This window comes from Sinocyclocheilus grahami, unplaced genomic scaffold (assembly GCF_001515645.1).
Source record: "Sinocyclocheilus grahami isolate Dianchi unplaced genomic scaffold, SAMN03320097.WGS_v1.1 scaffold573.1, whole genome shotgun sequence".
Lineage (NCBI taxonomy): Eukaryota > Metazoa > Chordata > Actinopteri > Cypriniformes > Cyprinidae > Sinocyclocheilus > Sinocyclocheilus grahami.
In genome coordinates, this window is record NW_015505752.1 from 216975 (window position 1) to 289063 (window position 72089).

Consider the following 72089-nt stretch of genomic DNA (forward strand, 5'->3'; position numbering starts at 1 on the left):
AGAATTACAAAATGAGTATAGTAAAACTGCACGCACATTCAACAGAAAGTAAAAAACTTTTCATTACCTTACATGAACATTCACTACCACCTCTAGTTTTAGCCTTCACTCATCACCAACTCCACAGTGTTTTAAGGACAGTTTAAAAGGCTTGTAAACTCTGCCATAAATCTTATATTTATCCCTTAAAATATAAACAGGGCTTGCAAAATTTAAAAATCCCTGGTAGCCCTTCGGGCAGGTACTCTTCAGATTTTGGTAGCCCGAAAATTTATATAACTAGCCCAAATAAAAAAATACCAGACAACTTCCCATCAGATTGACTCCTGCAGCGAAAGTATTCTAATCATTTGCAGTTGAAGCATTCCGTTCTCAGCTTTTAGACACTGGGTGTCTTTGGCTAATAATTGCGAACAAGTGTTCTTACTTGTGACTAAAAAATGTTCTCACACAGAGTTTCATACAGATGCTCGACAGGTGCTCATGTTTATGAATCCTGAATGAGGAAGCGCATGTCACAGTTAAAAATTAGCATAATGCATAGCCAAACCATCTCCATATATTGGCTTTCCACACAACATAACCTGTACTGTATGGCGTTATTTTACTGACAAATGTCGAGAGCGCATTGTTGTAGTGCGAAAGTACATTAAAATAATACATGAGCATGCCGATTTCCTTTGCTCTCGCACAAAACCAGACACTTAAAACATGTCCGTTGCAATCACGAATCTCTCTTCTTTTTTGTGAATTACTGTAATTATTTTCATCAACTAATTTGTGTACCGTAAGTACAGCGAAGGAGGTATTCACAAAATAAGTCTGTGTGCTCACTAGGCATGTACTATAACTCTTTAAACATTAATTTGAGTTAATTTTTTTTACTTCGTTTTGCACTGTGAGTGGAATTGGCAGACTGTCCCTGAAGCAGCCTAGGGGAATATGCAGTGAATATCAAACCTAAAACTAACTTTACAGCACTGTTGTGTTAATGTACATTATATTAATGTACTTTCGTGCTACAACAATGCGCTCTCGACATTTGTCAGTAAAATAACACCTTAGTACTGATGCAGTTGTGGCGTACATACACCAAGTACTTTGTATAAAACCTTTTATTTGGACTAAGAAGATATTTTATTGTGTTTTGGACTTCTCATAAAGCAGTTGTGTGTACTGTTGAGCTTTAACTTTTTGTTACTCTGAAATTATTTTTTTGTGTCGCTTAGTTTAATTTCTAATAAAACTTTTGCTAAATATTTCAGCTTACACAATCCATCTTTTCTAAGGCCACAGAAAGTCTGTGGTTTTTGTGTACATGTGGTTTCAGTTGGTTTATCGTAACTGTTAGCACTCAGTTTGTGGTTTAATTATCACGTTATAATGTTCTGCACTTGCCAAACTGTGCACAAGAATGCTAAATCAAGCATCACTATTACTGTTGCTCATTTTTAAGATGTAAGAATTTGAACAAACCCAGGATACTCTAGCAACCATCTACCAGCAACCTAGCAACCACCCCAAACACTGTATTAAACACCTACCAAAGACCTAGAAACTACCTAGTACACCCTAACAGCCACCTACCAAATGCTTAGCAACAACCCAGAACACCCTAGCAACCAACTACCAGAGGCCTATCAACCACTCAGAACACCCTAATAAAGCACATATGAACAGCCTTCCAACCATACAGTCTACCGTAAAGGCCAATTCATTCTCCACCAACAGATGTAGGCCAACGGCAACAGCTGACCAACTAAAGTATGCCACTTCTCCGATGTTCCAAGACCCTACAAACACTGATTCAACATGTTCAGTCAGTGAAAACAAGCGCCAACCAATGGCGACAGAAGCTGACATGGGTAACACACTGATCCGACAAAACCCAACGAATGTTTCTATTGCTGTTTGTCAGCATCTGTTGGTGCAGTATGAATTGGCTTTATCAAGCACCTACCAACAGCCTAGCAAGTAGCAACCACCCTGAATATTGTACCAAGCACCTACGAACGGGTTAGTCACCCTCAACACCATAGCAAGCACTTACTACAACACCCTAAAAAAAGTCCATGAACTGCCTAGGCTAGCAACCACCTCGAACGCCCTATTAAGCACCTACGAACGGTCTAGAAACCACCTACCAACAGCCTAGTATAGATTTGATTCTTTTTATGTAATTTTGGTACCTTTCAAATTAGGTTTTCTTGTATGCCCTTCACAACTGTTCATTTTCAATGTAAATCAGTTCACAGTTTAGAGAGGGTTTTGATGAACCCTGTAGAGGAAAATGCTTTTATTATTCCTGTAAGCTGCCAGATGTCTTGATCATGTATATACACACACACACACACACACAGCCTTCAGAGTGCAGTGTGTGTGTGAGAGAGAGCGAGGGATGACCTTTGTGGTGTGATGGCTGCAGGAATCGGCCTCTGGCTCAGGCAGCTGGCTGCTCTAATGAGATGGCGGGTCTTGATAGCGCAAAGGTGAGCACCTAATTGGGGTTGGTTTTGGAGCCCAGGTGCTGAAGGAAGGTGCGGGTGTGTGTCTGAGTATGTTATTGTCTGATAGTGCTTGGGTGGGAGTTTACACCAGTATACCCAGTTTCTCCCAAAACTCCCACCAACTAAAGGTCATTTTAGTCTGCCCAGCCATGGCCTCGTTCTTCTCCTCTGTGAAAAGTCTGGACGCCTGCCCTCCCTCAACCTGAGTCTGTCATCAGGTGTAAATGGCCATGCTGATTCTCATCTCAGGCCTGCTGGTTATCTCCAGCCTTCCCGCTCTTTCCAAATGGCAGCCAGCAGATGTTGTTAACCAAAAACTGGGCTCTTGTCTGAGAAATGCCATTGCGGGTCAAAAAGACCCCTGCATGTGCTTCTTTGAAAACAGTTGTATTAGACACTTGCCCATACTTTTTGTGTGTGGGTTTATATTATATATGAAATAAGAATTTGTTTCCAGCAAGGATGTATTAAATTGATACAAAAGTGACAGTAAATACATTTTTTATGTTATATAAGATTTCTATTTAAAATAAGTACTGTTTTTTTTTAACTTCATATTTGTCGAAGAATCCTGGAAAAAATGTTTTCCACAAAAATATTAAACGGTACTGTCAACACTGATAATAATGACGATTGTTTCTCGAGCACCACATCAGAATATTAGAATGATTTCTAAAAGATCATGTGACACTGAAGACTGGAGTAATGATGCTGAAAATACAGCTTTGCATCACAGGAATAGATTTCATTTTAAAATAATTTAAAATAGAAAGTGTTTATTTTAAATTGTAAGAATATTTCACAATATCACTGGTTTTACTGTGTTTTTCATCAAATAAATGCAGATTTGGTGAGCATAAGAGACTTCTTTAAAAAAAAACATTAACAGTAATCTAACCAACATGCATGCAAACATAAATACTTTTTATTTTTTTGATCATTTATGATTAAGGTATTCAAGGTGTAAGGAAAAAGCGTGTTGATTTTTTAACTTGGTTATACCACATGACATTTTTCATTAGATTGAAACTCTTGTTAAAAATATTATTCAAGTAGTTTCTAAACCATATAAAACCAACATGAACACATTTTTAAGCGTTTGCCACATGTTTTCAACTAGTTTGATAAAAGATTTTTCGTTTTATTTATTGTGGGCACTCCTTTACAATATGTCATTGATGCTTAAACTATTTTGTGATGTCTTATGTTTTATATCCTCTGGTTTTGACTTTACACCCCACAATCCCTTTCTCTTTCCGCAGGCTGTAAACACGTGAAGGGGATCTTGTTGTTTGGGCCACCCGGCTGTGGTAAAACCCTGATGGCGCGTCAGATTGGTAAGATGCTGAATGCCAGAGAGCCGAAGGTGGTCAATGGGCCAGAGATTCTGAACAAATATGTGGGCGAGTCAGAGGCCAACATCAGAAAGCTGTTTGCTGATGCCGAGGAGGAACAGAAGAGGGTAAGAAACCAGGAAAATGGATGAAGGAAAAAATGGCGTTTCATAGAAAGGCCATATGGATGTTTTGCACAACCTTACATTCATCTGGCTCTGTGACAGAACCCACCGATATCTGACACTTTAAAGAAAGGTTGCTCTGTCAACAGTGGAAAAAAAAATCATGGCAGACAAACTTTGGTTTGCACGGAGGATGCTGTTCCCAGTTTTGGGTCCTCCAGCAGCTCTACAAATAACTTCAAATTGCTGAAATATACTTACTGAATTACTGTAAATAGCCTAGTGTTTGCTTAGAAACATTATCAGTTGTTTTTTTTCCTGAAGGTGATATATCATGAAGTGTTGGCAGCGAACTGCTGGTTCTGGCCGTGCTTGAGTGTGATGTTGTGTTGGTAGACTGTGTGACTACATGACATTGAAAAGCTCACTCCTCACCTCTTAATGAGAGTGTCCAGCTATCTCTACCCCCTCACCCTGACTCACGGGAGGCCATGCACACTCATATTGGCCTCCCATCTGTGCTAAATGTTACGACCTAGCCTCTGACAGCCTCCAAGATGAAGAAGATAACTCTTAATTGTGGGCCATTGTCACAGAGTTTATACAGTCACGGTCCATTCACCAACCTGGCATTTAAGCAGGGAGCTCAAGAGAACTATATGCAGAAGTTTTTAAGACCACATTCAAACAAAATTAGAGTTTTGAGGCTTGTCATCTAACCTGACATTTTATTTTCCTTTGAGGCTATCTAGTCTGCTACTAAATGGCCTATTATATTATATTATATTATATTATATTATTACATGCTATTCTGTGGTTTCACTGTTACCTAAAACAAACTAAAAATATTTTCATTAATTTAAATAAAGCTGAAATTAAATAAAATATTTGATGAAAAACATAACAGTTAAATGAAAATAAAATGTAGAAAAGTTCACAAGGTCTTGGCTACTAACTAAAACAACTAAAATTGTAAAGTATTGGTTACTTGTCTTTTAATTTGTCATTTTTAAGTCACAGAAACCTTTAATAATATTATGTATTAATATTACAAGTGAACCTTTATATGACAGTTTTGAAATTATGGCTGCCCTGCTATAATTAATTATTTTTCTCTTTTTTTGGCGTTTGAAGTTGGGGGCCAACAGTGGACTGCACATCATCATATTTGACGAAATCGATGCCATCTGTAAACAACGTGGCAGCATGGCGGGCAGCACTGGGGTACACGACACTGTAGTCAACCAGCTACTGTCTAAGATCGATGGTGTAGAGCAGCTCAACAACATCCTGGTCATTGGTGAGAACTTCCTGTGAGATCAGCCAGCATAAAGAATGACCATGCTTCATCTTTTGTTCATTGATTTGGCTTTGTTTTCATTATTAAATCATACTTTTTTTAAGGAATGACCAACAGGCCTGACCTGATCGATGAAGCCCTCTTGAGGCCGGGTAGACTGGAGGTCAAAATGGAGATTGGTGAGAGCTGCATTAGCCATCATGTCCCTTTTCAATAGGTTGCATATTCTAGGTAGCCTAAACAGCTGTTTAATCATCCTTCTCCAGGCTTGCCTGACGAGACGGGCCGTGTTCAGATCCTGAATATCCACACGGCAAAAATGAAGCAGTCAAACATGCTGGCCAAAGATGTTGACATAAAGGAGCTGGCTGTTGATACCAAGAACTACAGCGGAGCAGAGCTAGAAGGGCTTGTGCGAGCAGCCCAGTCGACTGCCATGAACCGTCACATCAAGGTCTGATCTCATCATCTCATCCACAATGCAACACCACAGTCATAACTAATTATGGTTGATTTAAACAAAATCAGTTCTGAACTCTGGATGGAACTTATCTCAAGTTACAAAATTGGTTTATTACACAAATAAAATGCAGTTTACCTCATATTACAGCAATGTTGTGTTACACATTTGAATACCATCTAAATGGTGTGGTTTTTATGTGAATACAAGAAAAGATTGTTTCAATGCTTGAGGTAGTGAATTGTTAACCAATTAAATCTTGCTTTATTTGAAAATAAGTTTTTAGAAGCATTTTAGAAGCCTATGGATATCTGTGTATAGCCAGACAAAGTGTGTGTGTGTGTGTGTGTGTGTGTGGCTCACACATGCCCATATTTGATGGTGTTGACACATAATGCTCCCATATTTGATGGAGCTTACACTGGTTCTCTCGCTACTAGACCTTTAATTTTGATTAAGTGGATGAGTTTGAAGATCAGTCTGTGTGTTTTTGCTCCTGTAGGCCAGTACTAAGGTGGAGGTGGACACAGAGAAAGCTCAGATGCTAGAAGTCAGCAGGAGTGATTTCTTGGCCTCTCTGAATAATGACATCAAGCCTGTAAGTCCACTCTTCATTATTGTGGATTCAGTTTGCATAATACGTTGAATCCAAATCCACTGATTAGATCTCATGCAGCCAAACTTCACTATCAACATTAAGTCTGGCCCACATTGCAGTTCATTTTGGCAAAGAACCGCCCACTTAGACTTGAGGAGGTTATTATTTTCATCCAACATGTAAAGTAATGTTTGGTGAATTCTTTTGTGCATTCTACACCGTGTGAATGGGCCTCCTGAACTTGAATTTACAGAAAAAATGTCAAATTATTATGCAGGATCAATATTGATCATTTTAGCTTTGAATAAAGTAATGTATTGCTTTAATATTTAATGCAATTCTCTCTGTTATTTTTTTCCTGTAAAGGCTTTTGGCACTAATCAGGAGGATTACTCTAGTTACATCATGAATGGTATTGTGAAATGGAGCAATGCTGTGTCTGACATACTGGGAGATGGAGAACTTTTGGTGCAACAGCATACGCTAATACAGCGTTAGGTGCAACTAGTATTACTATTGTATTACTATTGCAATATAACAAGCATTACTATTGTAATAATACTATTTCACTATAAAAATAAAAATTTTATATTTATAGTGGTAGTTCACCCAAAAAAATGAAAATTACCAGTGACAGTTAGCGGAAGATTAAAGTTTTAAATATGGATATTTTTCTTACACAAACATCAATTCACTTCAGAAGGCCTTTATTAACCCCCCGGAGCCCCCTTTTTATGATGGATGGATGCACTTTATTTTGCTTCAAAATCTCGACCACAATTTACTGCCATTATAAAGCCTGGAAGATCCCAGACATTTTTTTATGTAACTCCAATTGTATTTGTCTGAAAGAAGAAAGTCATATACACCTAGGATGGCTTGAGGGTGAGTAAATCATGGGGTAGTTTTCATTTTTGGGGGAATTATCCCTTTAAGAAAAATAACAATAATTTTATTTTACAGTATAACTGTAAAATGAAAATGTTAATATTTCTGTTAAATGCTTCTTGTTACAAATCTGGTAAATGAGTGTTGCCTATTGTTCCTAAATGCACATTTTAAAAGACCTTAACTCAGAGTAGATGCAGGATTTACTGTGAACCAAGCTGCTCTGAGACACTGAAAACACTGGATCATGAGCTGCTAACATGTAAATGAACACAGTGCCACACTTCACTCTGAAATGAACTGCACGCTTATTTAATTATATAACAGTATTTGAGATTTGATGGTCTCACAAATAAATTTTTTGATTTCATTTTTGGTGAAGTATTTAGCCCTAAGAGAGGGTGTGTGGATGAAGATGGCAGAATTGAAACCATAATTATGTCAATGTCATCTAAGAGCAAATAGCTAACTGTTCAGCAGGGTAGCTGACTGTAAATTTATGAATAACTTACAGCTTGACAAGTTACAGTTGCACACATGTACACACAAACGCTGAGAGAATAGCATTTCTCCCTGCTCTTGTTCTCTGGTTCACACAAGCAAACATGCACCATAATGCTGCAATCTGATATGACTGAGAGTGTGAATGCTCTCTGCTCCCTCAGGGCCTCCTCACAGTGGTAAGACGGCACTGGCGGCCAAGATCGCAGAGGACTCCCAGTTCCCCTTCATCAAGATCTGTTCTCCAGACAAAATGATTGGCTATTCAGAGACCGCCAAATGTCAGGCCATCAAAAAGGTAGCAACCTTGTTGCTGTAGGTTAAGACAATAAGAGATCTGTGCGTTCTGAAAGCAGTTGTCATGGGGAATGTTATGGATGTGATATTTCAGCTACTGGCCTTTAATAGTGGGTTTATGGTTTTCATCTCTCTAGATCTTTGAGGATGCCTACAAGTCCCAACTGAGCTGTGTGGTGGTGGACGATATAGAAAGACTTCTGGGTGAGTACGTCACAATGAGGACGATGCACTTCCTGTCAAACCTGATAATACGTTCAAAAGAATCTCTGTGCTCATTGTGTGCACCCATTTATTTAGTAATTATAGGGATTCGGAGGGAACTTATGTTTTCTCGTCTGGGTTTTGTTGTTGTTTTAGTTGACTTTGTCTACATACCAAACTTACCCAATACTGTCAATTTATCTCTGATGTTTCTCCACTCCACAGATTTTGTTCCCATCGGGCCACGGTTCTCTAACCTGGTGCTGCAGGCTCTGCTGGTGTTATTGAAGAAACCTCCTCCTCGGGTGAGAAAGTTGCAGATTCACACCGACCTGTAATACTGCCATCCACAGAGAGGGGGCAGCACCTCCTTTTCACCAGTAAACACCATCAAAAGAGAGACACTCTAACTGCAATGGAGTAACTCACTACATTTGTTCTTTGTTCATAGACATATCAGAGTTATTTTAGTCTGCTATTATAATTTTTTTTATAGTTTATTATTTTACCCTTAATGTAAGTGTTTTTTTGTTTTGTTTTTTTTAAACCTCGAACCCCAAGTATAATCCTAAACCAGTGGTTCTCAGACTGTTGTCCATGAAGGATTCCTAGTGGTCCTAAATAAATACAATTATTGACAAAAGTTTGAATTAGTTGATTTGGTAGTCAACTCATAACAATTAATTAACTCATTGGGCTAAAGTTAAAGGGGTCATATGATGCTTTTTTAAAGATCATTATTTTGTGTATTTGGTGTAACAGAATATGTTGACATGCTTTAATGTTCAAAAAACACATTTTTCAAATACTGTACATTATTGTAGGTCCTCTATACCCTGCCTCTCTCAAATGCTTCGTTTTCTACAAAGTCCCTCCTTCCGACAAGCGCAGTCTGCTCTGATTGGCCAGCTGACCCAGTGCATTGTGATTGGCCGAACACCGCAAGCACTCGTCGGAAATGTAACGACCCTTACCATAATCGCGAGCTTCATCTTTCAAAATAAATGTAAAGACAAAGCCCGAAAGGGGAACAGAGTCTCGTGACAGACACAGTGATGAATATGTGTTTGGATAAAATGTTTCTGTTGTCTAATATTGCATATTATATGACAGGTACGTGTGTTTTTTAGCTAGTGAACTCTTTTAAACATATTGGCTAAAAGCCGCAGGATAGTTAATTTCATTTATAATAAATACATAATAAAAGCAAAACAGCAGTCAACAATCATAGTGTAAATTAAATAGTCCAGGTTCCTTTTAAAAAAAAAAAAAAACCGGTACAATTTCTATTCAGCAAGAATGCATTAAATTGATCAAGTGACACTGAAGACATTTATAATGTTAAAAAATCTATATCAAATTAGAGCTTTTGATTCATCAAATAATCCTGAAAAAAATGTATAATGGTTTCTACAAAAATATGAAACATCACAACCTTTAATTGTGATAATAATAAGAAATGATCCACTGAGCACCAAATCAGCATATTAGAATGATTTTTGAAGGATCATGTGACACTGAAGATTGGAGTAATGATGCTGACATTTATTCACAGGAATAAATTACATTTTAAAATATATTCAAATAGAAAACAGTTGTAATAATATTTCACAACATTACTGTTTTTGCTGTGTTTTTGATTAAATAAATGCAGCCTTGGTGAGCATTTTCTTCAAGTTTTGAGTCTGTGGTTACCCCAATTTTTATTTTACGGAAAATGTTTGAGAACCCCTGGTCAAAAATCATAGTGTAAATTGTACCATACCACTTGTTCTATGGACACAAAGGATACCTCAAATTTTGTTGAGGAGAAATATCCTGTCACTTTTCTAAGCAGTCACACTTATGATTTTAACATTCTTTTGACTTTAACCAAGAATATACATTTATAATTTGCATTCGTGTTTTTCATAGTGTACAGGTCCGCTTAAAAACTACTGTTGTGTTGGCCTGCCTGGTGGCAGTGAGTGTGTATGTCGGGCAGGAATAGGTGTTGTGCTGTGTTTGTAAGGTGTTTTGAACAGCTGAGTGTCTGTTCCTCCAGATCAGGACTGTATAGAGCAGCACTCAGCAGGGAGTCGGGTTTTGGGTGAGTTGATAGAAAGGGTTTGTGAGAGAGCCGGGACCTGGCAGGCCCGCTGCCTGTGTGGCACCTCATCTGCATGCACTAGCATATACTGGGCACCACAGGGGGCGACCCATAATCCCCTCTGCTCGCTGGGGCCTCTGGGAATGGCCCACCTCATTACTTCACGTAGATAGGCACCATAGCACGGCTGTAGTAGCACATCTCGAAAGTTCTCCAATGAGAAATTTTGACCTTTAGGGTTTTAAAAAGTATTACCGTAAATCATTTGACACACGTTTGCTTGTATTTATTCTGCAGGGTCGTAAGTTGCTGATTCTTGGCACAACTAGCAGGAAGGATGTTCTGCAGGAGATGGGCATGTTGGACTCTTTCAGCACTACAGTCCACATCCCTAACATCTCTAGAGGAGAATATCTCATGGAGGCCCTGGAGGTGAGGCTCTCAGAAACGCAAAGAGTTTTAAGAGATAAAAGAGATGTACAGTGGCCCCAAAAGGTTCTGAACACTTAACCTTATAAAGCCTAGTGTATCATATTTGATAAATACATTTTTTTTAAGCCTCTACATAACATAATCAAAACTTTCTGAAAAACCTGTTGGACATAATCTACTACATGACTTCTGTCATCTGAGTGATAGTTAATACTATTTTAGCAAGTAAAAGCCTTTTAGTATAATTGTAAAAATGTCCACCTTTAGGTCATGGTACATGTGTCTTTTGCTGTGAAATCTTGACAGATTTTTATAAAGTAAATGTAAGAATAACTTTTGTATTGGGTCATTCCGTGTCAACTCAACCAAAGATCCCTGGCTCAAATGTTTGATTTTGTTTATATTTTTTCTGAAGAAAGATAAACATGTGAAATAAAAGTGGCTACTGAGTAATTCACTATTTTGTCGAGGGGGGTCAAAATGACAACTTTCACCTGAGATTTGGAGCCAAATTACAGGGGCGTAAAAATGACTTCAGAAAGATGGTAGCATCATTATGTTATTTTCACACACTAATCGGTAGATCTATTAGTAAAATATGTTGACTTTAGCCATCTTTGTTGCATTATATGCCAATGGTGACCATTGAAAAATGGTAAAAAAAATGGTAAAAATATCCAAAGTTTGCACGCCTGTAAAATATTACAAATATCTTAATGCCCTTTTAGATTTTGGGTTTTAACAAACTTTTTTCTTTTGGTATCTTCATTTTTAAGGCTGCATCTGGTCCTATTCCAACGATACTGGAATCTCAATATGGCTCCAGGAGTCAATTGTTCAGTTGTACACATTTTCAGTGGTCAAAAACCAAATGTGGGCCACTTTGCATTCAGCTGATAATTTTTTTTCTTTTAAATAGAAATGTCTGAAGAACAAATAATATTGAAACTAGAAATGTATCTTGTTTCCCTCTTTAAAAAAAAAACAATTGGATGGAACAAACCTGACAGTCTGTGTGCCATAAATATTCTTTTTCAAATGTTTGCGTGCTGTGTAAGTCAAGAAATATTAAAGATATATCTATATCATTTTAAATTCTGGTTCTTAAATTTCTTAATTTTTAAGGTCCAGGATGGTTCAATCCCAGAGGAGTCCAATGCGACTAAATGTCCGATTTGTTGAATTTTTTCCCATTTTCAGTGGATGAAAACCAAGTTACCCTTATTTGGTTTTTGACCACTGAAAATGGGTAATTTTCAGCAATTTGGACATGAAGCCGCATTGAGATCCCCATATCTCTGGAATTGAACCATGTACTCACTATATCAATATATGGGCAATAAAAGCCTATTGTATCAAATAAACATTTCTAGGTTATATTTCATATAAAAGTTCAAAATTCTTCCATTTAAAAATAGATTTTTCTGTCTGTTATTTCAGGCTGTTGTCAGGCTTTACAGATTTAAACCACACTATCACTTTCATGAAAAAATTATTTCATTGCATTGCAGATAACGAATAGTAAATATTTAGTATTATCATTTGAAACCAAGAAACTAGGTGTCCACATATGTTTTGGTGCCACTATAGTAGGTTTGAGGGGCAGAAAAACAAGGTTCTTGAAGAAAGAATGGAGCAATCTACTTTGTTGAAGATTCTGGGGACTCATTAACATTAAGCAAATAATCTTAAAGGGATAGTTCACCCAAAAATGTCAGTTCTGTCATCCTTTAAAGTCAGTGGGGGGGTTCAGTGTTGTTTTGGACTCCATTGACTTTTATTGTATAGCTAAAAATATTTGAAACATTTCTCAATAATCTTTTAGAAGAAAGTATGTCATATGGGTTTGGAACGACATGAAGGTAAGTAAATGATAATAGAATTTAAATTTTTGGGTGAACTGTCCCTTTAAATTTTAGATGTACATTTCATAATTTCCATAGTTTTTGATTGTTAGGCCTCAACTGACTTTTTGTATTCTTCTATGTGGTTCAGCTTCTCGGGGGCTTCCAGGAAGAAGAGCGAGCAATTATTGCAAAAAAGGTGAAAGGACAAGCCGTGTGGCTTGGCATTAAGAAGCTGCAGATGCTCATTGAGATGTCACTGCAGGTGAGATGCAGAAAGACCTTTTCACCCTGCGGGTTGTCTAGACGACTCCCTGAGTCACTGCTTTTCCTGCGAAATCATCTGCGGTTTGAGTCAATGTCAGATTTAATTACTTTATGGCATCATAATGAAAACAAGCCCCTCCAGATGCGCCTTCTCTCTTGACACACAAACACACACACAAGTAAACAGAACTCCATATTCCTCATCTGCATGCAATTTGGTGTATATGGACTGCTTCTGGAGTTGATTGAAGCCTTTCACTTTCCTGCCATAACAGACTGTTCTCAGAAATCCTGCAATAATGTTAGCTGCTTAATACCTTAAAAAAAAATATATATATAATTATATATATATATATATATATATATTAAGGTATTATTAAGCAGCTAACATTATTACAGGATTTCTGAGAACAGTCTGCTTTGGCAGGAAAGTAAATATATAGGTGTATGTATAAAATATATATATTATATTATAAAATATTAAAATTATAAATATATATATATATATATATATATTTTTACAAATATAATATTTTGTTAAAAAATCAAAATAATTTTTTTAAATTTCAAATAAATACTGTTCTTTTGAACTTTCTATTCATCCAAAAATTATCACAGTTTTCTAAATGTATAACAGAACTGTTTTCAACCGTTATAATAATAAGAAATGTTTATTGAGCACCAAATCATATATAAATGATTTTTAAAGGTTCATATGACACTGAAGACTGGAGTAATGACTGCTGAAAACTCAGCTTTGCCATCACAGGAATAAATTACATTTTAAAATAAATTAAAATAGAAAACAGCTTTACAATTTGAATATATATAAAAACCATTTTTTTACTTCAATGTTTGTGATTCATCTCAGGCAAGGCTGGTTAGAACTTATTATTGAAGACATTTTTGAAATCCATGTGGAGAAAATAATGGTAAAAATACTTCTGGAACCAAGGCCACTGAAAAACTTGCCAGTCACTGTTGTGCTTTATTATGCTAATGTTGGGTCTTTTGAAAACCTTTATTTTAGAAAATATTCTGTGTTCTTTTTTGGGTACATTTTAAGACGTTAGTTCTAGATTATTGCTAGTCTTGTTTAATGAGAATTACAGTCCTGTTTGTTAGTGTTGACTTGTTTTTGTGGTGGCGTAATTGGAGTTGCAGTGGTGTTTGTGCTGGATGCTGTGTAATTGGCGTGGTATGCAATATTGTGGCAGCGCTGAGTGTTTCCCCTCAGAGAGGAATGAGACAGAGTCTGCCGGGACATGCTGCACACAGCCACACTGTGTTTTCCTCCCATTCCCTCTTATTCTTTCAGTAATTTCCACTTCTCCAACAGCCCCAGGCAATTGAAAAGTTATTGCATACACCTTCATTAATTTTTTTCCTTGGTGCCGTCTCCCTCCTCAGAGCTCTCCTCTGTCCTTAAATCGCATTCTAGTCTATAAAGGAAAGGTTAACAGCACAATTTAGTTCATGACTAAGATTAAACCTGTGCAGCTCCTTAATTAATTTTTCCATAGACATTTCATTAAATCATAAGGAAATTAATGGTACAATAAAATTAATCTGGGCTGTTTTGTTTTATTTTATTTTCCATTATGGGAATTTCACTCAAAACATCACCAAACAAAATTAGTATGCAAGGGGATAAGGACTTGCTTGTCTATCACACTTGCTGTCCTGGGTGAAATAGGTACGCCAGCATGCCGGATTTATCACTAGTCTTGTCACTTCCCCTTCCCGACAGCCATTTACTGCCGCCCCTTCACAACTCCTCACAGACAAACTCAGGGCCCCTCCGAACCCTCCAGGCTTTACATAGCTGACAAGGTTTTTGTCTTTTCAACATCTCAGAACTTTCCAGAAAAGGAGGCTTGCAAGGAATTTACAGCAGCGTAGCCAAAATAAAACCCAGTTTTTTTTTCATTTCACTTTTATTCTCCATTTTTCACCTCTCATGTGGGTATTTTACTGTTTTATTTTTCAGATGCCTACGGAATACAGAGTTAACAAGTTCTTGGCACTACTGAAAGAAGGAGCGTAAGTCCATTTTTTGGTTGGCTTCAAATTGATTTTTTTTTATCATATTGATTGCTATCATTAACATATTGTTCATGTTCTCCAGGTTTGGCTCTGATAAACATGTGGCCATATAGTCTCGGGTGCAGAGGAGTAGCCTGACAAACCAAGGCTATTTTGGTAGGACTGACATGTAGTTACCAAGCCTCACTTTTTACATTTGACTGTCAGTATTTCAATATTGTAATTTCAGCCTCTGTGCACAGTTTAGAGGTTATCAAATACTGAAAAATTTAAAGACAACATCACAAAAAACAACCGTAAAGCATTTAACTTATGTAATATTACAACAGAATATTCAGCTGAACTTAATTTTTTTCCATTGGGATTTGAATGGTTCGTAAAAGATATATAATTCCATAAAAAAAACATGATTGTTGAAATTAAATTTTCCCTGTTTGCACAAAATATTTCAGAAGTGGAGGGCATTTTTATTTTTAACAACCCTTCAAAATTTTGGGAAAGATCAAAAAAAAAATTTATACTTTTATTCAGCAAGGATGCATTAGATTGATCAAAGGTGACAGTAAAATTTATAATGTTAACAAAATGTTTACATTTCAAATAAATGCTATTCTTTTTATAACTATCTATTAATCAAAGAGTCCTGAAAAAATATCAATTTTCACAACAACAAAAAAAAACCTTAAGCAATTGTTTTCAACATTGCAAAACCTGCGTATTAAAATTATTTCTGTAGGATCATGTGACACTGAAGACTGTAGTAACGGCTTCTGAAAATTCAGCTTTGCCATCACAGGAATAAATTACATTGCGCAATTTAGGTCCATCTTGCTGCTCAGTGCTGAGGGCAAAACCTTCTTCTGTGTTCTGTCCACACTCTAAAAAATGCTGGGCTGTTTCAACCCAACTTTGGGTCAAATATGGACTAACCCAACTTTTGGGTTAAAAATGTAATGTAAAACTTTAACCCAATGCTTGGGTTAGTCCATATTTGACCCAAAGTTGGGTTGAAATAACCCAGCAAAAACTTTCTGCTTTACATCGATACATTAGTGCAGAAAGGAGGGACTCCTGGGATGCCTGGCTGTCTTGAGCACACTGGAGTAATCACCCAGTTAACTTGACTTGGCCACTGCATATGGGTCCATACCACAAAGTTGGTAGAGACTGCAGTGAACCGGCACCATGTCCCCAGTAAGATCACGGACCTCATCCTGGACTACTATAAAAACTTCAGTTTGAGAGTCATGTCTGGGTCTGTAACATCAAGTTGGTATCACCTGCAGAAAGGTATTGTTACTGGATGCACAATTTCAGTAATCCTTTTGCATTTGCCATGAACATGGTTGCCAAATTGTATAATGATTTAACAGCATGGCATCCTGCCATCGGTTCTCTGGCCTCTGCTGGTATATGAAGTGCTGACTGCATCAGTCGAGCTAATGGAGAGCAAAGTTAGCAGCTATCTCTGCAACTCCATTTTACCAGCAGTTCATGGAGTTCTTGGTCTCCTGCACCAGAGAAGCAATGCAGTACAGAGACTCCAGCGATCCCAGCTGCTGGCATTGAGGTCCATACTGGCAGAAAGTGGAGAGCCTCAAGGGAGCTGGATGCAGCAGAGTCCAGACTTAGGCACAAGGCCATGGTGGGGGCAGCGGCTTGTTGAAGAGCAGGGCTTGGTACTACAGCCAAACACGAGGCAAGGTAAGGCGATACCTCATGCAGCAGGAGATGATTGCGACAGCGGAGGAAATTCGCATAAGCAGGGAGGCAGGTATGAGGCAAAAAGGTGCATGGATGAGATGGGAAGATGCAATGGAACGGAGGCTCACATGGTCTGACATCCGGCAAGCAGCGCTGCGGTGCATGAAATTCTTAATCCAAGCTGTCTTTGATGATTTACCAATCCCAGCAAACCTCCAGCTCTGGGGCAAGGCTGATACTTCTTCCTGCTCCCTCTCTAATGTCACTAGAACACATCCTGAGCTGCAGCCCAAAGGCCCTTGACCAGGTTTTAAAGGCAGTCGCGGAGAGTGTCACCTTGGCCATTGCAAGCAGCAAGTACCATCACTGAGCTAGGAAGGAAATACAGTTTGTGAAAGCAGGAGAGCAGCCAACACTGCAGCACAAAGCTCCAGCAGGCCTTCTTCATTCAGCATGGGACTGGCAGCTTTTGGTTGACCCGGAGAAGCAGCTGAAATTCCCAGCACACATTGCAGTACCGAGAGAGGGGTTAGAGAGCTCGTGGTTACCCTGTGGAGGTTAGATGCAGGGGCTTTGCTGGCCGCTCCTTCTACAGAGCATTCACTGTGCTGGGGTTTAGTGGGCCCAAGAGGAGAGCAGCCATTAGACTTGCAATAGAGGATGCAGAAAGAGCTTCAAGTTGGCTGTGGATAAAAAGGGGTGATCTGTGGCTTAAACTCTGCTGGGACGCAGGTCGGGGCTTGATCAACACCAACTGGGTCACCTGGGTGAGGGCGCATGATGTTGAAAGACCCGAAACACTGGATGAACCCAGGAAACATCACTGATGTTGCGAATCAGCGCATCTGTAGGATGTATATTTCACCACATATATATTCACATTTTTAAATATTTTACTGTATTTTTGATCAACAAAAATGCAACCTTGATGAGCATAAGAGACATCTTTTAAATACATACAAAATCTTACCAACCCCAAACTTCTGAATAATAGTGCTTTTTTTGCTTTAAATAATATACATTGTTAAATCTTCCAAAATGACCCCAGGGATATTTATTAAGAAAATAAGATTTTTTGATTTCAGTTATTTGTCTTTTTTTTAATTTATTTATTTATTTATTTTAAGCTTTCTTCCATTCATATTACATGTGCACTGTTTTATAAGGTTTCCTGTTTGTGTTTTGTACCCTATCTTTCAGAAGCAGTTAAAGGAGTCAGGAAAACCCTGGGTGTACTTGAGAGACTGAGAGCGAGCAGACGTACCTACTGTACAGAATATGTCTCTATCCCCCACTTTCCTTAAGTATAGAGTACTGCATGTTTCCAAGGCAACTACAGACACTGCCCGCTGTTCAACACTAGTTCCTTGATTCCTCAGTACAAGTGCACAGGGTCTCATATTTGTACAGTGCCTTAGGTATCTTATGACATCAGGAATTTTGAAATAGTACATGCATGTATATGAAGACCTATAAGGTGTTTATATATATATATATATAATGTATCATATTTATATGTATTTACTGGCATGAACCATTCCTGTCACCGACGCCTTACTCCTAAAATTGTCCATACTGGGCCATATAAATTTAACAATGGTAAAATTCTCTGACCAAATCCTCTGCTCGCTTTTCTCTGTCATGGATGGACCTAACAAATTAATTAACAAATTAAATTATCTTAACAGTTAGTTCCTGCCAATAACTGATATTGAACTATGCTCACTCCGGTGCCTTTGCATGCCAGTATATTGTTGCAGTTTGTTCATTGCTTTTATTGTTTTCTGACCCAAAAAAAAAAAAAAGGGAACTATCTGTCCTTCTTATGTTGCTCGGGACATTCCATGTCAGGAATATAGGAAAGCTCTTAGTCTCAGCCCCTCACCTCAGTAATGGGTAGCATAGTGGCCTTAATCATTGTGTACTACCTCCCCTCTGCCAGTCTGCCAACAGTGCCGAGATGTTTCACATTGGCCTTGAATTCTCCTCTTTATCTTTCTTATATCTTTCATATGCATACTTTCTCTCTCAGAACATTTAAGAAGAACATTATGACCCCATTATAACTTACTGTGGAACTGTGAAAGTCATAGTAATTGAACCATATTTAAATATAGCATTTGTGTTTTGTGTACATTTTGGATCTTGGACTACATGTCACACACTAGTACTTGTAGTGCTTGTCATGGCATGACCCGTAAAGGAATCAATTTAATGCAATCATTTTTCCTATTAAATAGAATTATATCGTCTTCAGTGATTCCCTAGTTAAAATGCAGTTTTAAGATTGCAATAAATGACTTTCATTATTGTTGATTGGTTCATTTACATAAGTGTGAAGGTTGCCATTGGAATCTTGGTGTGCACACAAAAGTGGCTCGAGAACCCATGAAAAGTGTGTCTTGGTCCGCTTATAAAAAACTTTTACGGTTCGACTGATATATGAACCCAATAAGTAGCAAAGACATCTAAATGAAGCAAAAACAGGACACGATGTCACAAGGTACGCTCCTAAAAAAGACAGAATGCTTAAGCGTTCTTGCTGGTAGCTATGATACTCGTTAACACAACTTAAATAAATGCATGGTTGCAAGTTAAAAATTGTAATTAATTGATTTAATTAAACCTTTCCAAACATTATTTTGTTGTTCAGTTTACATAATGTTGATCATTACATTAACTTGATATTGTGTGTAATTTAAACTCAAAGTTCTGTGTTAACTGAGTTTCTTTAAAGATTATGTTGTAGTAAATTAATGAAATTGTATTGTTAAATTTGGGAATTGCATGCTTTAGGACTGGATAAGTAGAGTAAATTATTTTCCGTGTTTTTTAGTAAAGGGAAAGCCCTTATAGTGTTTAATGCTGTTATGTTTATGTTTCTGTAATGTTATTGTGATTACCATTGTGCTGGAGTAGACCACATGAAGGTAAACACTACACTGATGCTAAGCAATGATTGTGCTAATGCCAGTGACGAGTAATCTTACTTGTTCATTAAATATATATGCTAAATAAGTTACATTTAGCATGTGCTATGATAGCTGTGGATTTTAACTGAAATAGATGAGATTCATTGATTCCAGAGCTACTACTCGAGTAGGCTGGAAAATAATGTAATTCCAAGTTGTCATAACTCAAAATATTGATGCAAACTTTTATTATTATTAGAAAATTAGAGAACACACGCTTAAAACTGTGGTTTTGTGGATAAAAAGGGTCACGTTGCAGGCCCGGTTAGAAGCAGGATATTGGCGAAACAGTTTGTGTTTGCGCTCAGGAGAGCGTCAGAGTGTTTTTGCAGCGTTGACCAATGTAACCAATCAGAGACATATCTGTTGATTTCTTGAACGCAATGGCCAATCAGAAGTGTTTAAGTTAGTCAAAATTCACTCACCGATGGTGTTTTGTTCAGTGCTTGAGACCGAGTTGTGCAGGGCGCGAATCCTCTCATCATAAGTGTAGACAAGATGTTAGAATTAATAGATTCATTGATTATTTGTTTTTATAACTTCGTGAAATGAAACTGAAATGAGTCTTAGTGATTATAAACAAGGGAGCGCCCTTTGAGTGCTTTCTTGGCTAGCAGGATATAAACCATTCAGAATTTGAATACAATTTTGCTTTTCATGCTACTAAGAGGACCAACAGCCACGTATAGGCTGCAAAGTTTCAGGAAATTGCAATGACTGACACATGGCCATAACAATGGACAGGACAAAAATACCTAGTCAAAATAGATGTGCATTAAGGGTAGAGCACCCTCTCTCATTTTAGAAGCACCCTCGGTGATTTGATTCTGTAATCATGACTGTCACATTGGCTGCCTTCACATTGTCAGTGTTTAATAACAGGTGTGGCTCTCAAATTGACCTGTGCATACAGCAAGGAACCAATTGAGTAATATCTACATGAACAGAGTCGATGCAGACATGAGGATCAGGTGATTGTGATCGGGTAGATTGAACCCTTTATTTAGCTGCGTGCCAATGCCACAGTATTTTTATTTGTATGCTATGCGTTATTTTAATAATCTGTTGTTAAAAGTGTTATCTGCATTATATATTAATATAAATGAGGCTGCACATAGCATACTATATCAGCAAAGCAAGAGTCAATCTTATATTAAAAAGCAAAATCATGAGACTGTTTTGTTCTTCAAATATATAATCTTAGTTCAGTCATACAGATATATACATTGTGTAATAAATAATATTCATAAAAACATAACATTTTCAGATTATAAAATAAAAAGGGAATTACGAACTTTTAAAGGCTTTGTACAAAACTTTGGATATAGCGGAAGGAGAAATGGAAAAGGGAGCAAAGATGTGACTGGTGAGAGGGCTCCTTAGGGATCGTGTGAAGGTGAAACTAGCATTGCGTAGTTAAACTTAATTAATGGGAAGCGTATGGGACTGTCAGAACATGTCCTATGGAAACCTCCGCTAGTCTGCTGCAGCTTTGTGAAGCTGCTCTTTCTTTCACACACTCGAACCCACAGCAGTCCTCCCCTTGCAACACACTCTCAAGAGTCGATGCAGACATGAGGATCAGGTGATTGTGATCGGGTAGATTGAACCCTTTATTTAGCTGCGTGCCAATGCCACAGTATTTTTATTTGTATGCTATGCGTTATTTTAATAATCTGTTGTTAAAAGTGTTATCTGCATTATATATTAATATAAATGAGGCTGCACATAGCATACTATATCAGCAAAGCAAGAGTCAATCTTATATTAAAAAGCAAAATCATGAGACTGTTTTGTTCTTCAAATATATAATCTTAGTTCAGTCATACAGATATATACATTGTGTAATAAATAATATTCATAAAAACATAACATTTTCAGATTATAAAATAAAAAGGGAATTACGAACTTTTAAAGGCTTTGTACAAAACTTTGGATATAGCGGAAGGAGAAATGGAAAAGGGAGCAAAGATGTGACTGGTGAGAGGGCTCCTTAGGGATCGTGTGAAGGTGAAACTAGCATTGCGTAGTTAAACTTAATTAATGGGAAGCGTATGGGACTGTCAGAACATGTCCTATGGAAACCTCCGCTAGTCTGCTGCAGCTTTGTGAAGCTGCTCTTTCTTTCACACACTCGAACCCACAGCAGTCCTCCCCTTGCAACACACTCTCATGACAATTTGCAAATTGGTGGCTACTTCGTATAAATTTGTACGATCTTCGTACGATTTCATACAATCTGCTTATGCCACAATGACTGTTAGGTTTAGGGAAGGACCCTCATTCTTTCTTTTTTCTAATAATCGAACGTTTTCCTACGCATCAAATCGTACGAATTAATACAAAATTGCCACCTCGCAAAATTGTTGCATTTTTTTTTTAATGAAATTGGCTTGCCACTTCCCTCCTTTATTACCCTCCTGTTTCTTTCCTTAACTATCCTCCTCCTGCTCACTTGTTCTCCTTCCTCTATGCAAACTTCTCATCAGGGAAGTGTTGAAACGGAGCCTTCACAGTCATATACGAGGAGCTTTATCAAAAAGATTATGTTAAAAAATAATCATTGTAATCTCTAGAATTAGTATACTCATTAGTAGTTTTGTAAGTGCAAATTTTACTGGTCGGGTGCACGTGAGCCCAGTGTGTGTCGTCGCATTCTGCTGTCATGCATTTCAGCAGCTGTCCTGCACTCATCCAGGAGAGTTACCGATGGCTTTGCATGTACATGTTCTGCAAAAAACAAACAAAAAAATTATTTTGAAATTCGGAAGGTAGGCTACCCATGATGCCATTTCCTGTTTGTACCGCCCACAGCATTCTACGCTAATATATCAATTGCATCCCTCCAAACGGCTGTATAAAGCAAATTACCAGAGTTTTTACGTAGAAAACAGCAATATGTTCCATGATTTGAACATGTATAATTATAGGGAATATGGTAGGAGTGAACAATATGTCCTTGGATTGGGAAACCTCAGGAGATCATGAGGGAAAACATGGGCATTGCATTGGATTCAGTAGTATAGTAGGGCATATTTCGAGACCCAGCGTTCAGTAGTTAACCGAGAGTTTCTCGTCATCCTCTCCCCCCCTCCTCTTGTTCTTTAATGCATGCCTAGTGTCATTGGTTGTATTTGAACATATCCTGTTTCAGCCCCTGGGCAGTAGTGCGAGATGATCAGAGAGATGGTGTTACAGATAAAGGAGACTGAATGATAACAAGGAATTTTTTTCTTTTGCAGAAATAATGCATGCCACAAAAAAAGAGTGAGAGGAATGGCAGTAGTAACCATGATGCTCACAATGGGCATCTTTTGGGGCGTGTAGATAAAAAAAGGGCACATTAGTAAAGGGTTATACCACAGAAGTGCCACTATCTTGTGTGTGTTCTCAGTCTCTCCCTCTCTTTCTCTCTCTTTTCATCCTTTAATGTCCACCAGTCCTTTTCTTCCCGCACTTATTTACATGTGTGCACATCGTAGACCCTCACACACTCCTGGCAGCTGACGTAGCAACACCAGTGGAAGATGCAGTGGCATTTCTCCTTGCGCTTTTCTGTCCGTGTGTTATGGCCTCGGCCACAGCATAACAAGTCGCAGCCCTCGATGCCGTGCGACGATACGTTGCAGACGCGGTCGCGGGTGCCAAACGAGCCCGTCTCTGGGTTCGGCTCACAGAAGTTGGGCGATCCCTCGTAGTATACCAGGTCTCGTTCTGTGGGGTGCTTGAAGAAGGCGTATTTGGCCCGTAGGGTTTCCACCCAGCCTCTGGACTCTCGGTGTTTCTCCACCATCATCTCGGAAGCACTGTCGTACTTGTCTTTCAGGTAGTCCCCCAACAGCCTGAAGTCAGGCTGAGCCCACCAACAGGTCTTGACTTCGCAGCTGCCTGACAGTCCATGGCACTTACAGCGCAGGTGCATGTTTTCCAGGATGGTCTGAAAAAGAGAAAACATTGGAAATTGGTATTAGTTTGCTGTTATCTATCAAGGACCATTTAAAATGATTGTGATTTAGCCACTTAAAAGGCCAGTTGCATTTCTTATTATTTCTCTGCCAGATGCTTTTCTTTTATCCATTTATCAACAGCCAACAGTAAGCTAATTTTGCGTGAAATGTTGCTTTCTGTTTGAAGAACTATAGCATATAAGCAGTATCCCAATTGCAGTCATGCTGCATATCATTCTAAATATCATCGCTCCAATTACCTGCTATATTCAACTTCTGGCTTACGTCCAGACAGCTATCTTTTATTGCCTAAATATTGCCACCCTGTGTGTTGTCACCCTGTCCTTTCTAAAGCAGATTTTTAAATCAGGATCTACATAAGACTACATGGACTGCAACTTCTTCTGCATACTCTCAGGCTCAGGCCACAGGTGTTGTTCAGGTGCTGAGCGTGCAGACAGGCCCTTGCATTTCTCGACTAATTCTCTTCTGAAGTCCCGCTTAATGGAGTTCGCCACAGGCACTATATGTCTTTGTTTTGGTTTGTTTGCCTTAATTCACTTGCTATATTTAGCTTCAGAATTCCCCAGCTGTGGCAGAAGGCAGGTGTTTGCAGGTCCCTTGGGGTCTAGTTGGGGCCGCTGACATCATGTCCCGAACTCCTTAGGCCCTGGGCGGGTCCCTCAGGCTGTGTCGAAACAATGGAGTACGCAAGGGTCCTGCCAGGGCCGACTGTCTCAGTGCCTGCTCCTGTGGTCCCTCGCTGATCAAAGCGGCGTTCTGTTGCAGTGTGGTCTCGCCTTTTGCCCCTTAAGCACCTTTAGCGCAAAGACTCCAAGTCATGACAGCAGCAGTGATGGGCTAAACCCTGAACCCCAGTGTTATTCTTCTCTCCCTGCCTTCTGCAAACCACCAACTGAGTGTCACGGATTCAGTACAGATGCAACGTATGAGAGGCATGAAAGGATAAGAGAGGTAATTACCCAGTAATTTCTCATGAAAATACCAGTTTTAAAGTTGAAAGTATCTCGGAAAAGGGATCAGGAGATATTTGACAGATCTGCGGTGCATTAACACCTTTGTGAACTGTTAGGTAGGACCCACCCAGGAGCGGCACAAGTACAGCTTTGTTCTTTGTTTGGTTATCATGAACCTGCTGGCTTAAAGGTGAAGTGTGTAATTTCTGTGGTACTACTGGAATCACAATCTGTTTCAATGGTCCGACTGGGACAAAAACAACATTTTGCTCAGCCAATCATGTGAATTTGGGGCGGAACTAACTGTCCGAGCAATGACAAATGGAGTATGTGAAAGCAGCAATTATTTTGCATTTCTGTTTGGTATGGTGTGCAAAGTACACACTTTACCTAAAGTGGTTTCACAGATATGGTGTGTTTTCTCAGCTTTTCTCTTTTCACGTTACATATGTCTCCCTTCAACATGTAAAGAGTGGACACAGTATTAAGTTTCAAAACTGTGACGATCATATCCATTGGTGCTAAGTATTAGGATATTATATATACAGTATACATATATATATAAGGATACTTAAATAAAGAAATACACAATAAGACTTTAAGTATGTAGACACCAAAATGTCATACCTTGGAATTAATTGGGGTCAAAAGTTAAATCTAAGAAGGTGTCCACTACAAGGTAGTCAAAAAATTTGGGGTCAGAATATTTTTTAAAATTATTATTTTGAAAGAAGTCTTTTATGTTCACCAAGGCTGCATTTTGTTCAAAAACACAATTTAAAAAGACAATAAAACAGTAATATTGTGAAATATGATGATATTTTCAAATAGGTTTTACATTTTAATATATATTTTAATTAGTTTATTCCCGTTATTGCAAAGCTGAATTTTCAGCATCATTACTCCAGTGTCACATGATCTTTCAGAAATCATTCTAATATGTTGATTTGCTAGTCAAGAAACATTTCTTATTATTATCAATGTTGAAAACAATTTTTGAAGTGACACTTTTTTTCAGGATTTTTTGATTTTTGTTATTAATTAAAAAGAACAGAATTTATCTGAAATAGAAATCTTCTGTAATTTTATGAATTTCTTTACTGTATTTTTTGATGAAGTTAATACGCCAATACCCCAAACCTTTGAATGTAGCGTACATACAGAATTGTTCATAAAAATAGCATAGAATATTTTCCATCAACATTATATTTGAAATCAGTTAGAAAGATCATGAGTCTCTTACCATCCGTCCTGCCTCATTGTTGTGTCTGTTCATGGCACTCCGAGCATCTGGTCGGTTCTCACGAGCATCTGCAAACTCTCGGGACACCAAAACCCCAAACTCTGCATCTTCACTGCAGCCACCCCACTTCCATCCCTCTCCCGGCGGGCCTTTATGATGGGAGTCACAGCCGCACATTGTGGAGGTCCCCTCTGCACATGAACGGGTCACTGCAAACGCCACTCCAGCTGACGCAATCGCATGAACAAATGCAGACTCTCTTGTGGCTAAAGAGAAGAAAGAGATTTTTTTTTAAATGACATTTGAGTAAACATTTCTTCATGTTATGGCTATAAGTTTTCCTTGCTCTGACAGACACATGCCCTTCTCCAAAACCTAGAGAGTTGCTTAGTTATGTTGCCTTTTAAAGGGATAGTTTACTTTTCTTCTGTGGAACGTAGAGATGCTATTTTGAGAAAAAGGTTTTCACAAGTGTTTTACCTGTATTTTAAGTGACACCTTGAATTGTGTTGTGTTTTATAGTTAAAAGAAATGTCTGTATATTTAACAGATAATGTCCTGGCTGAGATTTAACAGTACGTGTTCTAATTTAAAAAAAATAATTACTGATTTTTTTTTCTTACAGTGTAAGTCATACAAGTTTGGAACAACGTGAGTGTGAGTAAATGATGATGGAATTTTAGTTTGTGGGTGAAAAACAGCATTGTGTGTATTATTATTGGAGAAGGCAGTCCCAGAATGCACTGCAATGACCTCGGACAAGGTGTGAGAAATATTTTATTGCAAATAAAGTCATATTTATTTTACTACCAAAAAGTATCAATAAAAGTAGTTAATTATTACTAATAATAGATTATTTTACCCAATGATTTTGAATGCACTATACATTTATGCTTGTTGCAATACAGCTGACTCTTCAAAACATTTCAAGAGTCTCCAGTGCTGTACTCATGGCACATGGTGTTGCTGCATATCTAGAGAATTCCTAATCAGTCATTTCTGGTACCATAACAGTTAGGATGCTGCCTAGTTATGAAGTCCCTGTATTTAGACAGCGAGACAGTTCACTCTGTTTTGGAACTGAGTCTATCATGTGGCTCTTGTAAAAGGTTTGAAGGAGATCCCTGCCTCTTTAACTGTGGCCCTCCCAAAAGTCTCTCATCTATCTGTGCTGTGACTTCAGGGCATGGATCATTTTCTGTGATGAGCTCTGGAATATACTGACGAGGTGTTTGAGTGCTGCTCTGTAAACGTCTCTTGACAGCACCGGGACGATTGTTGATCATGTCACTTGTGGCTAAATTCAGCCTGAGGTTTCACTGACGCTGTGTCATCTCAAAGGTGTGCTGGTTTCTCTCTGGATAATGTTTCGGGAGCCCCCCTCCCGTCCCCATTCTCCCACCTGTCCAAGTCCCGCGGCCACGTGTGTGAAAGCCAGCAATAAGTCTGCGTGTTTGGTTTCTGAAGGCATGTTCTGAGAGATGGAGTTACGCCCCCTTTGAATGCAACAGCTTATTATGTAACCAGACACCATCGTTTCACAATCACAGCACACTTACTGTGGCTCACCAGTTCTCTTGGTCCCTACAGGAAAAACTGCTACCCAACCACCCCATATGACTACATCACCCCAAACATTTAAGTGCCTCTAATGACAGTGGTTCTCAGACCGAGTTTGTCAGGGATCAGTAAGGCCTATAATGGTGTAAGATTATCTAAAGGAGTGCCCACACACATGCAATATGCTGGTGTATTGTGGGTAATGTGTGACCAAAACAATGCGCCTTTTCACAATGTTGTGTTTGGATGATGAATGTCATGGTAACGTGTTATCATTCTAGTACAATAATTATGTAATTCTGTCCAGCACTCTCCAGCATTCTTTTTTTCCTTTTTGTCCTCCTGAGCAAAATCTTGGATGTATTTTGATGTTTCATCTGTTTTTGCTCATGCAGTAAAAGTCATTGGGGTTCAAAATATCATTGGACACCACTGACTAATTGTGGGGAAGGGGTGGGAGGTGAACTATCCCTTTAAATCCCATAATACACTGAAACAAGCTCAGTGAAAAAGAAATCCATAATGGTGGATAAGGCAAGAAAAAAAATATTTATAATGAATGTCATTCAATACAAATGATTTAATTTACCATTTTTTGTGTGTGCTGTATATTTTAATACTTGGTTGTGGTGTATTTTGCCCTTAGGTTAGCAATATGCTAATGGAAAACTATTGAAATGTGAGTCAAGCTGTAGTGCACTTAATTGAAAAAGAAAAAAAGAAATGTCCTTTTCATTCGATTATTACATTCCATGACAGTTAAGATGCTTTCTTGGAAGGGAGTTGTCTCTGTAGACAGTAGTAAGGTAGCTTAATAGGCTTTGGAATTCTGACTTGCTAACCACAACTGTCATAAGCAACAATCAAAATTGTGATTTTTTAGTAAATGTTTACTAGTTTTGAAGTCATCTACTCTGTGTCTGAATATGCATACTTACCTACTATATTAGGCATTAAACAGTATGTGAATTCATTAAACAGTTTATGAGTAAAGTATCTGGATGACTTACTACTTTGACAGATTCTGTAGTGCACATCCAATGTCACAAGTCACAATACAAAGCCAACATGGCATATGTAGTGTGCCTGGATTTCATTCATACTACACGTTCATACTATATAGAACATAGATTTTTTAACATTTGCAGAGCTCATTCCTTATCTTCAGTATGAGTTTTCAAACTCAACTACTGTATATGTTAGTGTAGTCCTGAAAAACGAACAAAATTAGCATTTAGCAGATATCCACATTTAAAACTTACAGTCTTTCTCTTCCAGGAAAATAGTGATGACTCATTCTGCACTACACAGATTTTTGTCCAGTCAGATACTCTTTAGAATGAGAATGTCACTCCTACATCTACAACTGATTAGCAAGTAGCAAATAATGGTTCATGAGTGTGACGTAACTAAAGCCGTATGCTTTTGAGGCTAATCCTTTTGAACATGTCCCTCTCAAACTTCCTGTTTCGACAGGAAATGCATAAACACTGGAGCAAAAACTGTGTTTGACAAGCGTTTCACAAGTCATTATGGACGTTTGATGCCGTCTAGCTGTTTCTTATGAATTTGCAGACTCATCTCATCCCTGGTATTCTTGTTTTATTCTTGCAGGAAGTTCATGTCCGCATACATAGACAAGCAGTCCTTTTTAATAAAGGTTGTGTTTGGGCGCGCACCTCTCTGGGTTTGCGGCCAGAAGGAGGCCCAGTTGGTTCTGGCAGGCCCAGCCGGGTTCACCACAACAGAGAACTGTGAGCTCTGGGCCCCAGGAGCCCTGGCCAAGGGCCTAGAAGAGCGCAGCTCCCGCTACCTGCTGGGTCCATGAATCCGCCTTTGTCTCTGTGTTGTCACACCGTATTACCCACACAAAAGGGCCCAGCACCCCGCACCCCATAGCCCAGTTCAGCGCTGCCCAGAGCAAGGGCTGGCATTCCCAAAAGGAGCACCCCCCCACCTCCTGTGACACACATACACAAAACACACATACATCTCATCCCGGCCTCTATGCCAAAATATTCCTAAGCATTAAAAAAATAATAATCCAGTGAGGACCAATCAGCCCAATCCGAACGCAAGCAGAGAACCTTCTTCCTTATCTTCACCTTGTACTGTCCGTCTCCTTCATCGTCTCCTCATCCCCCTCTTGAGTTCCCCCTGCCTTCCACCTCTCTTCCTTCATGATGGGGAAGGATGGGAGATTCCCTTTCAGCCTGCTTTCATGACACAGTCAAAAGGGCGTGTGAATGCGGCATCCGTGGGAGCCGGGTGGTAAGAGGAACACAGGGATGGCTCATACTGGCCTTCATGCACAGTAGGGGTCGAAGTGAACCCTCTAGCCCTTTTCTATTGCTTGTAATCTCATTTGGCCTCCCTTCTCTTTTTCTCTCTCTGTCTCTCCCTCACTCACTGCCTGTTCCTGCCCAGGTCCTGCACTGCGGCTAACTGCTTTAGCATCTTAACCGTCCAGCATGTATAGGTATGTCCCAGTTTGTGTACCCAGTTCGTGTACTGCTTATACCCGGATGATGCACTTATTTAACTGAAAAAAATGAAACATGGAATGTTGGACACTTAGTGTGCTCAACTTTCATAGCTTTCCTTATGTAGCCGAGGGGCTATCAGACTCCGATGCTGTATGACAAAATAACCTTCTAAAATTCATACACTGGATGGTACATAGTGTACATAGTGCATAGAAAAAGTGCATTTGAAACACAGCTTATGTGAATTTTGTGAGGGAGAGACCTATTAGGGTGCTTTCTGTCATGACTGACAACCAATGTTCTGTTACATCAATTTATTTAAGAAGTGATTTTAGTAAAGTTGTCCTTGTGCTCTTCACCTCAACAATAGCAAGATGTGCATAGAAATTGAAAATGTTACACTACTACATGGACTGTTTTCCATGAATGAAATTCCTTGATTTTCATTTACATATTTTCAATTAAAAAAGGAAGCTTGTGTGTGACATATCAAAGGAATTGTTAATTTTTATACTTACTGAAGTGGCAAATCAATTTGGCTGATGAAAATACTAATTTAATAACAAAACAAAAAAAAAACTTTATATCTGGTACTAAACATTTAAAAAGAAATGCATAAACATTTAATAATTTAATGTCAAAATATATAAGATTTAATTAAAAAGAAATTCAACCAGTGAAAACTGTCCTTTTGAAAACATTAGCTAAACTATGACTTTTAGGTAATATTAATATTAGCTCAACTACAGGATTTAAATTCATTTTAATGTATAAATCTACTCTAATTTAAATGTATGTGTTTTGGAGACTATTTTACGATGCTGACTTACATGTAGCTTGTTGTTCTGAAAACAGAATGTTACACATTCTGACTAGCATGGTTCCTTGTGATTTTGTTTTATTGTCCGTGCTGTTATACAGTAAATTGTACTATTATATTTATGCTGTGGATATTGCTAATTCATCTTATATGTCAGGGGTGGCGAACTCCGGTCCTGGAGAGCCTCAGTCCTGCAGAGTACAGCTCCAACTCTAATTAAAACTCACCTGCCTGTAGCTTTCTGGTAACCTTTCAGACCTTGATTAGCTTGTTCAGGTGTGTTTGATTAGGGTTGAAGCAAAACTTTGCAGGGCTGCGGCTCTCCAGGACTGACGTTCGCCACCCCTGTTATATGTGTAGGATCTGTTTGAGTAATTAATTATCGCACTGAAGTGGTTCAGTTTAAAGCAAGCAGCTATTACTAAAGTGGAGTAATCCCCAATATACTATGATTACATTATTTGAAACATTTTTCTAAAAACATGATAAAGTCATTAATATCTTGCAGTGTTACTTTTCTCATCATATTTTCCACAACGGTATTTTTTAATACAAGTAATAATAGCACAAAGACCAGTGATTCTCAAATCTGGCTCGTGAGATACACTTTTCTGCAGAGTTTAGCTCCAACCCTATAATCAAACAAACCTACCTGTGTTTTTCTAATGATCCTGAAGACATTGATTAGCAAACTCAGGTGTGTTTGATTAGGGTAGAGCTAAACTCTGCAGGAAAGTGGATCTCATGAGCCAGATTTGAGGATCACTGACATAGACTAAAAGCAGTTTCGATATGTATAGAATTGAATTATTTTCTGTAATTGCAATTTAAATACTATACATTTTGTAGACTGGTGTGTGTTGTTAACCCATACCTTTATCAAGTACAGGTCCAAATATTGCTAGATTGTCCTTGATAGTGGTGCAGTTCCACCTGCGGCCTCGGAACTGGTGCTGACACTCCTGGATTCCCAATTTGACACCCTCTGCTACACTGGGCATGATCTCGATGTAATTGCGGCAAAAGCGCAGTTGTTTTGGCACCAAACCAGGTATGGAGCCACACAGGATGGGTTGGGAGCCTAGGGATGAGTACTGCTGCCCAAGGGCCAGGGACCTGAAACACAAGTGTGAAGATTAAAGCCAACTCTGGGCACACCTAAGATATAAGTCTTCCGATGGAGTACAGTTGTTCATAGTGATTATGTAATCGAATCATTTACTTAATGTGTATTTTTGTCACGATTATTATGGTTTGTATAGTTTACATGTTCACTTTAGTATTAGATGTTGATTGGATGTTAGTGTTGAAAATTGTGATCTAGTCAGTTATTATAGTTATTATATACTTCTCGTATATGACCACTTATATCCACTGCAAGATTTTGTGTGTGTGTGTTAGAACATTTATGTCTTTGCTGATCTGGTTCTCTCTCTCTCTCTCTCTCTCTCTCTCTCTCTCTCTGTGTGTCATTAGATATTTGGCTGTTTGCAAGTGGATGCATGTGTGTGGTTGTGTGCAGTAGATGAGCTGACAGAAGATTCCTCAGAAATTTGCTTCTTTTCCAAACAGTAGCTCAATGGTTTCATGAACACTTTATGGAAACAGGCCCAATCTATTAGTTATTCCAGAAACGATACTTTCACACTGGTAATTAATCTTATTGGCTTCTTTCTCTGTGCAAAATAAGAATAAGGAGATCACACAGTTTTAACGTCGTCCTTGTTTTGACATGCATACTTTATTAATACTGTAGGTGTAACCCTCCTTTAGCTTTCATTGCTGTTTTTTTTTTTTTTTTTTTTTTTTTTTTTTTTTTTTTTTTGGAGTGTGTGTGTGTTATTGTCTCTTTGATAACATATGCAGAACACACACGCTCTGTCTTGAGCTGTAATGAGCTAAATATTCTGTGTTATAAATCCTGTGACGTTTGGAAAAGATTAAGTTGTACAGCAAATGAATCTATTAGCAGTTCTGTCCTCATTTTCTTACAGACGATGCTATAATACATATCTGCATGAACCTCTGAACCCAGTGACACCTAATCTGTAAAATGTCGCAGTCTGTAAAAAGCATTTAAAAATGTTTAAAACAAAAGTTCAGACTCTAAATTGTGATCGTATGAGCCGATGTAAAAAGACATTGGAAAATGCAGGTAATGTAAGTGCAAACTTCTGACTACACATTCTATATTAATGCAGCAAGCTGTTATATTGCCTGGAAACCACTAAAAAGCCCACAGTTTGAATAATAAACTATATTATTTTGCAGAAGAATTGTTTATTCTGAGTAAATCAAACAAACTTTTATCATATTGCCATAGCTGACTTTTTTTTAAACTATACATTTCAGGTTAAAGTCACAATGAAAGAGAAGTAGTGACAGATCTTTTCTACCATATTGTGAAGTACACAAAAAAATGTATGGTGGGGACTTAATTCTGTCCATCCGTTGTTGATTGGATGGAGGCAGATCTGAATGTGGGTTTGCTGTCTATAGAAAGAAATGGGCAGAATTTTCTGTTTCCCGAAAGTACTTGTTAACGTTATCACATTGTTCTAAAATGTCCTGACTTTGCTTACACAGTGTATAACAACTTTTTCAACCATTTCCCCCGCTCCTTGTTACACTTGTTTTGTTCCCAGTCAAAATGACCGGCCTACAAAAATATGCTTATACATTTTTTTGCTACTCCATTTTATTGCAAAATATTGGATTCAGTTTTTTTATCAACTTGTGCTCTTTCAATCAGCACAGGTTTTGTATCAGTTTTTTTTAGTGAACATTGTTACAATGACTCACAAATAAAAAAAAGTTGACAAAAACATTGATTTGGTGATAATACAACATAATGAGAAATTTACAAACTATGTTAAATTATGTAAAGAATTTCAACACGGCTAAACATTTTTTAGCAGACAAAATTATTGGGAGAAGTCAGAAGTTTCACCAGAAAATCAGGTTATGAAATTGAGTTGGTAAAAAAAAATAAATAAACACATTCATGGAAGAATTATTTACAATAAGATCAATAAAATGCATTTAGAAAACAAATGGTACATTTTCATTTCATACTGACTGAAGGGAGATCAAGGCATCTCTTAAAGGGGTCAAATGATGCGATTTCAAGTTTTCCTTTCTCTTTGGAGTGTTACAAGCTGTTCGTGAATAGATAAGATCCCTAAAGTTGCAAAGACTAAAGTCTCAAACCCAAAGAGATATTCTTTATAAAAGTTAAGACTCGTCCACCCCCGCCTAAAACGCCTTGTTTAAACACGCCCCCACATGTCTACGTCACTGTGTGGGAAGATTTGCATAACACCGCCCAAATGTTCACGCAAAGAAAGAAGGCGTAACTTTATTGTTGCTGCCACCGCCGCTGCCATTTTGTGAAGATGCTGTGTGTTCGTTGCGAAAGCGAAAATACTTTGTTTGGCCTTCCAAAAGAGGACACGACTAGAAATCAGTGGTTAAGCTGTATTTACAACTCTGTTCCAGAACAGTTCAACCCAAATATTCTGTGTGCAGCACATTTTTTTTGAGGACTGTTTCCTGATCCTGGTAGAGTAGACTACAATGCCGGCTGTTCTGACTCACAGACTGTAAGTACGTTTTTTTATATTTAAAGAATTTGCCACTGATGATTCAAACGCGAGTTTTGAGCAGTGTAGAGCAGCACTTGTTGACATGACATGGTTTTATGTTTACGCAGAGCGATGCAACGCAACGCGTAAAAAGACAATATAAGTCATTATAATCCATAATTATGTCCCCACTGGATGCAACAAATGCCTCGTTTATAATGGGTTTTAATGTTTTTGTCTCGTCGCTCGCCTCGCTCCGGGACACGGCATCACAGTATGGTAAGGGGCGTAACATTTCCGTCACACGCTTGAGGTATTCGGCCAATCACAACGCACTGGATAGCTGGCCAATCAGAGCACACCTTGCTTTTCAGACCGATGAGTTTTGTAAAAATCAGCACGTTTCAGAAAGGCGGGGCATAGAGGAGAAAAATAATGTGTTTTTTAACCTTAAACTGCATAAAAACATTTCATTACACCAAATACACAAAATAACGTTCTTTTTAGCAACGTCATATGACACCTTTAAGAACTTCTAAGAATTCTATAAAGGGAATTCTCAATAAAAGCATCTCTACATTTCCATATATATATATATATATATATATTTGTTTAAACATGTGAATTCAAAGTGTGCAAAAACAGTATTCCATGCTTTTATGATGAGATATGCTGCCTGACAGCGCTGACATTGATGCTGTCTTGTGGGCCAGAGGTTTACCTGGTTCCTCCTTCGGGCCAGTGGAGGATCACACATTTTAGAGATCAGCCGCTCACGATGACCTCAGGCCCCCCGCGGGGTGCAACCCTATCACAGCGCCAGTCTCTCTGACAGATGAGTGTACTACTGCACCCCTCACACACAAAAGCACCAGCATTGAAGTCAGAAGAGAAAAATCCCCCTCAGAGGCTTCTCGGCTTCTCTTTTGCTCTCCTCCCTCGCTCCAGTCGCACATTCTCTCTGTTTGATGTTGTGTGAAATCATGAACACAGAGCTGGGAGATGTTAACGGGCTGCCAGGTATCAGAGGAGGTGTGAGAGGTGAGTCTTTGTATCAGAGGAGCCGAGAGTCTTATGTCGAGATTACTTGTGCATCTTGCTGCCTTTGATGCATCATATGGGTGCGTCACCGCACTGTCAACTTTGTCAGGGAGTTGACGTCATAACGCTGATGTTTGTGTCCGTTTGGAGGTGAAAGTGGAAGCGTTCAAACAGCTGAGACAGTACATGTCTCTCCATTATATAATATTTAATTCTAAAGGCTCCCTAATGTCCACACAATATTTGAAGGCCTGTAAATACTCTGGTATTTCTGTTGTATTATAACAGCATTATTTGAAACCCAAAAACTGGCAGTGCAAAACATAGGGGGGGGGATCAGATTTGTTCCTAAATTTCATATCAGTGTTAAAAGAGAGGAACAAATAGTTTTTATGCATACGCCAGCTGAAGAGCATGTGTACAAAGTTTTTGTGTGCATATAACAGTAATTAAAATAATCCAACTTTGTTTATTAAAATGTAAAAATAAATAGACAATCACAATATGCAATAATATTGTTATATGTGCAAATGAGCAGCTACTTTGTGATAATTACTTTGCTGAAATTAATAATATATGACTTCCTGAAAAAAAAGTAAAATAAAAATATATACATGTACATACAGTATACATGCATAAAGGGATATATAGCTGTGGACATTGGTGATGCACTTGTTCACATTGCACTTCAATATAAGATCTTTAGTGCGAATGGACATTTTACAAAATGTTGTAGAAACATTTCAGAAATTGTTGTACTTTTACATTTAGGATCATTATAACCATGTCTTCATGTGACCATGTCTTTATAAGAGTTATAATTTTTTTCTTGAATCTTATTTCTGTGTGTGTGTGTGTTTAGGATTGTGAACCACTGTCTTGAAGGGATAATTCAACCAACAAAGAAATGTATGACTTTGGTTCATCTCTGGGACATTAAAGAAAATATTTTGAAACACTTTTTTTGATCCCATGGTAACACTTTATAATAAGGTTCCATTTGTTACTATATTTAATGCATTAACTAACAATGAGCTATTGATTTGTTATAGCATTTATTCATCTTTATTTACGTTAATTAATAAAAAATACAACTGTTCAATGTTAGTTCATGTTAGCTCAGATCCATTAACTAACATTAATAGGTACAGCTTTTGATTGTAATAATGTATTAGTAAATGTTTGAATCAATATTAACTAAGATTAATATATGCTTTATAAGTATTTTTCATTGTTAGTAGTTAACTAATGTTAACACATGGAACCTTAAAGTGTTACCGTCTACACAATGAAAGTCAAGTCAACATTTGGACCCCATTGACTTCCATTGTTTAAAAAACAAAAACTGAGATGTTAATATATATATCTTTTGTGTCCCACATAAGAAAGTTTTGGAATAACATGAGGGTGAATAAATGATGACAGAATTTTTTGGGGGTGTACTTTCACTTAAAGGAAGAGCAGTGAAACTAGTGCCTGTTCTTTTTTGCCTTTATTTATTACCCAGCATTTATTCATCTTTATTTACGTTAATTAATAAAAAATACAACTGTTCAATGTTAGTTCATGTTAGCTCAGATCCATTAACTAACATTAATAGGTACAGCTTTTGATTTTAATAATGTATTAGTAAATGTTTGAATCAATATTAACTAAGATTAATATATGCTTTATAAGTATTTTTCATTGTTAGTAGTTAACTAATGTTAACACATGGAACCTTAAAGTGTTACCGTCTACACAATGAAAGTCAAGTCAACATTTGGACCCCATTGACTTCCATTGTTTAAAAAACAAAAACTGAGATGTTAATATATATATCTTTTGTGTCCCACATAAGAAAGTTTTGGAATAACATGAGGGTGAATAAATGATGACAGAATTTTTTGGGGGTGTACTTTCACTTAAAGGAAGAGCAGTGAAACTAGTGCCTGTTCTTTTTTGCCTTTATTTATTACCATAATTCCATCCAAGAAGCCATGGCTACAGAATGATATATTTTATAGTGTGTCATTCATTTACTCCACCATGTATTATTCCTATCAGCTTGGATTATTATTTTCGAAGTGTCTGAGAGAAACCCTGGCCCCTTACATAGGAACTTACTGGAAGTGGAGCCTGTTTTTCTGCTGTGTTTGCTGAGTGAGTAAATTACATAATTACACATCTGCTTGCAGCATAACTGTCCATTAATCTCTCACCCATGTGGATGATTAGTGTGTTTGTGTGTTGTGTTGAATTGTGCATCAGCCTGTCTCTGCCCTTGACAGTGTCTATGTATGAGGTAGAAGCTCTAATTAGATATGGATGTGTTTTTGATGAATTTTACTGCATGCTTTGATACAGACCCGAGCGTGCTTTCATTGCATGCTTCACGTCCTCAGTGATCTGTGGTTTGTTTGGTTGTGATCTGCACCATTGACTCTGAAGTGGACGAGAAGAGGAACGCATCAGTGTGGGGGGGATCGCAAACACATAAATACGCACCAAAACTGTTTTGAGGAAAGAAGGGTGTGGCGACACAGCCGAGTGGGGAATACAAACATTGGGTTGATGTGAGTTGCTAATTTGTCTGCTGGAATCTGCTACTGCGAGGAGACACAGTGAAGCTTTAGGGTCTAGCAGGTGCTTGTCTGAGCAGGTTTAGGGCCACCTCTAGCCTTCAGCTCACTTTCCATGCTGCTGGGTGGGTGGCGACTGCAGTGCAAGAAAATAATGACGCAAGCATTAATGAGCCATTGCAAACCATAGCTACAAGGATTATGAAGTGAGGGAATTCCTCTCTACACAAAACAGAGAAATGTTATTTTGCCATTGGCTAAAGATTAAAGGGATACCCACCCAAACATTAAGCCTCTTGAAAATCTCTTTTCAGTATAATGAAAGTGAATGAGGAGTTGTCAAGCTGGTCAAAAAAGCATAATAAAATTGTTTTCAAATGTAGGCTGTTATTAACACATTCTAAGAAAAGGATTTAAAATAAGGCCCAATGTACTGAAGGAAAGAATTTTCTGTATTAGGCAAGTTTTAAAATTCTTTTAATTGGGCTGTTGTGTTCCCATTCATTACAGTTGCGTGTAATTTTTATTTTTTCAGAATTTCTCTTTTTTCTGTTTCACACAAGAAAGACATACAGAACAGAGTCATACATGTTTGAAATGACATGGGCGAGTAAATTATGACATAATTTTTTTTTTTTTGGCATGAAATATCCCTTTAAGCTTTTTTGCTCACCCTCCAAATAAAACCGTAAACAAAGGATATTATAATGTCAGTTGCCAACTTTTTCAGCTCTCATGCATTCACCAGCTTCTCCAAAAAAGTGGGAGATGAGGCACCTGTCTATGACCACACTGCTGAATGTTCTGTTTTTGTCCAGAGGCAGAAGAAATAAGAAACTCTTTGAACTTGTGAGTTTTTGACATCCGACCCCTGGAGCTCTTGAGGTTGATGCCTTGTTAAAGCTGTGTTTGAGTTCATTACAAGGCCACAGCTTTGGCCTGCTACCCCAGGCCCCAGACAGGTCAGGGAACATTCACCACACATTCCTGGCCAGAGCTGCTTGGAGATACACTGAGGTGTGTTTTAAACCAGAGATCTTAACATTTAGGCCGCTCATCCAAATATAAAGCCTTATCAAGTACTCTCATGTCTCATCACACCTTAATGCTTAGTGTGCTCCCATAATGCATCTGTGCCTGTCCGAGCAGCAGGCGCTCCATCACGACTTTGACTTCACAGCAAAGAGATTAAAGTCGTGGCTTATTCAAATCCCAAATGTTGGTCAAGATCGACAGCATGCTTAAAGATCTCTGTATTGTTAGGTATGGATCTCTGCCCTTTCCTCAACTCATACTTGACATTTTAAGACAGGAAGCAGGAGATAAGAGATTTTTGGAAAATAACACACACCTTTTTGTGCCAAATGTATGGAAAGCATGTGTGCCTTAGGCTGCATGACTGAAGAGAGTTTCAGAGAGAGAGAGAATGGGGAGGAAAGGGATTAGAGAGAGAATCATCTTGTCATAATCAGTTCCCCTATTGAATGATGGAACATTTGTGTAATTTAACAAATGTCTCTAATTTAAATGTCAGTAAAATGGTCTACAATTGATTAATTTACAATTTCCCAATGGGCAATACAGTGGGCCATACAGTATATTGTCCATTTCAGAGTCTTGTGGTACATTACAGTATTTATGGAAGGTATCACTTGAATTTTTCAGAATCATATTTGGAATTTTATCAAATATTCCAAGTTGTATCCATTTCAGTTTAATTATATGCTGCTTTAATTTTGGTCAGTTGCCTTATTATGACTTGAGCTCTTTTTCCACTAACTTAAAAAAGCCTTAAAAAGGAGAGAGAGAGAGAGAGAGAGAGAGAGAGGCTTGTTAGCCTGAGGATGGGGCTTTTCCTCAGTCATTCTGTCAGAACAGGAACACAAGCTCCATCAACAGTTTAGGTTTTTTCCTGCCACACTTCTGACTGGCATTTCAACTGCTCTGGGCTTATCAGATAAAAAAAAAAAAAGTCAGAATCCTTGATAAATGTTCAAACCTGTTTTATCTCTCTCAGTTCCTGTTCTTTTACTAATGACACCCCATGTACCATTGCTAGTGAGAGAAGTTACACTAGAGTATTCATATTATAATCAGCAATAACTGCACTGCTGCAAATGTGTCATTGATTAATGCGTCTTGGGTGTCTGTTTTCTGTGAATTTTTCCTGGGAGGTGCCCACCCACCAGACCGTTGTCTGATATAACGATTAAAAAATAACTGTAGTTCCAGACTGTTGTTTATTTCAGTGGGAGAAATGGTTTTATTAAAATATTTTGTCGGCAGAATCAAATACAAGATTCAAATGGTAGCTAGCTAACTTAAGAGGACAACAGTAGTTGCAAGCATGTGAAGGCCATTCGAATCTGTAAAATACAGTATTATATTTATTATTTTAATATATTGCATTAATATTGCAGGATTAAAGTAGCTAATTATTTAATTTGTTTCTATATTTAAATGGCGAAACAAATGAAAGAAGAATTTTTGTTATAATAGGTAATTAAAAGGAAATTACTTTAGTCTAGAATGTAGCGAAATCTACTGAACATAAGTGCTTTAACAGTACTAACCTATCAAATCGGAATAACATAATTTGTACAAATTATGATATATTAAAATAAACATATTCTGTTATGAATATATACAATGATATGTCATTTATTTGTTTCTGTAAAATACAGTATTATATTTATTATTTTAATATATTGCATTAATATTGCAGGATTAAAGTAGCTAATTAATACAAGATTCAAATGGTAGCTAGCTAACTTAAGAGGACAACAGTAGTTGCAAGCATGTGAAGGCCATTCGAATGAAACATAGTAGCTGGTTTCTAACTGGTCCAAGCTGGCTTCCAGACTTCCTGAAGCCAGTTACATCAGCTAGTAGTAGGTTAATGACAAGCCTAAACCAGATACCACATGCCAAAATACAAATACCAGCTTAAGCTTGATTTTCCAGCAGGGGAATGTTTTGTTTATGGTACTACTATTTGTGCAAGTCTCCAAGTGATGTAAGGACAGTATGATAGCTTGTTGTCGTTAGCTCTATGCTAAACCTCAATCCTGAAACTGCTGGCCTGGTGCTGTAGTACGGAAACTTCTGTGACGTTACGGCTCTGTGGCTCTGTCTCCGGGAGCTGCTGCCTGTCACTGTTCAACTAGCAGAGCTGTCAGAGAGCTTTGACTCCACCGGCAGTCCCTGCGTAAGTGACCTGACACTTTTTATTAAAGTTGTGATGTATTACACAACTCCTTAAATCACTTCTAAAGAGAACTCAGATGGACTTAGAAGTTTGGTTTTCACCAGAACCAAAATGTTTTTTTTTTTCCAATTCCATTCGGAAGCCTGATCAAACATTAGCCAAATGTCAAAATGTGGTAATTGCAGACTGGGCAGTCTAATGTACTTTTATTGTTATTACAATGTTTAAAAATGTAATTAATATTTTGTGACTTTTCTTCTAAAACTTAAAAAGATTTTCCTTTAATGAGAGAATTACGCATAGTGTACCTCCCACTTTTCTCTCTCTCACAGACACACACCAGCCATCTCTGTCTCATCCACTGTCACTATTTAATGTGTGTGTGTGTGATAGGATGACTTCAGAGATAACCTCAGGTTGTCTGGATGATCCAGAGAGCACAGGTGTTGTCCATACCCATTCATCATCGAACCTTGAATGAGGGTAACTGTGCGTTCTTCTTCTTAATCCAGTTTATTTAATAAGGCACCTCTGTGCATGCGTTTCAGTCAGTGAAAACAGTGGCATACTAAACCTTTTTCTGTGTCCTAACAAGCAAATAATCAAAAATGAGTGCTTAGTGCTTAATATACAGTTATGCTGAGCAGAATTTTTGATCAATGAGATTTCACGGTAGACGGGGCCCACGAGTAGTTGTAACAAAAACTGTGATTTAAATAGAAGTTAGATGGTTTTTATTACTTTTTTCTATTTTTGTGAATCTTTTCTTTATCTTTGCGCTAAAGATTATTTTTCAATGTTGACAGTAAAATAGATTATTGGAGCATATCTAAAAGAATGCTGAACTAATACTAATACTAAAAAAATACTATTTCAGTTTTTTTACTTGCCTTTTCTTTGTAATTATTTATGAAATTTACTAGCCATTTCAAAAAGTGTAATTTGTTTTAAAGTAACCCACAATTTTTTTTCCAGTTTACCTAAATCATCCCACACAATTGCTGTGCAACAATACAATTGATTGGTTTGCTACTGATATTGAACCAATACATTTGAAAAGTAAAGGTTTCTATCTGTTTCACCCTCCTTTTCCTAAGAGGCCCCCATTATCCCTGAACATCCTTGATCTTTTCACACTGAATTGCAGCTGGTGGATTTTCTTGCAGTATCATTAAAGCAGTGACACTGGCTGACATGCAAAGGGGGGCTTTGGTATGAAGGGTGTATAATGACATTCCTCTCTCGCAGAGATGAGTCAAGTCCCATTGAAGCCAGCAGGGGACCAGAGCAGGTCAGAATGCTGACTGGCCTCCCAATGCTGTCTCCTTCATGCCTGTTCTCTCAAAAAAGAGTTTTCTGAATTTTAATTAATTCAGAATTAGAGTTTTATGTTAAGTGTTTGCGTATGTTGCCATCTGAAAGGACTCTTTCCTTTTGAAAACTAAGAATAAAAGCCTATATATTCTTAAATGTGAGCCACATTGTTGCTGTTACAAAAAGAGCAGCTTAAAATCCATATTATGTGTTAAAAAAATGTAAATTTAACTATCAGTTTAGCTTTTTAGCTAGTTTAGTTTTTGGCAACTTTATGAGTAAACTATTAAAAAAAACTATTAAAAAAACCTATAAAAAACTATTAAACTAAAACATATTTTAAAAAGGTGGACTTGTAAACCAGTTAACCTCTCTAATATTTAAAAGTGTATATGGTTTTGAGTGGTTCATTTCCACTGTTTTGACGGGTACTTCAGATAATAAGAGCTACTGAACTGTTTCCAGGTCAAGCCGTGACTTGATCATCTGAGGTCAGGCCTCTTCTGAGCTGTTGTGTTGTAACCGAGCTGAGGTTCTGATAGATAACAGATGATCGGCGGTGGAAACAGCCAGCTGGATCGGAACGGATGGCGGCTTTGCGGTGCTGTTGTGGGAAGAAGCCACAAATACCTTGTTCCTTTCTGTCTGGTATTCGGAGTGACTGCTGATTGTGTCTCAGCTCGCTCGTCATCTGTAATGCATGTGAAATTGAACAAAGCTAGACAGGCTGATCGCTTTCAATAGCTCTCCCTGCTTAAGACTGAGCTTAATTAGTTCATCTTGAGAGGATAAAGTCAGATATCAGCGGCCTGGTAAGCTGTTGAAACAGATTAGGGAAGAAATTGGCCTGATTATTGCAACACTGTTCGTCTTAGATTTAAAGTCCATTCAGATGTGAAGGGATTAAAAGGAGAGGATCTACCAGTGTGGATTAAAATCTCACTATAAGACACAAATACATTTGATTGACACCTTTAAAACAACTGAAAACACACCAGTTTTTTTCTGTTTCTACTATAGCCTTTTTTATGTTTTAATATAAGTCAAGTTGATTCAGTCACATTACTATACTAAAAGTTATTTTATTGATTATTATTTTAATTGTTATATCATATATTTTTTCCTAAAACTAATTTGTTAGGAATAAATGCCTGTGTCAAAATCATGAATTTGAGTTCAAAACACAGATTCTGAATTTAGGCATGAAAGCAAGATTTATTTTATCACAAAAATTCATTAAATGGGCATTTAAAAAATATCATCTATTACATTTTGTGACATAGGACCACTAGTTTTGAAAGTTTTTGTTTATTTAAATCACTCAGTAGAGATATTTCACCTGCAACATATATTATTTTCTATTAATCTATTCCTGTTCTTTTTTAGGACCGCAGGTTCACTGATGGCATTCAGGTAGAAGACAAGAAATGATGACGCATCTACCCATTTACCTGCAGCCATGTACGTTTTCATATCGCTTTCTTTCTCACGCTCTCATTTTCTCTCCCCTCCACTATCAATTTATCCAAATCAAAGAGGTTAGGCATTATCAGTGGGTAAATATTACACCGTCGTCAAAGAAAACAGCTGCGGGTCAATGACTCGAGACTCCTTTGCTCTTTGTCAGTTTCTTCTGGTGGCACTAAACGCCAACATATGAGTAAAGCCACGCACATAATAATGCTTCAGCCCCATGGCCTTTGTGTGTGTGTAAGTCTATGAGTGCGACTGCATGTTTGGCAACTCTCGCTTCATAAACGAAACCAGAAGATGCTGGTGGTTTGGAACTAGAGTGCAGCGGGGACCACATGCTAACTGGGACTACTAAAGCACATTAGTTCTGACAAGTATTGTATCATGAGCCAGGGGGGCTTTTGTTGTACGCCTACACAAATATTTTTGCAAAAAGCCTCATGTTACAAGAGAACCTTGTGAGGTCAGTGGCATTTTGAGGATGGGGTAATTAGTGGAACTATGACATATCAGCACTATTCGGAGGTAAATATGATCTCTGCAGAATGTAGCGAAATCTACTGAACATAAGTGCTTTAACAGTACTAACCTATCAAATCGGAATAACATAATTTGTACAAATTATGATATATTAAAATAAACATATTCTGTTATGAATATATACAATGATATGTCATTTATTTGTTTCTGTAAAATACAGTATTATATTTATTATTTTAATATATTGCATTAATATTGCAGGATTAAAGTAGCTAATTATTTAATTTGTTTCTATATTTAAATGGCGAAACAAATGAAAGAAGAATTTTTGTTATAATAGGTAATTAAAAGGAAATTACTTTAGTCTCAATTTTTAATGTCATAATGATTTGAACGGTTTTGATTTCAAATTAATAATCTGAAAAGTACAAGCGTGTGCGATATCTTTATGCGGCCCAGTTCATTATACTTTGTACGAATTATGCTGGAAAGTGAGCTCTTATTTGGAAAGCCTGTTGTTATGTTGTTAATCATTGTTTTTTAAATCACAGATACGATTGTAATACACAACACAACGACTTTAGAGAAAAATAAATGTTCAAAGCAGCTTCAGGTTTAAAGTGTAATGATACTTAGGGTTAAACCTCAATGAATTTATTGCGACCCAAGCCAAAGGACAGCCACACTAATGCCCCAATTAACACTCCTAACACGGCTGGAGTGCTGAGGCTATTAGCGAAGACAACAATATACCCCATCCAGCAGCCTGCTGGCTGACACCTTAACCTAACCTTATCTCTGACAAACACACTGAATCTATTTCACAACACTCCAACCTTCAAAAACATCCTCGTTCGAACATTCAAAATAAATGGAGCCGGGCGAAACACGGCAGCGAGGAAAAAGACAGGCTAGCCTTTTCTGTCCCTCCAGTGGCTGAGGTTAAGATTCTTTGGACTGAGTCGAGAAGCTTTTTTCCACGCAGTCAACTGAAAGTGTTCTGTATTTACTTCCCTCTGAAAAATGATCACTGACCACCATTCTCCCCCAGTGCTACTGGAGAAAGTGATGCAGAAAGTGGGGATTGTTGCTACTCACCACCAGATGGGATAGCCTCCAAGCACCCGAGAGCTGGACAACCACATGCACATGAGATATCCAACCAGGTACAAATCCATGAGGTATGTCTTGTGTGGATGGAAATTGTCTATTGATCAGTACATAGAATTCCTAGAGAGGGGCTGAAAATTAAGTTCCAGCCGGCAAGTCTTAAGGAAAAGATGGATGCTTGAGAGAATAATTAGCAATTTTGGGGTTTAAATGAAGGCAAAAAAATCTCCAGGGTTTGCTGCTTCTTTGAGTTGGGTGAGGAAAGTGTGTGTGTCCCAGTAGTTAGGAGAGTAAGTGTCTCTTTCACACACTCGCACACACGCTCCTACTCGTCCTCTGATTCCCTCCCTCTCACTGAGGTTCTTCCCTAAGGTACATATCTTTTTCTCTCCCCACTTTTTTCCCCTTAGGATCATCAGGGCCAATATTAGAGAGAGAGAGTGAGAGAGAGAGGGGGAAAAAAACAACAAGCGAGGTTTGGAGATGTCAGCTGGCAAGCCAATCACAGAGCATGGCCTTAGGTTACGCAAAAAAAAAAAAAAAATTATTATTCCTGCCCATCTGTCAATCATGCACCACCCCCTGGTAATGTAGCAAAGAAAGAAAGAGACAGAGGTAGAGAGAGAGGAGGCTGGGAGGGAATAAGAATGAAAGGGTGTCAGCACTGAGTTTCAGAGAGGTGGATTTGTCTTATTAAGGTCTATATTGTCTGTATTAACTTCAAGGAAAACCAGCTGAGTCAGAGTCGGGCCTGCTGACGGCATCAGGGAACGTTGTCTCCATATTTAAGTATGCCATGCCCCGAACTAATTGTTCCGGATACGTGTGCGTGCACATGCATTCACACGTTGTGAAGAATTTTGTCTTGGAGAATTTTGATGGCCGCGTCCTCCCCTTGTGACGACGAGGCACAAAGGGAACACAATAAAAAGCTGTAAAAGGTGGTGTGGCAGGGCCAGGCATGCAGTGTTCTCTGCCCCAGTGGCCCAAAGGCAGCACATTTTACATAAACACTATTGTCATTCGGATAGGATGAGGGCAGACGGCGCTGAGAAAGAGACACGGCACTAAAAGATGACAATGCATTCTAATATAGCCTCTGTCTCAGACTGACCCAAAACGCCAGGACAGAGGTGAACTGACCATGGTTTCAGGTATAAATACCGGAGACCTGGGAAAAATTGCATTCAAATGAGTTTTATATCAGTAAGCATGTGTGCTTTTCCACTCAGAACAACCTAGAAATGCATTAAGAGAGTAAATCATATATTTTGTCAGATGACAAAATTTGAATTGAATAATTGCAATGCAAATGTGACAAAGTAGAATTAAGCACATTCAGAGAAATTAATATGACTGTAATTGTTAACTAGAAAAGAATAGCAAAGAAAAACTATGAATGTTGCTTTGAAAATAGATTCTTTGGAAGTTTTGAAAAAAGTTTTAAAAGCTTTAAAGTTTGAAGGTCTATAGGACTTACAGAGATGATAGATAGATAGATAGATAGATAGATAGATAGATAGATAGATAGATAGATAGATAGATAGATAGATAGATAGATAGATAGATTAAATGTCACCTAGAAATGTAGAGTTTGTTTATATATTTCATCATATTTAATAGATTAACTTTTGGTGGAAGAACACTTAATTTCCTTTGTTGAATTTCTCTGAATTGCAATTCAGTGAATTCCTTTTCCTGTCATTCCGATTCAAATTCCAATTCAGTTTCCTGTAGGTTGTGGCCAATTCACTTCAAATTCCTGTTCATATAAAAAAAAAATATTTCACATAAGTGCCCACCTCTTTTCCAGGAATGTTTAATTTGTGTTATTGAAAAAAAAATTATTATTCCTGCCCATCTGTCAATCATGCACCACCCCCTGGTAATGTAGCAAAGAAAGAAAGAAACAGAGGGAGTGAAAGAGAGAGAGAGGAGGCTGGGAGGGAATAAGAATGAAAGGGTGTCAGCACTGAGTTTCAGAGAGGTGGATTTGTCTTATTAAGGTCTATATTGTCTGTATTAACTTCAAGGAAAACCAGCTGAGTCAGAGTCGGGCCTGCTGACGGCATCAGGGAACGTTGTCTCCATATTTAAGTATGCCATGCCCCGAACTAATTGTTCCGGATACGTGTGCGTGCACATGCATTCACACGTTGTGAAGAATTTTGTCTTGGAGAATTTTGATGGCCGCGTCCTCCCCTTGTGACGACGAGGCACAAAGGGAACACAATAAAAAGCTGTAAAAGGTGGTGTGGCAGGGCCAGGCATGCAGTGTTCTCTGCCCCAGTGGCCCAAAGGCAGCACATTTTACATAAACACTATTGTCATTCGGATAGGATGAGGGCAGACGGCGCTGAGAAAGAGACACGGCACTAAAAGATGACAATGCATTCTAATATAGCCTCTGTCTCAGACTGACCCAAAACGCCAGGACAGAGGTGAACTGACCATGGTTTCAGGTATAAATACCGGAGACCTGGGAAAAATTGCATTCAAATGAGTTTTATATCAGTAAGCATGTGTGCTTTTCCACTCAGAACAACCTAGAAATGCATTAAGAGAGTAAATCATATATTTTGTCAGATGACAAAATTTGAATTGAATAATTGCAATGCAAATGTGACAAAGTAGAATTAAGCACATTCAGAGAAATTAATATGACTGTAATTGTTAACTAGAAAAGAATAGCAAAGAAAAACTATGAATGTTGCTTTGAAAATAGATTCTTTGGAAGTTTTGAAAAAAGTTTTAAAAGCTTTAAAGTTTGAAGGTCTATAGGACTTACAGAGATGATAGATAGATAGATAGATAGATAGATAGATAGATTAAATGTCACCTAGAAATGTAGAGTTTGTTTATATATTTCATCATATTTAATAGATTAACTTTTGGTGGAAGAACACTTAATTTCCTTTGTTGAATTTCTCTGAATTGCAATTCAGTGAATTCCTTTTCCTGTCATTCCGATTCAAATTCCAATTCAGTTTCCTGTAGGTTGTGGCCAATTCACTTCAAATTCCTGTTCATATAAAAAAAAAATATTTCACATAAGTGCCCACCTCTTTTCCAGGAATGTTTAATTTGTGTTATTGTCCAGTATTCTCTTGCTTGGCTGTAGTCGGATAAACTCTCTCCTCCAATCCAGCGATCAAGGACTGAAGCCTGTGTTTCTGTTTATCTGCTAGTGCATCTATCTATCTCACTCACAGCAGGGACATGGTCTGTGCGCAGCCACCGCAGGAGCTGAAGAGAGACACTGACAGCTCTGACCGCGGTCTGGAGGTCATATTTCCATTGCCTTTATTCTCCCACATCAGAAGGGTCAGAGTTGTGCTGCAACTGCACTTTGAGGCATGAGAGTTCATTCTGACATCTTAAATGTTTATCATAAACTGCATTTTAGTGTTTCTAACCTGATGCTGCATCCCTGATCTGATTAGATATGAACCTGTTAGTTAGACTGCAGGTTACATCGATGTGTAGCATGTGTTGTGTTCCCGACATCGAGAATAAAGATCTGCTTTCCATCAGCTGCATTGTGCCTAGATCAGCGGTTTGATACTGCATTCTTAAAGAGTGACAGACGCAGATCTACTCGCCAGGATTGGCTGGGAAAACCTGATCGGAGCGTAATTTACGAGTGGAGGCGAGGAATGGTCTGCGGTCGGCATCTCAACAACAGTGAAACCACATTTCCCAGGTCAAGGCTGTAAGGCCATGACACAACGGACCGGCTGGAAATGAGCTGACTATTAGAATGTCAAGGACTCGAAACCCAGCATGCACCGCAGCGGTGTGAAGCCAGGACAAAAGCCAGAGATGCTTGACATAGCTACAGCACAAACAAGACCATTCCCTCCTAGCATAGCCATTGTGCTTCGGAGGAAGTTTTGATCAATCGCACTTAATGAATTTACTGAAGTGGGCCCTAGAGCATGGAAATGAAGTGCACTAGCAGATCAATGGGAATAAAGAGACCCGCCCGGAGCTTTGACCTCTGGGTCAGGAGTCTCTCATCCTCCCTCATTAAGTCATGTTTGTGGACACTCCTGCTTTTTATTAGGGCTAGGCTAATACATCACCCTACACACCCACAAAGTAGCCCCTATAATCCGGGAAAGACACCCTTTTGGCTTCCTGTGAGTGAACGGAAGATAATTCAAGCTATTGCAAACAACACAAGTCGACTGGTAAATTAAAACATAAGGTGTGGTAACTTTTAACGTTGTTCTGCAAATTTCGTTGGTGTAATCTATTCATTTCACTAGGAATACATACGATTGGGAATTTCACGTGAGAGCAAAAGACTTCCCCACACAGATTTCGCAACCGGTTCAAGTTGGCCACGCAGTTTTGCCACGTTAACAAAAATAAAGATGCTTGATTTGAAAGTGACTTCTCGGTTAGTTCTTCTTCATACATTGCTAGACTATTGACAACAGATAATGTGCCTGTTTTGCCTGCAAACTTTCACTGAAACTTTGCTAATGCGATAGCACCTTTAACGTTAGCTTTAATCTGTATGTGTTTGCCAGCAGCATGCGCAGGCAATGCAGAGACATACACAGAAGCCCCCTGTGGTGCGGGTTTCTAAGGCGACCCGAAAACGGCCGCAACCAGGTCCGGCTCTTTCTCAGGCTTTCCTCAAAGAGGGACATGTGTAGACCCCCACTGTCCCTCACACACACATACTCAATCCGGACAGTGTGGCCAGACACAGGCAAGCAATAAAACCTGGATTAGCGGAGCGTTCACACATAACACTAGAGCGAGAAAGTTTCTTAACACGCCCAAGCCCACCCTCTCCTCACACACGTCTCTCCTCTCTTTCATTCCCTCCATCTCTCCTTCTTTTGTGTCTGCATCTCTTCTCCCTCCTCTTCCTTTGCCCCTTTCTCTTCAGAATTTCATTGTTTGTTATTACCATGTTAGAGATAAAGGAGGTCTGAGGAATTAGCTTGTTCTTACAGTTGCAGAGAAAATCCGCTTAAGTCCGCAAGCCCCAAATTTGCGGTACCCAGAAGCCCCTGCTCTCGAGATTTAACTGGAAAGCGTATCTTTGTGGTGGGGGGAAAAATCATTTTGTAAGGTGCCAGCAGGGCTGAGATGGAGCAGTCCGGCCCGTCTCCGGGCCCCCGTCTCTGCATCATGTCCTGGAAATGGGTGCATTTGTATAATATCACTGCTTTTGTCCCTACTTTGTAAGCTGGGGACAAAGCCCATACACTCCTCCACCCCTCCCCACTCATCCCCACCAAACAAACCTTTTTCATTAGAGCAGCAAACACTTTCCCCTTTCAATAGCCCTGATACTACGCATCATCCCCGGCATCTCCACAGGACTTGAGCGCTTTAAAGCTCCTCTCTTCTCTCAGGACACAGAGCTTGCTTAATTAAACCGCACTTAAGCCAGACAATAAGCCTTCGCGCAGGTCTGGGCGAGCCCGCCGAGAGTATTCATGGCCATCGTAAAGCGAAAGCCGCTCGAGAGAGAGAGCTATATGCCAGATACTTTGTTCACACAAGATGAAGAGTCAACAGCCACCCCCACGCCATTTCTCTCCTAATAACCACCTTTAGAAAGTCTCCATCCCTGCACAATGCTTCTCCACTCCCCTCCTCTCGCTCTCAATCACCCTACAGGACAAAGCCTAAAGCTCTGCAGCCCCCCAGGACCCTCGGCCCCACAACAGACACTTCTTTTATTGAAATTCTTTGGTGTTCTAATCCTCAGCTTCCTCTATAGGACAATAATGGAGTGTCAGTATTTTAGCTTTTTCCAGTGTGGCTATCATTAGACTGGCTTGGGTCACAAGCCCTCTCTTCCTCCTCTCTCAGGTTTGAAATTATTCTTAACTCAGGGTTACTGAAGCTCGAAAATGAATACATTACCAGGGCATATTGCATATTTCGGGGTGCGTCGTCTGGCATGCATTCTTAAGCGAATATCAAATCAGACGTCACGTGAGAAGCGTAGACCTTATTTATTTTCAGAGTGCGACAGTCCAAACCCCAGGCCCCAGATGATGATATTACAGTTTTGAATGAATGGATTTTATTTTAAGGGTAGCGGAAATAATGTCACTTGTATGTGTTAAATACAAGTGACATGACATTTGGGGATAGAAGGTTTGTCTGTGTCAGTCTATGTACCTCAGACCCCTTCTCAAAGGGTTAGTTCACCCAAAAATGAAAACACTGAAAGAGTTTGTTCTTGCGCATCAAGCAAGAGTGGTTCAGCTTCCATGTGTACCATATTTAATGTGCTATATGTATGCACACTGATCATTGTTTATTTATGAATAAAAGGCTAAAATGAATATTTTCATCATACCGAATAAAACGATTGTGTCTCTACAGAAGACTTGGATTAAACCGCTCGATTGATATGGATTACTTTTATGCCTTTATGAACTTTTTGAGGCGTGTTTTGGTGGAATGACCTCAGTTGGAGGGACAGAAATCTCAGGTTTCGAAAATATCTTAATTTGTTTTTTAACGATGAACAAAAGACTTATGGGTTTGGAACGACATGGGGGTGAGTAATTGATAAATTTTAATTTTTAGGTAAAATATCATTTAAGATGCCCAACTGCTCTCTTCTGAGTGTTTAAGGCATATTTCACCTAAAATTGAGGATTCTTTAGTTCTGAGCAGTTCCCTTTAAGGGGCAACTTTGTACCTCGTCTACTTCTGAAAGGTGTGTATCACTGCCTTTAGAGAACTACTATTTAGGGATGAATAAGGTATGAAGATGTTCTTTTGAGGGAACTGTCCTAGTGACAAGCTGTTGTACCCTATTTTTGGGAGTACTTTAGTCCATGGTGACAGTCATTAACTACTGTACAGCTCTTTTTACAACTGATCCTCAAACCAGTTTTTATGCTAATTCGTCACTTAAATATACAATACAATATATACAAGGTATATTTATACATATATACATTGTATATTTAAATATGTATAAATTTATTTGCTAACAACATAAAGCAAACACATAAGGCATAGACTATACATAATTAGGTTTAAGTTCTTATAACGCAGTAAACATTAAAGCTCTATAATATAGTAAGGATGGAGAATGTAATAAAGTAATAGAAATTGAATATGACTCAAATCAGTAAGTAGCCTATAAAATATTGTGAGTATAAAGTATCTTTGTAGTGAGAGAAAAACATCAACAGTGTATTTATACTGACATCTTCTGGTTACTCACAGTACTGTCACACATTTATCTCAGAAATTACTGTAAAAATTCTTTAACTATGTAGACACCGGAGACCATCATATAGACTGCTGTGCTCCTTAAACCTCCATATCTTGTTACATTTATTTGGGGAAAGTGGAATCAGTATGCTAAGGTGTTTTTTAAAGCAGGAATAGGCTGGGATTGGCTTGAAATATTTGAGGCATGCAATTAGGGATGTTCCAAATTCTAGTTAAAAACCTCTGGGGCAAATATGCGTACGTGTGTAAGAACATGAACAGTCAGCGAAAATTCCATCTTGTATAATCTCGTATAAATTCCCTGAGCTGTTGTCGTCTGTAAGACGAACAGTAGTAATTATGGAAGCTCTTAAAACGAAATAACTTCATACTTCTGTAAACTTTATGATTTTCATAGACTCATCAGAGAGTTGTCATAAACCTCAAGGCAACATCTGTTAAAAGTCAAATTTACTGTATAAGTAAATTAAAAAAAGGAAAATAGTAATTTAATGAAAATACCCACAGTTTAGCCTCTCTTGACAAAATGGCAATTTGATCTCATCTGCAGCCAGTGATTTGCTCTGCATAAAGTCATCGGCTAATTAACGTCACATGCATTTGTCCCTCAGGGGACAGAAAGACACAATGCTGCTGCAATTCTATAGTCTAAACGTAATCTTGTCTTTAAAGGTAGCCTACTTCCAACAGGCTCAGATCCAGCTGATGGAATCACATCACGTTGGGAAACATAAATCTTTGGGCCTAAGGGTTGCATTGTTAAAGAATATCAGAGTAGCGTGTTTTGAGCTACAAGATATAATTTAACAGCTTTTAAAATGTAGTAGCTCCCCGCCAAGAGCATTGTAAGAGCAAGAGAGGGAAGACCACAGTGCTTTGAAGTTGTGTGCGTTTGCTTCGGTTTAATCATCAGTGAAGACGCTCCCACGTCATTCAGACACATGGCTCATGTTTCAGTTCCTACAGGGCAAAATGACAGAGTTTGTGTAGCAGAGCTGATATTTCACACATCTTTGGCCCAGAGACTAAGCAACTTCTTTTAGAAGCCTATTAGTGGCCCTATGCCTATAGTGCCCTTATAACATTTGCTGGAGCATTAGCTTCACATAATGCAATGTGTATAGCTGTGCAATATTACAGGACTACTGCAATGATGAGCTGACTTCATGAATATACCTGTTACAAATTCTCTTTAAATATAACAATTTTAAGTCAGTTATGTAGCTTTTAGGTTATGCATGACTGTGAAACATCCTCTGTTTTTCATTGTGAAAGTATTACATCTTGTTTTAGGTGACTGAGGTGTGCAGCATCTATAGATAAAGCTTCAGAACAACATTATCTTCATAGTAGTCGACTGGCCTGACCATAAATGGTATTTCTGAAACTATGGACACTTTTGGCCTTAAAATAATAATTTCTAACTATGTTCAAAAGTGAACACACATACATCAGAGAATTCTATCTTTTTTGTCATGTTTCTGAAAATTGAAGAACATTTCCATCACAATATAATTTTCATTACATCTCAAATCATGCATTGTGTTTATATTATTATTAAAATATTATACATTTTATATAAAATATTATATTATAACATCCTCTGTTTTTCATTGTGAAAGTATTACATCTTGTTTTAGGTGACTGAGGTGTGCAGCATCTATATATAAAGCTTCAGAACAACATTATCTTCATAGTAGTCGACTGGCCTGACCATAAATGGTATTTCTGAAACTATGGACACTTTTGGCCTTAAAATAATAATTTCTAACTATGTTCAAAAGTGAACACACATACATCAGAGAATTCTATCTTTTTTGTCATGTTTCTGAAAATTGAAGAACATTTCCATCACAGTATAATTTTCATTACATCTCAAATCATGCATTGTGTTTATATTATTATTAAAATATTATTCTGTGGTGCAAATGGCAGCGATGGAAATGACATTATAAACATTTTTGTAATAAAATGCTGCAGCTAATTTCAGAGCTAGCATTTTATCTGTCATAAATACACATAATAAAAATAATATTATTAATATGATAAATTATCATAATATTTTAAAGTTTAATTTGGAACTTTTTTAGATTTCACAGGTAAAGATGATCAATTATTCATATTTATTTGATAGATTTCATAGTATGATATTCTCGGATAAGGAGCAAACTCTTTACCTGAAAGGCATTTGAAAAAAAAAAATCTAGAAAAAAAGAGTTTCCTTCATTTAATAAACAAACAAACAAAAAGTTAGGAAGAAAAATCTGTTTGTTTTAATAAAAAGAACCCCAGAAACAGTGTCAGAAACACCCATGATATATATTTTTTCAATGCACAGTAGAAATTAATAAAAAGAATTACCTCTGAATGTAAAACATGACACATTATAGTTTAATCCCATACCTTTTCACTCTATTGATCAATCTCACATGTTTTAATCATAAATAGTTGAGTTATGCAACATATGATGATACTTAAAGGGACAGTTCAGCAAAATGAAAAACCTGTCACCATTCACTCATCCTCACAGTGATCCATACCAACTTGTCTTTATTTCTTTTGTGGAACACAAAGGGGAAGTCAGGAAGAATGTTAGGGACTGACATAACTTGTCATCTTTCAACGACATTGCATTATCCCCCCCCATACTATGAAATGTGAACTTTCATAGTATGGTGACTGAGCCTCTTAGTCCCTAACATTCTGCATAACTTCTCATTTTGTGTTCCAGAGAAGAAAATGAGTCGTGAAGTTTTGGAACAAAAGAAGGGAGAGTCAATGATGACAGAATTTTCACTTGGTGAACTAATACAATGAACACATTGCAATTTTAATAGTGGAATGCAAAGTATCCAGTGTTGTGAAATTCTGTTACAGGTCAACTTATAACAGAAACAGACATTTGAGACTGCTACAGTATGGGTAATCATTTGTTTAAATAAACTACCATACCCATAAATCTCAGTATTTCTGCATTATCGCCTAATCTCTTCCACAAGCACTTTCTGTGACGTTAAGCAACCTTTTTTTTTTTTTAGCAAATTATCAACGCATCGAACGTTGATTGAGCGACATCCTCCACGTGACTCACATAATCCAATCAGCGGTCACCTCGATGAATACATTTCCATCTAAAGGTGAGTTCTGAAAAAACGATGACGTGAAACGATGAAGTCTTGCTGTGTTGTCACCATCTGTTTACTTTGCACAGGAACAAAGTGCTTCAAAGCAAACATGATGAAATAAACAGACGAGGCAAGTTGCGAAAAACGGCAAGGCTACATTGCACAAGGGCTCCAGAACGGAAGATATCTCGATAACGTTTGCGAAACAAATTACAGCCAGAGGAAATAGAGCTATTATTTGTTCGTAAGTACTGTGAAGTTTCTGCGTGACCCGTGCTTCGTCCCGCTTATCATTTTAAATAACAACAAATGAACAGTTTCAGAAGTTGTGTTGATTTTCCACACTCTGCATATTGATGCTTATCTTTACATTTTGTTGTATGACTTTTTATAGTCGAAATGTCAGTGAACGTAGTATAATTTTAAACCCATATGTGTATTTACACGTGTCTCTTGTGTCTGACAGTAAGTACGCAATAGTTCTGAGTGTCCCTCTACTGCGCGAGGATGAACGTGGGCACGGCGCACAGTGAGGTCAATCCAAACACACGAGTGATGAACAGCAGGGGTATATGGCTCTCCTATGTGCTTGGCATCGGTCTCTTACACATCATATTGCTCAGCATACCCTTCGTCAGCGTGCCTGTGGTCTGGACCCTCACCAACCTCATCCACAACTTGGTAAGAGCTGCTAAATTACACGAGTCTATAAAGTGTATCCGTAGTGGTTGTTGTTTTGCTATATTACGTGATCCAACACAGTACCAAAATTGTTTATTGTTAAAAAAAGGTACCAAAATTATCCTTAAATCAAGCTCTGAAGTGTATTAACAATGACTATGAACTTCATTGGCCCAAAATATGCACAATTATTAACATGGCATATTGACTGAATAGGAACATTTCTATGGTTTCATGCAGTGATTCATTATACAGGACAATTATTGTGCTCAAACCGTGTTTGTCCTCACTGGAAGTGATCCTATTATATTTTTATATACTTTTATATTATATTTAATATAGTCTGTTGTATATTTTAAACTTTTTTGTAGTTTATTTATGGTTCGCCATTCATCAAATTAGACAAGCGTCTAAGTGACGGTTGAATTTGTGCCGTTTTTGCTTTGTACATCCAGCAAAAGTTATGGGAAGCATTTGTCCTCCTACAAGTTGGTTATTGGTATATGTTTTGCTTTCGTAAAGGCCTGTTCGGGATAACTATAAAGTTTTAATAAACTTTTGAATTCTGTTAGAATAGCCAAGTCCACAGCTATAATGAAAACGACACAGAGGAACACTATATTTGGAATCACTTTCATTTTTTTTTTCCTGCTAATGAATGATAAAAACATTGACAGCCAGTCAGAATCCACTTGACTATCAAGAGCAGGTAACATAACTAATTAATAAATAGAACATTACCATGCATTGATGTGAATGCTGAAATAGTTATTGTTATAGAAATCTTTATAATTATGAACAGGTGTTAACCACAGTAGAAACACTCCTGTAGTTAGTAACATTGTTATTTCCTGGTCCATAACAGATCTGTGACACATTTTGGCTCACAGTCTGCCATTGCAGAAAACCATTGCATTAGTGTCATAGTGTAAATGTAGCACATATGCTTTCTTAAGAGATTTTTAAGATGCAGAGGCTTAAAATAATAATTTGTTTTGTGACTGTCCCCAGCTGCAGAAACTCTGAAACGGCAAAAATTTTTCTTGCTGAATTTTGGTCCGTTCAGTTGCTGACTCCAGGTTCTGTAATTTCAGCCAATGTTGGACTAACAGAGCCATCCTGTATCGCCTTTCTTAGTCGTCCTGCTGCCAAAATGGTTCAGCTCTTGCTGTTGTCCTAAGAGTTTCACAACATCTGCTGAGAGAGCTTGGAGGAATTGTACCAAAGGTCATGATGTTCTGTGACTCTCTTTCTGCCACAGTGCATGTATATCTTCCTACACACGGTAAAAGGAACACCGTTTGAGACTCCGGACCAAGGCAAGGCCCGGCTTCTGACCCACTGGGAACAGATGGACTACGGGGTCCAGTTCACCGCCTCTCGAAAGTTTCTCACCATCACCCCTATTATACTGTAAGAGTGTTCGCCTTTGCTCTGTGCTGTTAGAAGCTTCATTCTGCCTGTCACGCTAATTTGTCCCTTTTGGTTGTGTTCTGCACACGCACTGGGAAGGCTTTCACAGCTTGCTCTGCATGACCATGAGCAAGAGGCAGTGATGCTGACTTCCTGTGGTGTCTGCTGGCAAGGAGAGCCGGATTTAGAAACAGTTAGTCAGTCAGTCAGATCATTTCTTCTCTCTCGTGCCGTCTTCTCTCATATTGTGGGGGTATATCTGTCGGTTACAGTGAGAGATGAGGAGGTTTGTCTTGATTTTACTTTCGTTCTTACTGGTAACGTGAAACAGGACCTTAAAAACCTTTTATTTTTATTTTAAAATATGCTTGCCTCTATTTTCAGGAAAAAATGTGACCCTGGACTACAAAACCAGTCATAAGGGTACATTTTTTAAAATTAAAATTTATATATCATAAGAAAGCTGAATAAATAAGCTTTTCATTGATGTATGGTTTGTTAAGATAGGACAATATTTGGCCGAGATACAACAATTCGAAAATCTGGAATCTGAGGGTGCAAAAAAATCAAAATATTGAGAAAATCGCCTTTAAAGTTGTCCAAATGAAGTTCTTAGCAATGCATATTACTAATCAAAAATTAAGTTTTGATATATTTACAGTAGGAAATTTACAAAATATCTTCATGGAACATGATATTTACTGGCATAAAAGAAAAATCAATAATTTTGACCCATACAATGTATTTTTGGCTATTGCTACAAATATACCTCAGCGACTTAAGACTGGTTTTGTGGTCCAGGGTCACAAATTGTGATGTTTTGTAAAACTTGATGTATTTCACCTATTTGATGTATTACAAAGTGACAAGATATTTTACCAAAAAAAAATTTAAGAAAAAATGTAGAGTGAGCCTTCCCTGCTGACAAAACCTGTTTAAACCAGCCTTGTTTGCTGGTCTCAGATGGTCTAGCTGGACTGCTGGTGTTTAGGTTAGTCTCTTAGCCTGACCAGCAAAAGTACTTCAAACCCCTCTAAAAACAGCCAACAGACCAGGCTGACCAGTCTGAGAGGGCAGCTGAGATCAGCAAATCATAAGACGTTGTTTTCAGCTGGGTTGATTATATCCTTTGAGAATTTGATGGTGAAAAGTGGGCATTACATAGTAGCAGTGTTGTTTTAGTATTATTTATACACTATTATTGTTACACGTTGGTGAGGTACAAACGCACGAGGACGAAGGAGATCAACAAAAAGGTATTTTAATGAGAAAATCCAGGAGACAGGCAAGTAAACCAACATCACATAGACGAGAACGGACTCTAAACTGAGAACAGAACACAACTAATAAAGGGAAGCTAATGACGATAATGATGACACACACCTGAACCAAATGAAACAATCAACCAGAGACAGAAACTAGGTCACAGGGGAACAGGCTAATGCCGAGTTCACACTGCACGATTTTCAAAGACGTCGCATCACTGTTGGTTTCACACTAAATGATTATCTGGGGTAGCATTCAGTTGTTGCTGTGTTCACACTGCACGATGGAACAACGACCGGAGGTTACACACTGCATGACTTTACAATAGGAAGAATCGCCGACAGCTCTGTCTGGTGCAGGGTTGACAGGTTTTCGCTACAAAACCCGCCCAATTACTACTCAAAAAAACTACTCAGCGATTCCCTCAGATCGCGACTTTGATAATTCACACTGCGTGATTGTCACTCGCGTGAACGAGCACCGATTTTTCTTCAATTTCGGGCATTTGTCGGCGAGTGAAAAATCGGGCTAAAATCGTGCAGTGTGAACTCGGCATAACTGAAAACAACAGACATGTGACAATTATGGTGTTTATTGATATTTCTAACTAGCTTTTTCCATATTTCCTATTCTGTTTCTCTTAATCTATTTAAGTAAACTCCAACTTCAATTTAAATTAGTTGCCAGTTTAAGTTTAATTGTTCCATCTAATAAAAAAGTATTTTTATACTATAAAAAAAGTAATAATAACAATAATGCACATCGATTGTTTTTGCAAACTAAACCCAGACAGGGTGATCAAGACCCTGACACGAAGCGGAGCGCTTTTGCATCACCCTGAAGGGGTTTATTTTGCAATAACAACCGTCTGGATGTACATTATCCTGCTTATTACATGGCTACTTGGCACATATGTAAATAATGAAATATTGATTTGAGTTATATTTTATTACTTCTTTAAATGCAAAGCTTCCTCAAAGAAACAGTTCCTAACAAACAGCTTTGAGCCTAGACAGAGTTCACTAATTACACTACTTTTCATCACAAAAATAAACTCGAGGACATAAAATGTTATTTGAGAAGAAAGTGTTTTAAAATCATATCGGTTTATTATCTTAAATCCCTTACAGCGTACAAAACAATAATTCTGGCAACAAGACAAACACTTCAACAATATTACTGAAGTTCGCAGGTTTCATTTTACAGTAAATCCAGTCAATAACAGGGGTTCAAGATGATAAGTTGCATTTGAATAAAACAAGAGTGCGCACTGGTGTAATATGAAAGACGTGAACGATGCGCCAGCCTTAATTACCTGGATGTTAAATACCTCAAGTTATCCATAGAGCCGTGTAATAACATCATCTAATAGCCTGTACTGATGTAAAAAGAATTTCAATACATATGTATATATTATATTATATTATATTATATTATATGTTATATTACATATAAACAGTTTTTTTCTTTAGAATAGCATGCACCATACTAGAAATGTTCATTAAGAAAGTAAATGTATCTGATTTTATATGGATTATAATCATCTTTTTATATGTATGAAAAGCATTCTGTTGCAGCATGAAGAAACCACATCCTGGGTTTCCATTAGATGCAGTCTTATGCTGTGCTTGCTTGAGCAACTTCTGTAGCCTCTGTATCTGTGCATCTCATGTTGCTATCTGAAATCTGACTTGATCTGTTCCTTCCCCTCTGCAGGTATTTCCTGACCAGTTTCTATACAAAGTATGACAGGGTCCACTTCATCATCAACACCATTTCCCTGCTCACTGTGCTTGTCCCCAAACTGCCTCAGTTCCACGGGGTCCGTCTCTTTGGAATTAATAAGTACTGACGAGGATTTGATCTTCAGCACAAGAGGATGTGTGGCCCCTTACTCTGTGGCAATAAAAAAGGGGGAAATTTAGGGCTTCATCAGATGCTCTGCTGCTTTGCGGTCAAAGTGGCCAAAAAATCTGCTATGGTATCACTTTTATTGATGTTTTTGGTATAACATTCAGTAGATACAAACACAATTGTAGAACCACCAGCAGAATGCAGCAAAAGAGGGTCTCTGTATATGTTAGGACCACCGTTATACTCTATTGAAATGGAGAGTGTTGGTTAACTGTGTTATGTACGTCATTTGGACCCATGTGTTAGATTTCAGAAATGCTACATTGATGCAGTGAATCAGATGGGTCAAAATAGGCTGGTTCATCTCTTCTTAACTGTTTTGGGGGCCTGAGTTAGCACGTCCCAATGTTCCCCACTCAAATGCTCAGCACTGGGGTGTTTAAAAAGAGAAAAAAGGTACTGTTTCTGAAGAAAGTGTACAAGGCTATTTTTAGCCAAAAGACTGGCTTCAATTCCATTGTTGGACAATGTCACCCTGTCCTGATAAAACTTTTGCCAGGTCCGTATTTCATGTTTTTAGATTTAAAACAAAACTAGTTGAATTTTATATATGCACAACCTGTTAAAATGTTTTAATCATGTGTTGGTTGCAGCGCTACATATCTAGTCTTTCACTCTTTTATAACATGCACTAATATTGAAGAACAAAAAGTTAGTTGCACGCATGGGAATTAAAAACCTGTAAGAGTGGCTTCAGATGGGGAGAACGGGTACAAGGGAATATTGAATTGGATCTTTTTTCCCCCCAAGAGAGCAGTCTAACTGTGCATATGACCTTTAGACCGCAATCTGTCTCGTTGGACACTTGTGTACAGCTACTGCACTTCATGTCCAGGTCTGAGTGAGGATAGATTAAATGTTTATATAGTTTGCTAAGGTGCAGAATATTTCTGTGAAGCATCATCAAAATGTGAATAAGATGTGTAAGTGCTTATCATTGTTTACGGCCAATCACAATGTTCACTTTTACTTTGTCGGTCTCACAAAGGCAGTAACTGAAACAGCCTTTTTATTTTATTTTTTTTAATTTAGCGATTTAAAGCAAACCTGTCTGTCACAGTACAGATCTACAGGTTTTAGTTTTGACCAAATATGTAGCTACTGCATTTTGCCTTTGTACAGCAGTATGGACTGATGCCAGGCCCTGCGATATGCATTTTGCATTTGACAGTACTATACTAAGCATAATTTATAATAATTAATAATTGTCTTAATTTTTGTACCAAAAAGTTATATTGGAATGATGTATGGTCTGTGACTAACCCTGCAGACATATTCCTAGTACTAAAGAAGTTGCTTTGAAAATGACATTGCTTGCCTTTATTGTCTAATACAGCATTTCACTGTCGTAGCAGTTTGTTATATTGGTGTGTGTCATGCTCAGTGTGGAGTTTGTTTTATTGCTGCCCTCTCTTCAATGGTATGGGTTACTGTCAGAGCAATTATGAAACCAGTAATCCGGCATCCGTGGAGCAATGCCTTATCTAGCAAATCAGTTGACCTTGATCTGTAATTGTTCTTATCTTAGTTTGCTTTGTAAGTCATATTCTGTGTTTTATCAACGTTTTGTGACAGATGCTTGTTTATTGTTGACATGATCAGTATTTGCAATAATACTTATTATTACAATGGTAGAAACCGTATTTTGCAAATACCTTTATTCATAATTGATTTGTTGACAGGGTACCATTCGCAATTCGCAAAAATTAATGCAACTGCAGATCAGCAATGTGACGGGGCTTATACGATGTGAAAATCATTTTTACTGTTGATCGTTCATTTAGAGCTCATTTGTTTATCAGCTGGGCTTCAGTTCTCATCATTTGTCTCTCGTTCGACTTGGCTAGCTAATGGGGCGTTCCCTGAAATACATTTTTGTTCCAGGCTGTATTAGTACATTTACACTGCTATTTAATTGTGTCTAATATTCTGTCACAGAGTTAATACTGCAAGCAGTGAATCTTTGTTTTGGGAACTGTAAGAACAAGAACTCCTGCTGTTGTGGTGTGGTGTGATCTGAAGTGTTGCGTGCTGTACTGTGCTGCATCTGGCCTTGTCAGCTGGCAGGATGCTGACTGATACCAGAGCCTTTCTTTCTCGTATAGTCAAGTATGTCTTTTAGGTGCAGCTTGGAAAGATTGTCAGTTGTGGTACTGTTCTGCCATCTCTTATTCGACAGTTTCTCCTGTTTACATTCACACAGTGATTGTGATTGACAGCAGCAGTGAAGAGACTCATCAGCAATTCACTAGCTGCGCGGCGGGATGCTGTGCAAGGTTAAACAGCAGGGATAATCTTATCCTGTGACTGATGAAGCGTATTCATCAGTTAATGTGAAACAATGCACAGTAATGAATGAATGAACTCTACCTGACATTTTACAATGAGCCAGATGAATAAAAACAGACATTTAGAGGGATAGTTCAGCCAAAAATAGAAATACTATCGCTTACCCACCCTCGTGTCATTCCAAAGCTGATTTTCTTTGTTGTTTGGAACACAAAATTATATTTTGAAGACCGTTTAAACTTTTCTGTATAATAAAGGCAACATTAGACCCCATTAACTTATTGTATGGTCAAGTGAGGAAAAAAAAAAGAAGGAATTTAAATATCTTATTTTCCATATATATATATATATATATATATATATATATATATATATATATATATATATATATACATACAGTGGGTACGGAAAGTATTCAGACCCCCTTAAATTTTTCACTCTTTGTTATATTGCAGTAAGTCATACAGGGTTGGAACGACTGAGGGTGAGTTTTTGGATGAACTATTCGTTGATCTATGGCTTCAACATAGATCATACCAGGAAAATCACATTTCAAAGATGATTTCATCTAGTTTAACAAATGAGAAAATGTACCTTAAAGACAGCAACAATATTAAGAAAGCACCACGCCAGTATTCCAGTGTGCAACGTGAGTCAGGGCTGTGCTCTTTGGGCTGTTACCCAAAGCCAGCAACTTTTTAAACATTGACTGGGTGAGAGTCGGTCAGAATGGTCGAGAGTGAGGCCTCATGTGTCAGTGTCAGCTCTCCATTACTAGCATCAGCCTGTGTAAGCTGTCTATCACCCTGTCAACACGGTTCGCCCCTCAGTGAGCAGATCCATTCCAAACATGAGGTGTTTCCTTCCTTCTACTCATATTTTATAGTGGTCTTTTCACTAGCATAATTTTGTATGACACTCCAGATGGTATGTTTTATTTTTGAATATTGTATGCTATGGTTTTGTGTTTATTGCATTACAATATCATCAGCCCTGAAAAGTGCACATGTAGCATATAAGGTTATATAGTGATATTTATTTTTGCACGAAAGGCTACAGGACCAAGTCACATTGATGCAGCACACAAAGCTGACTGTTCATCAAATTATAGCTTGGACTAGGTTGATTATTCAGCACACTTCTGGGAATTTCTTTTATATACAGAAAGAATTGATTAATTTGGTAAGAAGTATTTGTAGACATTCTCTCTGCTTTTCAGAGGTTTGGCATTGGTAAGATTTTTGAAAGAAGTCTCTTACGCTCACCAAGACTGGATTAATTTGATCAAAAATACAGTAAAAGTATTACAATTATTACAATTATTAAATATTATTACAATTTAAAATAACTGTTTTCTGTTATTTATTTATTTTAAAATGTAGTTTATTCCTGCGACTTTAAAGCTGTTTTTTAAGACTCCAGTCTTAAGTGTTACATGATCCTTCTGTTACAATGTAAAAGCCTTTACTGTCACTTATGTTCAGTTTAATGCATCCTTTCTTGATAACATATTTATTTATTTAAAACAGAAAAAAGAAAAAAACTTACTGACCCCAAACTTTTGAACTGTAGTGTAGATGGAGTAGGTAACAATTGTTCGGTTTTATGTTGGAACATGATAATTTGGATACTGAGAGCAAGTGTATTGGTAATTACAGTATTGATTGTATTTACATATTAAACCGAAGATTTTATTTGTACTGCATTAAAAAACAGAAAAGGTACTAGTAAATTTCTGCCAGGACATTGTCTGTTAAGATTACAAAAATTAGATTCAACCCTAAAACATGCAGTACATAATTTAAAATATTGGTAAAACACCTGTGAAAAATCAATGTGGTAAATTCTTTCATATTAACACATTTTTACAGACTTTCCTTAAGAGTGTGGTAGATGTTAAAATATGAGCTGTTCAACTGAAATGCTTTTAATTATCCATTTATATAATGTCATTAGAAATAAAAGTGAATTTTAAAGGAAAACTTATTTTTTCATCCTTTTTAGCATGCTGACATGATGTGCAAACATCTAAAATATCTGAGTTGACCATTAGGTGTCAGCATAGCTACTGTTATAAAATGTTTTTACATTTTTACAAGTTAATTTGCTGATAACTATTCAGTGTAGGTTGTGGTTACCATAGAGACATAATTATCTGGTCATTGTTGAGATTTTTATAGTTTTCCATAAAAAAGTGTGTGTATTTTCAGGAAGAAAACTGGATATTGACCCTGTCAACAGTCCTTGACTGTAGTCCCATTAATAATACAATCACCTGATCATGTGTTGTCTTTGATAACTTGACTTTGAAGGACCCTGCTTCATATTTTAATGGTCTTCAAAAAGCAGTCTGGCATTTTTTTCTTTCAATTTTTTTAATTTTGTGCGTATTAAATGTGCACTAAACATTAAAGGGGTCATATGATGCTGCTACAAAGAACATTATTTTGTGTATTTGGTGTAATGAAATGTATATGCGGTTTAAAGTAAAAAAAAAACATTATTTTCCGCATACTGTACATTATTGTTTCTCCTCTATGCCCTGCCTTTTTGAAACGCATCGATTTTTACAAAGCTCATCGGTCTGAAAAGCGAGGTGTGCTGTGATTGGCCAGCTATCCAGTGCGTTGTGATTGGCCAAATACCTCAAGCGTGTGACGGAAAAGTTACGCCCCTCACCATACTGTGATGCCCTGTCCGGCCGGAGCCACGAGACAAAAACATGAAAACCCATTATAAACTAAGCATTTGTTGCATCCAGTGGGGACATAATTACTGATTATAATGACTTATACTGTCTTTTTACGTGTTGCATTGCATCGTGCCGCGTAAACATAAAACCATGTCTGCATTTGTGATCGGAGAAATGACAAACAACAAGTGCCCCTCTACACTGCCCAAATCAGTGGCAAATCCTTTAAATGAAAACGTACTTACAGTCTGTGAGTCAGAATAACCGGCATTGTAGTCTACTCTACCAGGATCAGGAAACGTCCTCCATAAAATGTGCTGCACACATCTGGATATTTGGGTTAAACTGTTCTGGAACAGTGTTGTAAATACAACTTAACCACTGATTTGTAGTCGTGTCCTCTTTTGGAAGACCAAACAAAGTAGTTTCACTTTCACAACGAAAAACACGGCGGCCTAGCGTGAGGGGAAGCCGCAGCTTAGCGTGAGCTGAGGCCGGGCTAGAATGAGCAGAGGTGGTGGGCTTGAGAACAGCGCGGCCGGCGGATTCGACGAAGGAGCGGCAACCGGTGAAAGCCGATCCGGCGATCCACAGCACTAAGTTGATGTATTCCCTCAGCGACCAACACAGATCAGCTCTAGGCATGACAAAGTGGATATCGTTCTCTTTTGGAAGACCAAACAAAGTAGTTTCGCTTTCACAACGAAGCACACAGAGTCTTCACGACATGGCGGCAGCGGCAACAATACCACAGTGAGAATAAAAGTCATGCCTTCTTTCTTTGCGTGAACATTTGGGCAGTGTTATGCAAATCTTCCCACATAGTGAGGTAGACATGTGGGGGCGTGTTAGAACGAGACGTTTTAGGTAGGCATGGTTAACTCTTAACTTTTATAAAGAATATCTCTTTGGATTTGAGACTTTAGTCTTTGCAACTTTACAGATCTTCTTTATGCACCAAGAGCTTGTAACACTCCAAAGAGAAAGGAAAAATTTTAATCGCATCATATGATCCCTTTGTTTTTTTTTCAACTAAAGCTAAAGTTCAGCTAAATGTTTAATGTCTGTCCCACATACAAATAAATAATAATAATAAAAAAATAGTAAAAGTATGTCAATACATTAGGACTATTCTCTGAAGAATGTTGGTTACCAAACTGTAACCTGTTGACTGTAGCCATTGACTAAAAAAAAATGCTGTGGAAGTCAATGGCTACCATCAATTGTTTTGTTACCAACATTCTTCAAAATTTCTTTTTTTGTGTTCAGACGAAGAAGGAAACACATACAGTGTTAAAACAAATGGATGGCGAATGAAGACAGAATTTTAATTTTGGGCTTGAACTATTCCTTTAACAGGGGTCCCTGCTCCATCTCCACCAAGGGGTCCTTGGTCTAGAAAGGCTGAAGACTCCTGCTCTTCTCAATTCCTTGTGTTTTGTATTATGTAGCGTCTGCTTCAGTCAGCAGGGGGCAGTACATGCCACAAGTTGACGCTTATCCATAGTGGCATTTGCCACCTAAAAAATAGGATTTGCCTGTGGATAAAGGCTCTTTATTTATTTTAGCTCAGATATTTAACAGACATAATGAGTTTTGTTTTAGCGTGTTGTATTCATTGCTGACAGTGATATTTTGTCATCTTGGTTTACTCTTTGACATTTTTAAACGGTATCAAGGCTAATGCAAGTCTCTGTGGTCTTTCATTTGAAAATATACAAAGGCTGCTTTATCTTTCACAACCCACCGCTTTCATTCTGTCTTTTATTCTGTCCTCAAATCCTTTATGTCCTTGACTTTCTTTCATTCTTTCCGTTTCTCTCTCTCTCTCTGTCAGGTTCTACCCATCAGTTCAGTCAGCTGGATGGGAACATAGCTTAAATCTGTACACTGGTAACAAGGGGAACCCCATGGGTTTTAAAATATTCCTCACTTTCCTCTGCAATGCGTTGGCATTTGAAGTTGCTCTTCCTACGGAAACGTGATCTCTGTGATTTAAAGGAGCTCACTTTGAAAGGAAGCACATTTTATAAAAAAAAAAGAGCTTTCAAAGCTCAGGATGTGAAATATAGATGCTCTGTGGTGACTTATAGTTGTTTGTTCTTGTATCGAAGTGCTTTTTTCCCTGAAACTGAATCTTGGGTAGGGGGATTTACACATTTAAATGACCCAACAAATGAGGACTATGTGAGGATTGTGTTCCTCAGTGTGTGAGGACTCACAGGAGACTCGGACACCACGGTCATGTCCCACAACCCAAAAAATGGAACTACTAAAGGGGAGGTTGCACTGAATTATGGATATAAATAGAGTTGCCCCTGATTAGGTGCATTAAACATGAATAATTGGTTCCTTCAGGATCTGCATGATGGAGAGGACAACCACTGCTATGGAGAGAGGCCTAAAAACTTCACACAGTCAGTGTTTGGCATTGACAAGCGTATTTAACCACAGGTATGACTCTCAAGGTTCGGTGGTCCAATATGTTATTGTATGGGTGTTAATGTTAATGTATCTACATAGAACATAGAGTTTTGTATACATCTTACTAATGTAATCTGATGGGAGCAGCTCTGTATAGTGACTAAATCTGAAAACTTCAGATATAAACCAGTTTAACACTCAGTCTCTACTGAGTTATCAAAACTCCACATGAAAACACGGAGCACGCACATGTAATGCAGAGTGACTCCTCACATTCTATTGTGTATTGTATACAGTTATGTCAGGACCACTATTGTCAAAATGATTGACACTTAGGGTGTATTCACACCAGGAAAGTCCGCTAGTTCACTTGCTTTGATCCGGACCAAATACAATGTTGATTTTTTTTGTTTGGTGCGGTTCGCTTTCACACTGCCCTTTTTGCAAGTGAACCAGAAATTGTAAACAAAACCACACATGTGCTAAGGTCATCCATTCATTGGACAGAAATTCTCAAGCATACCAGAGTTCGTTTGGAATCAGACCGAGACCACCTCTTCAGCTGGGTCTCGGTGTGGTTGTTTGGTCCGCACTCGATTGTGATTGCTATATTCACACCTGTCCAAAAGATCTGTACCAAGGGGGGAAACGAACTTGAGTTTGATTCAATCTAACCAAATAAGACAGGTGTGAATACACCCTTAGCATACAGTTTGGATTTGGCAGTATGGTTCTGTTGGGCAAAAAACTCCCTGCCCATCCATGCAGCCTGTCATGAATGAGCAGGGAGAGCAGCAATAACCCCCCAGGGTTATCAGAAGGAATATCAGAAAGCCAAGTCCTGACTGTAGCGAAAGGAGGAGTTGGGGATGGAGGAGGGTAATTTGCTCTTGAGCAAGTGATAAAGCTGCTGAATAATTCTGAATATAGCTTATATAGGAATGTTGTGATAGGTGGCGTATTCCTATAGGTAGATGTGGATCAGCTGAGAGTCAGCCGATGCAAGCTTGACTCGCGTGACCTGCTAGAAATAACGCTATATTCTTTATTTTATCAAAAACTGTGCAGTCATAGGATCAGTTGTTACAAAATGCAGTTGTCACTCTAGAAAATAACCAAATTGGGTGTATTCAGCATTGTAAAACAGGACTGACAACTGTATTCCTCTTCCAATGTCCATGATTGATGTATAGCCTGCAAACTAATTTACACAGCTACCTTTGTACAACGTTTTATTGCTTTTATTCACATTTGTGTTTCACAGCCTGTTTTCACCTAATACGCCTGGCTTGATAACTTCTTCAAATGTAAACACACCTGTTATTAACAAGTTACACTTTTATTCTGAGCTCTGAACTGACCACATTTTACCTCAGGCTAAGCACAGTGAAGCTGACAGGTAAAAAAAAAAGATGACAAAGATGAATTTGTTTAATATCTAAGGGATATCATTAATATCAGGCATCGTCACTGGCACAAATGTTGAGGTTTACTTTTTAATAACTTTATATTATGAGATATTAATCATGTCATGTATGAACATTCAAAAATTATTTAATAGTGCATCTGTTTTGCAATCAAGATGTGTTTTCAAAGAAACTATTACAGTATTACAGCTTATGTTCCTGCAAAAATAAGTCAATTACTAGAGCTCTGATGAAGGGGAAATTAGCATCCCAAGCACAAGGGATTAGCATGTCAAACGTTTATCAAACATCTCAAATGCTTAATCAGACTGCTTAGAATCATTTGCCATTAGAGCAGATAAAGCAGACTTCCGCTCTATATGTTCAACACACACACACGCACGCACGCATGCACGCACACACATTCTCTATGTAGCAGTGGTGGTGTGCTTAATTTAGTTGGACTAAATTTCATTTTCATTTTTGTTATTTTTTTATTTATATGATTAGTAAATATAAAACATTGATATTTAATAATTATTAATATTATATTACATATTAATATTTTATACACTAATTCTATTTATTATTTTCAATAGTACAATTCATATCCATAATATTGCTTTCTCAAGTGAAAAAGTTGTCTTGTTTGAATCAGGAGAGACATATGCAAAGATCAAGCACTGTTTACCAACAAAAACAATCCAAAACAGTTCTAAACAAATATGTATAAAAATAATGTGAATGATGTACAATTTTCCAAATCATTTTCGATGAAGAAACAAATACATCTATATTTTGGATGGCCTGAGGGTGAGTACATTTTCAGCAAATGTTCATTTTTGGGTGAACTATTCCTTTAATTTCTCGTTTTTCCCTTGGTGGAGTTCTGTTATGTTCAAGTAGATTATTATTATTATTTTATTGAATTTAAATTTTATGTGCATTTAATTTTTATGACCACATGCATTTTCCCCTTTCCCTTTACAATTTTCAAGCAGTAAACACAAATGGTTTTATTGTATTTTAGCTTAAGGCATTCTCTAAACCATTGGTCCTATAGGGTTGCAGAGAGTCTATCCGAGCGTATTGAGTCGAAGGCAGTTAATTAAGAGGGATCGTTTTGTCATATTGATTCACAATGTAATTGCTGCTGATTTTTGTCTGTCTTCTGAAAAATGTACTCTTATGTAGACCCAGTGAACTCGGACTCCTTATTCACGCATGTGTAGACAGGCAATTAAAACACATGTTCACTCCATGTTCTCTTGATAATCACTCTCAGGGAAGACTCTAGTACTCTCTTTAAGAGCTCACATTAGCCTTGCTTACAGTTAGATTGATTTTCAAGGCTTTTAGTGTTGGAATGAGACAAGCACCATGACAGGCACGAGTTTTCCAATACTGGGACATGTCTTGTGTTTGTCACCTCTGCCCGAAGCTCTAATTTATTCCCATTTTGCTTTACAGAAATTCGAAGAAAATCGAAAAGTCGAAGTCTCCAGGCCTACATCATTATATTCTGTCTGAGATTTTCACTAATTCATTAGATAAATTACCTTTAGCCTATAGAACAGTAGTTCTGTGATATAAAGTATTTTACTGCTTGTGTACTGTTGAAAAAAACAGCATATGCTGGTTAGGTATATGTTTTGAAACATATGGCTGCTGGTTTATTAAGATGGTTCTTAGCTGGTCATGTGCTGATTTAAGCTGGTCATGTTCTGGTCCTTAGTAACTATCTCCTGCTCAGGACCAGCATAAACCAGCAGCCATGCTTTAAAACATACCTAATGCTGGTTTTTGTTATGAAGTACTTGCATCTAAATATTGAATCAATTGCATATAAATTTGACTCATCCTGATCAAGTTTGTTTCTATTTTTTTCAAGAGTATTTGTATTGGTTTTTGAATTCTATTGGACTTTTAAATTGTCTTTGTACTACTGAAGTAAAGGTGAATGTGGCCTGTGGGACTTTGGTGAGTCGTACATTCAAATCAAAAGGTGATTTGTGAAATAGTTAATAATAGCACTTGAAGCTCTCTCCCAAATGGAAACCTGGTGATCACAGGACTTTTTATTGGGGTTAACATGACACTTCTAATACCCTTCATGCCTTTACATCTGCATATTAGAGAATTTCATGATTTCATCACCAGGGTGGCATATGAAAGTATGTGGGACCAAGACACATAGAGATAGTGATGTGTTACATGGGCTGTCTCGAGGGAAGTAGCACATCATGCGCTGTGTGCGGCACAGTTATACAGTGTGTT

The 72089-nt window shown here is 37.9% G+C and overlaps 2 protein-coding genes and 1 pseudogene across 3 annotated transcripts; 2 read left to right on the forward strand and 1 right to left on the reverse strand.

Moving 5' to 3' along the window:
• Positions 1 to 18454, forward strand: part of LOC107556560 (vesicle-fusing ATPase-like) — a 27629-nt pseudogene extending 9175 nt beyond the window's left edge.
• A 2926-nt stretch (positions 18455 to 21380) lies between these two features.
• LOC107556586 (proto-oncogene Wnt-3-like) lies at positions 21381 to 45705 on the reverse strand. Of its 2 annotated transcripts, XR_001605299.1 has the most exons (5): positions 45361 to 45705; positions 31476 to 31717; positions 25736 to 26001; positions 22440 to 23505; positions 21381 to 22298 (listed from the first exon to the last, which is right to left on the reverse strand). XR_001605299.1 is itself a non-coding variant. In XM_016239718.1 (4 exons), the coding sequence occupies exons 1-4, from the start codon at positions 45438 to 45440 to the stop codon at positions 23026 to 23028; spliced, it is 1068 nt and encodes a 355-aa protein (XP_016095204.1). In that variant the 5' UTR covers positions 45441 to 45705; the 3' UTR covers positions 21381 to 23025. The 2 variants fall into 2 exon arrangements, 1 of the variants encoding a protein (XP_016095204.1); XM_016239718.1 differs by having other exon boundaries at positions 21381 to 23505.
• A 10062-nt stretch (positions 45706 to 55767) lies between these two features.
• Positions 55768 to 61773, forward strand: LOC107556587 (ORM1-like protein 3). The gene is made up of 4 exons (XM_016239719.1): positions 55768 to 55971; positions 56194 to 56408; positions 57670 to 57821; positions 60804 to 61773. Exons 2-4 carry the CDS (start codon positions 56235 to 56237, stop codon positions 60937 to 60939), a joined length of 462 nt encoding a protein of 153 aa, XP_016095205.1. The 5' UTR covers positions 55768 to 55971; positions 56194 to 56234; the 3' UTR covers positions 60940 to 61773.
• The last annotated feature ends 10316 nt before the right edge of the window (positions 61774 to 72089 follow it).

Bases quoted from the DNA above. Each gene is read 5' to 3' on its own strand.
- LOC107556586 (XM_016239718.1), bottom strand. From the start codon at position 45,440: ATGGATTTGTACCTGGTTGGATATCTCATGTGCATGTGGTTGTCCAGC. The intron at 31,718-45,360 runs GTGAGTAGCAAC...CTTGTGTTTCAG, and splicing joins GGAGGCTATCCCATCTGGTG to GTCCCTGGCCCTTGGGCAGC. The intron at 26,002-31,475 runs GTATGGGTTAAC...TCTTCTCTTTAG, and splicing joins TGGACCTGTACTTGATAAAG to CCACAAGAGAGTCTGCATTT.
- LOC107556587 (XM_016239719.1), top strand. From the start codon at position 56,235: ATGAACGTGGGCACGGCGCACAGTGAGGTCAATCCAAACACACGAGTG. The intron at 56,409-57,669 runs GTAAGAGCTGCT...TTTCTGCCACAG, and splicing joins CCAACCTCATCCACAACTTG to TGCATGTATATCTTCCTACA. The intron at 57,822-60,803 runs GTAAGAGTGTTC...TCCCCTCTGCAG, and splicing joins ACCATCACCCCTATTATACT to GTATTTCCTGACCAGTTTCT.